Source organism: Anarhichas minor, unplaced genomic scaffold (genome assembly GCF_050575085.1).
Source record: "Anarhichas minor isolate MPS153535 unplaced genomic scaffold, ASM5057508v1 ptg000017l, whole genome shotgun sequence".
Lineage (NCBI taxonomy): Eukaryota > Metazoa > Chordata > Actinopteri > Perciformes > Anarhichadidae > Anarhichas > Anarhichas minor.
In genome coordinates this window covers 17,976,462-18,048,550 of record NW_027466463.1, presented here as the reverse complement: position 1 = coordinate 18,048,550, position 72,089 = coordinate 17,976,462, and the positions used below count along the sequence as shown (strand labels likewise).

At 44.2% G+C, this 72,089-nt stretch overlaps 2 protein-coding genes across 2 annotated transcripts in view; both read left to right on the top strand.

Annotated features, from left to right (window-relative positions):
- Positions 1-37,563: 37,563 nt before the first annotated feature.
- cox10 (cytochrome c oxidase assembly factor heme A:farnesyltransferase COX10) lies at positions 37,564-64,334 on the top strand. Its single transcript, XM_076094051.1, has 7 exons — positions 37,564-37,666; positions 38,157-38,299; positions 38,462-38,858; positions 39,887-40,011; positions 60,143-60,213; positions 62,814-63,046; positions 63,142-64,334. The coding sequence occupies exons 1-7, from the start codon at positions 37,636-37,638 to the stop codon at positions 63,576-63,578; spliced, it is 1,437 nt and encodes a 478-aa protein (XP_075950166.1). The 5' UTR covers positions 37,564-37,635; the 3' UTR covers positions 63,579-64,334.
- A 3,826-nt stretch (positions 64,335-68,160) lies between these two features.
- Positions 68,161-72,089, top strand: part of hs3st3b1b (heparan sulfate (glucosamine) 3-O-sulfotransferase 3B1b) — a 17,258-nt gene continuing 13,329 nt past the window's right edge. Inside the window, exons 1-3 of the mRNA XM_076092855.1 lie at positions 68,161-68,601; positions 68,649-68,668; positions 68,712-69,025. Of these exons, the coding sequence (XP_075948970.1) occupies positions 68,445-68,601; positions 68,649-68,668; positions 68,712-69,025 (491 nt within the window). The 5' untranslated portion in view covers positions 68,161-68,444. The remainder of the gene's footprint in view (positions 68,602-68,648; positions 68,669-68,711; positions 69,026-72,089) is intronic.

The following is a 72,089-nucleotide window of genomic DNA, read 5'->3' as shown; positions in this document are numbered from 1 at the left end:
AATAACATCAATACACACAGAGCCACAACGTCCAGGATCAAATGCACACCACGTTGGCCTTTTGACCCTGCGTCGTGCCTGGGACAAGGCCAAACTGTGGAGCTGGTGTTGGGTGATATGGGATTGATTCTGTCGTCCGAAATGACCAGCGCAGATGATGCGTCACATGTGAGCCCATCAGAGCCCCGTTGGTGCGCGTGTTCATTAAAAAGCAATATGTGGAAGTCTGATCTGCCATTTCCTGCAGATACGGATCTGCTCACACATCCAAGGAGGACAGCGAGGCTGTGGGTTGTTTTAGCCACCGCAGAGCAGGGCAATCGCAAAGCGCAGATCCTCCAACTGTGAGTTCAAATTAACCATGTTGCAAACAGAGCCTGAAATTGTGTGGGATTAAGGGGTTAGGGGTCTGCAATCTGGCCAGGACATCTTCACGCTGTTTGCTGCTGTAATGCAATGATGGAGCCCAAGCAGAATCGATTAAAGCACTCATTTGTTGAATCAGATGTTTTTCTGCCTGACTGCAACAACCGTATGACGTCTCTGTGGCGCTTGTGCTCTGCTGATGTAGTGCAGTACATGCGGAGCAGCAGCACTCTTTATATTGGCAAATGTTTCATGTCACATAACTGACAAAATTCTGTATCACAGGCCATATGGAAATTATATCAGCTCTGGATATTGTGGTTTCAAGGCATGTTGCGCAACCACAACTGGGACTTGAATAACTTCTTTGACGATATCGTAGCAATCAGACCCGTTTAAAGCAACTTTTCGGAGAGACCGGCGATATCGCGTTGTCCCCCTCACCTGTTTTCTTTGGAAGCGATATCAATCCCAGCCAATGACACCTCAAAAACCTCCGTCCGTAAATTAGCTCTGTGTGGTCTTCAGGCCTACACTGAGGCGCAAGTCAGCCCCCCCGGCGTCTACACATTGATGGACACGCGAGAGTCGGAGCGTCGTCCAAGACAAACAAGACCCTCGGTTCGTGTGATTATTGTGCATAGTTAGAATAATTCTCGGTGAAAGCGAAGCAGAGGTAGACAGGGGGGGGCGGCTGCTGTCAGAGTCGGCTAACGTGACGGTGTGCAGAATGATGAATTGGATGGAGGCTGTTTTTTGGAGATCCTAGCCCACCCTCCTTCCCATTAATGAACTCCCTAAAGGGTATACGAGCAGAGATGCAGAGCGATAGAGCAGACTGTGGTGCTGGATGTGGCGGATATTGCCTTACCTCTGCAGAGGGCTCCGTAGCTAATGACAAATGGATGGTTGAAGTGACATTTTACCCCACATGACATTCCATCTTTTCCTGGATGCTCCACGAGGTGTGCCGCAACATTAACTCGATCCTTTTATGGCTGTCAGATTCAAGACTTTTCTTTTTGTTTTGTTCTCAGGTGCACACCGGCTGGAAACCACACACTCTGCAAACACCTGAGATTGATCCTCCCCCGTCAAAGAGGTCATGAGAACTGGGACGACTGGAAAGGAGAGCGTGCCTGTGAGTATGTATGTTTGGTGTGATGCTTGAAGGGATCACGTTGCATCTGATGTCGTCACCAGACGTCCTGAGAGGCATGAAGACGACCAATACACTTAGCGATTTGTTAGCAGTGCTGATAACCGCGAGCAACAGGCAACAAAGCGATGGCTCCAAAATCCATTAACGTTTTATCTTAATGATAAAACAATAACTCCAAGGCGACTGTTTGATCATTATGCCACAGTAGATCTGATTACACAAGTTTAGGGAGGTAAGTAAATATTTCATATAACTCCCATTTGAAATGACATCGCTGAACAGAGCTGATGAGAAGGGAATGATGCTCGGAGGTGATTTTTCTTTGTCAATTGGACAATAAATCCGTCATCTCTCACTGACGATAAGGCGGCTTTCTTCATCCTTTCTTGTGTAGGTGAGGCGCTAACCTCTCCGCCCCCGCCATGGCAATATTTACATCAGAGAGGATCTCGCCTGCACGGTCACATGGAAAATATGTAATGAAGACTATTTGTTAACGTCAGCGTCTGGCCCGGCGGCGCCTCCTTAAATAGTCTGAGCCCTCGGCCATTTACAGAGTTCTTTTTCAGACACGTCAGAAGTCTAATTAAATTTCTGCCCTGGGTGACTCGTTAATAAGAAATGAAGCGTGGATGATACCTTGTTAGCTGCGGCACGTAATCAAAAAGCATTGACAAGGTTGTGTTTGCAGCTGCCACTGTCTTTGTCCAACCTCTTCCTCAAAATGATTGTTTTGGCCTGAAAAACATAGCAATTTTCTGTCGGAGTATTGTTTAAGTGTTACAGTTTAAACGAGCTCCTGACATATCAGACCTTCAGTTATGTTGGATATGAAAACCCTATAATTGCTCCCTTTTAAGGAGACGTCATTTCACCATTCATCTGGGCTGCTGATTCACCTCAAAGTGTTTTAAGTGTGGTGCCAATTACCTCAGACTTCAGTTGCATGTTAGAACAAGCTAAAGCCACTCGACGCAGCATTGTCATTTACATTCCTGCAGGCCTGTGCTGCTTTCAACATTCGCACAAAATTATAAATTTCAATGCTTATATACTGTATACAAAGATAATAAAGAGTTGTGTATTCAGTCTGTATTTGAACCTATTTTCTAGCACAGCCTTCATCTGTGCAACTGGGTCTTAAATGTCTATCTTTACAACAAAGTCACTTAAAGTTAATCACTGCAGAGTCAGTAGAGCCATCAGAGCCATAAACGTTGCTCAACTGTTAGAAACTAGCCGGAGTCAGGCGGACCCTTCGCCGGGTAAAACTGATAAAGCTTCTAGCAGATGAGAGTCACTGTGCTGCAGAACATTAACTGAGATCCATCAGCACCAGGGAGGATGCAGACAAATAGTGTACACACAGACAGACACGTATACACAGCCACAGATACTGGGGGTCACACTCAGACGTATTTATACACAGCTACACACATGGAGACACCCACACACATCGCAGAGCCCGGACAGATGTGACTGCTCTGACACTCGAAACAGAACCACATCTGGGCTAACAGTTATGTATATAGATAGTTTCCCAGGAGGGCTCCCCGCTTTACCCCAAACGTATTGCTCTCTCCTCCCACACAGGCTAAAGATGCAGCGCCAATCGTGTTGTGTGTGTATGCTTGTGTGTAGGTGTCCAAAACCCGTGGTCAAAGCGTTAGGTTTCAGACACACACCTCACCACAAAGTCTGACGGGAAAAAAGAAGAGATCCTTTCTCGCTCCGATGAGCTGCCAAAAGAAGGGGGAATGAGAATAAAACATGGCGTCAACCTTTCGTGTCCCTTTTTACCACTCGCAGGATGACAGAAGAGTGATAAAATGAAAGTCTGGCCAAGGTTCCGTCAACTCCCCTTCATAGGTAAAGAGGATGGGGAATGCAGACGCTTGAGAGGAACCAGTCCCATTGCTTTGAGAATGCTTATTATGAGGATGATTTAGAGATGTGGCACCCAGAAACAAGGAGTGAAGGATGTTTTAGGTATTTATTTTCCCATCATTCATTCATTCAAACCTTTATCCAAGCCTCGGAAATCATTGAGGCAGTTGTTTCCCCGGCTCTTTTTGATTGATAACCTGGAACTGTGTGGAACAGAGAGTGAAAAAGCTATAACTTAATGGGTAAGAAATCCAGGGCTGCTGCTTCAACCGCACTGATCATCGCCTCTGCCCCCCCCCCATCACAATGTCAGCGCAACCTCATTTTCGATGTGCAGATAACAGAGATAGGGCCAACACTTCTGCCGCCACAATTTGACACAACTAATTTAGAACTGGTCTTTTTATGGCAGCCTGGAATATATTACCTCGCCAGAACATAATAATAATGGAGAAGCATCAATCAAGCAGGCCCCCGTGCATACATTGTGTAATAAAGCTTATCTCTGGGTGACACAGTCCGTCTGACTCAGCCTGCCAGCCAGAACGAAACTATACGCGAGCCCTGCCATCAGGTGCCGGTTAACGCCGCATAAATATGCAGTTTAGGAGTCAATGACATTTTAATAAGGTAAAGCTGACAGCTTACGGCTCGCACACAAACACCCAGTTGTTTTCTCGACTCCCAGAATTAACAAAAAAGAAAAAGAAGATAGACAGGCTAGGAGTCCATGTGTACACAGAGTCATGCTGTGAGAAAGAATGTTGTTTCTTTGAATATGTATACCCCCCTCAGCTGTCATCACACACACACACACACACACACACACACACACACACACACACACACACACCTCCAAATTGTCAGACATTGGTGTGCCCCTCCCCCTTCAAATGTTCCTATAATTTTTTCCAGGCGTTAACTGGATTCAGCTGCTTGTGAACTGCTTTGGCTCTCATCTCCACTTTCCATATTATTTAGAAGGGGCCTTCTTGTTGATGCACGGTGCCGAGCTTGTTTTGCTGACTGTTCTCACCGCCGCCTCTCAAAGTCCTCATTGTGTCCCTCGCGTGATGTCATGCCTCCCAAACACCTGGGAAACCCTGGAGTTTGTGTCAGAGTCTGTTTGGGTGAGGCTTTTTCACGGGCGTCCTGCGTGCCCGGTGCATTTGGGACAGCTTAGCGTTTGTTAGCCGAGATTAATGGGTGGGCATGCGGATTTTAGAGCGAGACAAGGCCGTCGGCTGTGTTCATTAGTAACACCAAAGGTTGAGCTAATATGCATTTCACATTTACATAAACTGACTTATGTCACGGTAAAACTATCCACCAACTACCCCTGAAATATGTCTAATCCAGAACCAATTTCTATTTTGAAACATAACAAACTATTTATATATCTATCCCATAAAGACCCAGATAGAGTGATCCGAAGTCGAGGGATTTTGTTATTTCATGCCACGCCTTCCACTCCACCTTGTCAATCAAAAGTAATGTCCGCTGTCATTGCGTCACAGTTGCAGACAGCCACCCGTTTCACGACGGAGGTCGCCAGACAGGACTGTGACGGCTCCAGATGGGCTGGAAAAACATAGGCTTCACAACACACACACACACACACACACACACACACACACACACACACACACACACACACACACACACACACAGACACACATTTTTCCGCTCTTTAAGCAACGCAGATTAGGGCTCTTCCCCCTTTAGGGCGTTTTGTATCAACTGGGATCCCACTGCAGTTGACAGTCTCCCTCTTTTAGTCCCCTCGTCTTTGGAAAGAATGCCCTTTAACGTCAGTAATCCAAAAACTGAAACACACATGCTGCGGCCTTTCTTCTTTATTTGGATCCTCCCATTAGATCCTGTTGTAGAGGGCGCTAATAACATATTTGCGGGCCTCTGTTCACCCCGCTGGCAACTAATGCATCGCATTTAGCATAGCCTATCACCCCTTGACACCCGGCCTACAGAGGAATGTGGGGATGGATACAGGCAGAATGAGGGCTAATGGGGATGATCCTCTGAACGTGGACTGTCGCTCATTGTCACTGTGGTTTGGGCATTGCTGGCATTAGGACGATCAGTGTGAGGACATGGCTCATTGGACTTTGTAGTCCTGCTTCTCTTCTTCTTTGTATGCCTGAGCTCGTCAAACGTGATGGATCTCAGTTTCTTGATGCAAATAGTGGCAATAAAAGCTAAATATGAAGCAAGCAAGGCAGTAAAGCACAAAATAACAAAGGCGATATGTCTGTCTAGGTGTTTTTACTCAGCTTTAAAGGCTACAAATCCACAAAGAAAACAGACAATCATCCCTTAAACTTTGTTATAAAGAGACTTTGAACTCGTCTAGACAAATAATTGGTTATTCATTCTTCTGTTTATGCACATTTTAAAATGCAGGGTTGCTGATATCTCATTAGGGGGCAGCCGGTCCGGTGATAAGCCGCAGTCAGACAGGATGAATCCCTGTCTCGGTCTCAGACGCCACACCCAGCCCGAGCCTGGGACGCTCACGTATAGGCCGTCACACACGAGCGAATATGAACGTAAAATGTACACACACACAACATCCTCAGCTGTCACAGTCTTCACAGCTGATTTACTGTCTTGCCTTTGAAAATGTGCGCTCACATATACTTACCGAGCAGGGCAAAGGAAGGATAAGCACTTTTATTTTTGTTTCAGGCTGGTCGTGTATCAACTCTCGTTGTAAAAATTACTTTTAACCGCACAGGCGATGCACTATAACATCTAATTGCTTCATGCTATATTCTCCAGCGAGAGTGTACCATTTGTATGGTTTACTACGCTGCAGTTGAAGACGTTGTTTTGCAGCACACATCATTTTGACATATGAAGCCATGCTGACTAAATTCTGCCGTTTGAAATTGTGCCACTTAGGAGATGCTTTTAACTTTGATTATAACTTGTCTTGACAACACATCCACTCAAGTAGCAACAGAGACAGCCGCACGCAGTATTGTGCCTCACATATAATAGTTGTGGAATTGTTTTCTAATGTTAAATGGACTACTAGGTCCAAAGCTTTGTTAAATTAGCTTTTAACATTGACGTTCACATTTAATTTCTCGAACAAATGCGTGTTTACGTTGTCACAATGAGCATGTTAGCATGCTGATGTTAGCATTCAGGTCCAGCATCACAGAGCTGCTAGATGTAGACTCTTCAGTCTTGTTTAAGCGGCTAGTGGGTAGCATTTTGGGGATCTATTAGCAAAAAATGGAATATCGTATTGTATGTATTGTTGTATGTTTTCATACGTGTACAATCGCCTGAAACTAAGAATAGTTGTGTTTGTTTTAGCTTAGAATGAGCCCTTTATGTATATCTACATCGGGAGCAGATCCTCTTGAAGGAGTCCGCCACATTTCTACAGTAGCCCAGAACGGACAAACGAAACGCTGGTTCTAGAGAGAGACTTTTTTGCATATTTATATTACTTGAAGGCCACCATAGTTCTCTGACGCGCTTATAAAACTGCGGTAATGTGAGCCGCAGAGTGCAAAACCGTGGTACCACAAGCCGCCGTCTGACTTCAGTTGCACCTAAAGTAGTGTTATTGTGGTAAGGATGGCCTCTGAGTGAGGCGCACGGCGTTACCACTGTTTTGGAAAGAGAGGAGTGAGCGGAGGGGTAATTAGTTGGTTGAAAATCCGTAATCACACCGCTAGATGCCACTAAATCCTACACACTATCCCTTTAGCAGTGAGACAAACAACTGCATATCATTAAAGTGTGGAACGTAGATTTTACATTTGACCTTTTTGACGGTTGCATAGAAATAAATACATTAAAAGGGAGTGGAAGTGGGCTGGGTGTTTGGCTGTAAAACATTAAAAAAGATAATTCAAGTTTATTTCAACTTGGGTCTTATTTTCATAAGTGTCCTTGCTCAAGAAACACAGTTTAGACAGATTTATTTTCAGCCATGTCCTCAGATCACAGCAATACTCTTTGTGAATCAGATGTTATTGTTATAGAAATAATGAAACTAAGAATAAGGTTGTAATAAATGGTAAAAATAATATGATTAAAATGCTCGTCATTCTCATACACAGTGTGTTTGGTTAAATAAATCACACCAAAGCATTATAGAACACAAACTTCAAACATTTAAATGGTTTAATAGTCATAAATAACCTTTTCTTGCACTACATGGTAAAACAAGCATGTTGGGTTATGGACAACTACGAGGCAAAGCACTTGTTTTAGTGCACATCCGTGTGTTATGATTGACTTTTACTTTGTACACTATGGGTATATTTTCTTTTTAGCTCATGTTTACATTGTGCCCTCAGGATATAACAGTTTATATTACACTTAAATCAATCTTTATTACTTGCATGAGTGTGCCGTGGTGCAGACAGATGGAACATCTCCAAATGCAGCAATATGGCAACTTCTAGAGATGTCAGTTCTCCCTAAACAAACCTGAAGGCTTTCCACTGGGGCTGCCTTGTGTCGGGCACAGCTCTAACTCATCAATGTCAACCCGAACGCCTCGCCTCTTTTCTCCTCTCCTCTTCTTTCCTCCCCTATCCTCCCCTCCCCTCCCCTCCTGTTCTTTTCTCTTCTTTTCTCTCCTCTCTCCTCCTCCCATCTTCTTTCCTTTCATCTCCTCTCCTTCCCTACCCTCCTCTCCTCTCCTCTTCTTTCCTCTCCTCTCCTCCTCTCCTCTCTTTTCCTCTCTTCTCATCTCTCGAGAGCCTAATTACAAGTCACGTATTAGGACATAACTTTGATCCAGACACACATTCTGTGCCAAACCAGTGCATTGAGCCAGCTAATCCCTGTCATGCTAAATGAGTACCTGCTTTGCTAACCTTTGATCTGTCGGGGTGAGGACACGCACTGGTCCAATTACATTCAAGCTTTTATGAGAGGGCAACAAGGTGCTCTTTCAAAACCACCGGGATTCAAGCTTTTATTTATTACAAAGTGAGACTTTTTTCGCAGACGGAACCCTAAAGTATTAAGGATTAGACGTAAGGGGAGAAAATTGAGTTGGCCAGTTCTTTTTATTAATGTACAGCCACATTCTGGCTTGTTACATGGTTTAATCCTAACCCTCGGCCCTCGAGGACCCTAAAAACTCACCACAGTCTCTGCTAGGATTTCAGCCGTGCTGTTTGAGGTTAATGACTTCTTGGCAAAAGAGAACAGCTTTGACTGTGAAATTAAATTGTTACACAGCCCGCATAATGGAATTATGCATTGTGTCGTAGCATAATTGAGATTATGCTCCGGTCAGCTTGAAAATCATTTTGAGGTTTTGCAATTTTTGCCGATATCAGCAGGAGAGCATTTCAAAATATGTTTTTGGCAACATCATGCAAATGCTATATGTCTACCGTGTATATTCCAGTATTTGCTTGGATTGTTTCAACAGACTGCGCCATACACACCTCCGTGTCTTTGTGTTGGTCTGCAGAAACAGTTTCAGACCTCTGCTTAGGAGCCCCATGGGAACACTGAACTGGACAGAAAACTGATGAAACCTCCCTCTCCTGACAGCCCAGTGTTTAGGCATATGCTGGGCAAAGCTTTGGGGGGGGGGGTGCATATGTGTTTGCGCAGCAAGTGCATGGATGAACATGCTCACTATAAGGTCTTATAGTCGGACTGGGAAGGACAAGGATTCTAATAAGAAACCTCTCCATCCTCTCTGTTCGCCATTTCAAGCCACCCCTGCTTAACTGGTCACACTGGCAGAGATTAAAAAAAAGGCTGAGAAGATCCAAAGGACCAATTTCATTTCAAAACTCAATCCGCCAGTGCATGGGATTTGCATAGCTAATTAGGGGCTGTCTTACCCTTCTTTTTCTCCCCCTCCTGTCCCCCTCTCCTCCTCTGAGCTTGGCTTTGTACTGACAGCAAAGGGAGGCTGAGCCCCACGCAAAGACCTCTGAACCGAGCTTATCTGGCTAAATGAAACACCATGTTTCTAATGTAAACTATTTTGTAGCACATCAGTGAGCCTCACTGTCAGCTCAGGCTGCCTCTGAGTTTATTCCCCCCCCGCTATAAGAGTGGAGACATTAGGACTTATGGCTGGCCTACTTTTACTTTTACAGCAAAGGGAGGTTGTTGTCCTTTTACTGCTTTATTTAGCTTCTGCACTGCTTTTTCTGCTAGCATATTGAATAGTGTAAGTATTTGTGGTGTACAGTAGATAACAGTATGTTACCCTCCATCTGGTAACAAAGGGTGATTAGGAGACATCGTTTCATAGACTTTCAGTTGAATTCAATGCAGCGGAGACTCTCTCTCATCCTCAGAGAGACTTGTTGTGGTCATTTTTCTTTGCTCTCTCATGCTATTGTCCTCTCTCTTTCTTTGTCTCTGTCTCAATCAGTCATTCTGTCTCCTCCTCCTCCTCCTCTCATATCTCAGAGCCTGTGTACATTGGAGAGGGGGCATTAAAACCCAAGGAGTCACTGGAGGCAGGTAAAATCAGCATGCGCGATGAAATGCATTGTTCTTTCTCAATGACTTGAGTAATAATGAGGAAAATGGTTAAGACGCGACAGAGAAAGCGATAAAAAAACACAGTAATATGCAACCACATGTAATACCGAGAAGTCAGATGGCTATCACTCCATATAAGGCATTTATTTCTGCAAAGCTTTGCACCTAATTACCTCTAAGTGCTCTTTGGAACGAATGCGAGGCAGGGGTCTCATCATCATAATAGAAATAATAACAGTCTGATGCATATGTAAATGATCAGAGATATTTTGGATGGAGTGGTGGATAAAGAGGGTTCAGGAGTTCAGCAGGAGCATTAGAAAATAAAAAACGTCTGTGTGCTCGCACTGCAGCTACCATTCCACGTGAGCAATGGCTTTCCTATCGATTCTCTATATTGTGTTCTTTTCTAATGACATTTTAATGATTGGAGGATTTGATGAAGATAAATATTTACCGTAATCTGTTTCTTAATGTCAACAGAAATCAGACACACATTCCTGGAGCCTCTGTGAGTGTCTCCATCACGCTAATCACACATAATGAACGTAAGCAATAGCAGCTTCAAGGTACTTCAAGTCTTTTAGTGCAGGATTGTTGCCTGAATGTCTGCCCCCCCCCCCCCCCCCCCGCCACATTCTCCTATTCATTTTCAGTGTCAACCTCTCAAATGCCCGCACTCCCCTCTGAATCTCTCGTGTCGCTGAGAGACTTTACACTGTGTGTTTTCTTAATCACGTGCAAATTAGCCCCTCGTCGCCGGCGAAATCCTCAAATCCCTTCGGCTTCCATCGCCTCCCATCCAGTGTTTCGAGCGAGCGCCTCTGGAAATACTCGGCCTCGCCGTCATCCTTTATTTTCACTACGCAAGAGGAAAATATGCACTGTTTGTGTTTGTGGACGTGTGAAAGGCCCAGAAGGTTTGGGTTGTAAACCCCTCTTCTGTTTAAGGCCGTTAATTCCAAGTTCAACATCAGCTCTCGCGAACTGTTTTGCTACATGTGTACGTTTCCTGCAGCTGGGTTTGTACAGTGGCTGCACGTGGGTGTTCCGGTTTGTACCCCCCGTCCTTTTCTCTGTCTCACACATCAGAGGTGCTGCTTGTTTCATGGTGAGGCAGATCGCTCGAAATAAATCACAGGCGGTTTTAATCAGAGTGAAGCAGCCCAGGCCGGGCCTATAAATGATGGGCCAAACTTAGTTCAACTTCCTCCTCTCCGCTCCCCTCTTCTCCATCTGTCTCCATTCTTCTGCCCGCTCACTCTTTTTTAACAAGCCCTTTATCGTCCCTGCTTCCCCACTATCACGTTGCCTCCTCCTCCCTTACTATCTTTACTTTCTCTCCCTCACTATCGCTCCGTGTCCTTGACTGCCGGGCTCCTCCTGTAAACAAGCCGGGGAATCTCATTTTGGCATTCCTGAAACAGCTCTGGATTTGATTTTACAACCCAATTAAAGAGGAGTAGTAAATCAGCGGGGCCAAGGAACACTTCTTTATTCGGTTTCGTTTTTTTGGTCCTTTTTCTCTGTGGGCACCTCCGACAACATTTAGGACTCTCTTGAGCCACAAAAAAAAACCACGTGAACAGGTTCACTTTATTAGAAATAAGGCAGAGAGCAGGAGGCGTTGGATGAGCATGTTTACAGAGCACAGACTCCTCTGTGGGTGTCCTATCTATGTGAGGGATGCCAACACACACACACACACACACACACACACACTCAGTCATACAATCATTCATTCGCACTGTAGCTACTGTCTCTCTTCCTTTTATAAACATCTCTCCCTCACACACACACACACACACACACACACACACACAACCCAGCAGACCTGACTAGATATACGGGGAAACCTGTCACTAAAACGGAGGCATTTGATTCATCAGAAGAAGAAAAAAGTCAATAGTGGAATATTCTCCACTCTACCAGAGTCCCATTAATCTGCCAGTAGATTAAAATGTCACACAGAGTAGCGGATGGGCAGAGGCGGCAGAGCTGTTTTTCATGCAGCTCTATGGCCCAGACAGTAATTGCATACGCTAATCAATCAAAGGGATGCGCCGGATTGTCGTTTTTCATTACAAAGACAACAGGTTACGACAGCCTGTCAACTTTACTGTAGAAATGTGTGTTAATGACTTATCAATAACTGGCTGCGGTCGCTGTGACGTGCTGTGATTTTGAATGAGTGATGATGTGAGCGCAAAAAAAAGAAGAAAGAATCTCAGGCGGATTTAGCTCTCGCTAAAATATATTCAGACGGAAACAAGATGCAATGCAGTAGCCAGAACTCAGACTCCCTTTCTGATTAAGTCGTCTTCTGACTCATTGTTAAACATCATCTGGCAAAGTGAGATACTTGCTAAACACATTTGTAAACTGTTTGCACTGAGGTCTGATTGGAAAGCTCAGCAGACAGGGGAAGCATCAGGGGAATTCTCAGTGTGGTTTTGGATGAGCTGAATAAACAAATGGGATTCTGCTCATTACATCAGTAGCTCTCTTTCTGGGGAAAGAAAACACAATCAAAGCCACGTTAATATGCTCACACCGAAACGCCCATAAACCGTTTTTTTTTGGCGCGTGCGCTCGGTGCCGCTAAGTGATGAATGTAGCAGGCACCTTGCAAAGACTGGATGACAAAGTTAATTTGGCCCCGGCAGACACGTCAGACCGATGAAGTTGCATATTACTGCCACCGCCTCACAAAGGCACCATTATGCTGCGGCGAGACGTCGTTCATCCACAGAGCATGCTTTACATGAAGGCTCCCAGCTCCTTTATTAACTCTGTGGAACTCCTGCTGTAAAGTTGGAGGCGTTACAGAAAGAGCTATGAGACTAATCAGACTCCAACTCCACTCCCTTTTGCCAAACAACTGCCACGGCGCTCTTGACAAATAAAGGACCTTGAAAAGTCCACAGATGGAGTTTGCGCCGTATCTATGTTATTGCTTTAGAAATTAGAAATGGCAATTAGCGAAAACCGAATGAGCGCATATGGTCTGCCATGCATCACGGTTTTTGGTACTCCTGCTGAAAATTGCACTCAAATGCTAAATGATGTGTCTCGCTACGTAGCGTGCGTGTTAAGAAATGAATCCCCTGCCAAGGTCAGTTATACGCGGCCATAATGTCACGCTTCTCAGCAGTGTCTTTACCCTGAGCCCGGGCTGACAGTCCTCCTCAGGCCACGCTTTGGATAAGAAAGAGAGGGAGTGGAGTGGATAATACGAGCAGGGTCAAAAGGCAAGAGGCACCAAAGACTCTCATGATTGCACAGGTATCTCAACAATGTGATGCTTTGTCTCCGCTGAAGGAGACCGATATGAATGTGAAGTCAAAATAAGGTCACTTTTTTTTTTTTCTTCTGGCATGGCTTAAATGATGGATGTCCATCAAAGGGGCCAAAAAAAATCGACGCCGTTGAATACTTATAATAACCCAGTCAAAGGATATTTTGTATGCTTTGCAAATCCAGTGCTGTCAAACACCCGCAAGACAACCAATGTCTCACGTTTGATGTGTTTTCTCAGCTGTGGCCTCCAGAATATTTCCACAAAGTAAACTTTAGGTGGAGAGAAATCCCACCTGCGAGGGTGAGAGTGTCGCCATTAGAGGTGAAGGCTCGACTGTGAGAGGTTTTACACTCTGTGATTAAAACTCCAGTGCAGCTGTGCGAGCACATACAAAGATCTTTTTGCGGGGGGGATGACCATTTGCACTGAAGATTTCTAAAGGTTGCATCACTGTTGGGGATTGTGATAACAACCGCTTCTGTTGTAAATATTGTATTGAGCTGTATTTCACCCGCACGCATCCTCTTTCCTGTTGCCTTTGATGAATAACTCATCAATCTACTGGCTGGCACTTGTCAGATTTGGAGATTGACATTTCAGAAATTGGCTGAAATAAACGCAAAGACTAGATTATTGAGGCTGCCGTTAGCAACTGTGCAGAGTGGCTAGCTTGGCTATTGACTTTTGTAATTTTGTTATATATATATATATATATATGTATTTAACATTCTGAACATTCATTGCCGCTCTGCACTGCTCTCATACCTCAGGTAAACACTGTTATCTCTGTCAGCACTTTGGCTGTAGTTTGCACTGTTAGCTTTGTTAGCACCGTTAGCTTTGAGCCGCCGGCTCGCCGTCAACATATTAAGGGTCGTTTAGAGACAAAAGAATGCTCCCGAACTTCGGATCTTGCATCTTTAACCACGTAGGTCCCATTGGGGGACCCGTCCATTTGGCAACATAAAAAGTTTCAAAAGAAGCAAAATGAGTCAAACAGGCAAAGCAGTCCACAAGAGGACAAGAGCTAATAACAGACACAAGTTACAGATGGAGTCATTTACCATAAAATGTATAATAGTCTCCAATTTGGCCCGAGTTGTACCAGTTTCCTCATTAACTCTCTTTCTGCAAAGAACTCCAAGTGGCTGGAGCAGAAAATATGAAGGCTTTATTCCCCGTCTCTGTCTGAGCATCAGGGACAGACAGCAAGTATACGCCTCGTGATTTGAAGCACTGACTGCAAAATGAACTCAAATAAGTGTCAAATAAGTTTGCATAGGACTGAAGTTGGACAGAATGGCATCATAATTAAAAAATGACGGTGGACAGCCAGCTCTGGAAACAGAAGAGCAATGAGTTAGTGGTTTTAATTTAGTAACAACCTGTAAGATAAGAGAGTAAGAGAGAATGAACAGCTGTAAATAGCTCAAAGCACTGTGCTATTGGCTCATAATGAGAACAAATGCGACTATACTCACGTCCCCCATGATGCCCTCTCCAGCTGTGTAAAAAGGTGCTCAGCAGTTTCTGCCATTGCACTAAAATCGTCTGATTGCTACGTGAAGTGAAATCTCAGGGGAGAGCAGACATTGTAGTTGGTCCTAAAAGGCTTTAACAATAAAAGAAAAATCAAAAGTACTCTATGGGGACTGCAGGGGACTTTATGTGGTGGAGAAGGGGGTGTGAAGGGGTTTCCCAGGGCTGCTCTCACTACAATGTTCTTTTAAAACCACTCACAGTCGCACACTTTCTCCCCCTGCTCCCTGATCATCTTTTAATATGTGTGTGTGTGTGTGTGTGTGTGTGTAGACAGTGAGAGAAAAAGCAGAATTCGGATAGATGTAAGCAAGTCCAAAAAAAGTTACCAATCTGGCTAACTTAATCTCCTCGGGGCCATATGCTCAATGATTCTTTGTAAAGGGAATTTAGTGTTGAAGTGTGTTTTGTGAAAGGAAATGAAGTGGACCCACGGGAGATGGTCCTGAGTGAGAAAATGGCAAACTAAACGACGGATGCCGTCTGGGATGCAGGGCATTTGAATGTCTATAAAGTTGGTTTGAAATTGACTGTGCCATTAGGTAGCTACCGTGTACTACACTTTGCACCTAAATGGGATGTTAGCTTCGAGTACACAACGTTCAAAATTCTAAGCCCTGTATTAACAGCGTTTAATTCCCCCTCTTTCTCTGCTCTAATCCTTGCTTGGTTTGTGCCTGTGGAGGTTTCGGGGAACAAGTTCTTTGTTAGTAAAACATGGGATTAACGTGAGTGTGAAGCTGCTAAACCCACGGGATTAGAAAGTTTACTCTGCTTTAATTCATGGTGATAAGCAACACTGGACACCATTTTTTTTGTTAAAAATGATAAGTTAAAATAACCAGATAGCAGAGGGAATAGAATATGTTTCTTTTTTTACTATACTTTTTCTATTTTTGTCCAATTATTTTCTTGTGCTGATGCTGACATGGCAGAGGTTTTTGTTTCAAAGAAGGAGCTGTGTTTTGATCTTCAATGTTTTATTCTCAGAAAATATATTCCTGTGATATCAGTTTTTTTGACATGTCATGGTGGACAGCAAACGCAACTTTTTGAAAAATATAGAACGCACAAAATACTGTAATTATTCCCCACTGGGAATTCTCTCTGTGTTCAAAGTCTTACAGCAGAGTCGCTCCAATAGCGGCATCAACAATGGAAGGAATGTGTAGAAATAGAAAAAGAAGAGAATAACTCTGGCTGTTCAAAATAAAAATGTGCTGCAAAATGTCAACTCAAATACTACTTACTACAGTGGAATATGGGAAACCACAGTCTAAATATTATGCTAAGGCATCTGCTGGCACTGCGGCATTGGCATTCGATCAGGAATACCAGCAAAATGGTGTTATCAAAACAGCAGTCCCATGGGAATATGCTCAGTCATTACTAATCCTCCACAGGCAGGAGGGAAGGAAAAAATTACATTTCCCCTCCCTTTTTATTGCACTGCAACATGCAAACCTCAACACTCAGTTCTACACCACTAGTGTTTTCAGCCATGCTAGGGCTGAAGCCTCTGGGGATGACGTCAGTCTGTCGTGCAGTTAGTGAACCATTTTGGTCCATACTGAAAGATATCTATCACAAGTGGATGATTTGCCGTGAAAGTTGCTCCAGATATTCATGGTCCCCAGAGAATAAATCCTACTGACTTTTGTGATCCCCTCACTTTTCACAAAGCACTGTCAGCAGGTTTAAACTTTTGGCTTTTCGTGGAATAAATTGCCGTGCAATTTAGTACATATAGTCATGGTCCTCAGAGGATGAATCCTAACGACTTTGGTGATCCCCTGACTTTTCATCTAGCACCACAAGACTTTTGTTAAACTAAGAAGGTGATCACGGTAAACATTCTATACCTTCAGGGTGTTAGCATTGTTGTGAGCATGTCAACATGCTGCCGTTAGCATTTAGCTCGATGCACAGCTATGCCTAAGTACAGCCTCACAGAGCCGTCAGAGCATGGCAGCACACTTTTGGTTTCTTGTATAGGAAGCTGTAGAAAATGAGCTTTAAAGCGATGGGAGGCATCGAGGAACTCTTCCGGTAGTCTCACACTTTGCATGCACTCCCTCCTAAAGCACACAGAGGAAACGGGCAATGTGCGCGATGCTCCTTGACCACAAAAACCCACACTTAACACCTCACCCCAGTGAGCACACCCTCAACAGACCGTCAACAAAGACAAATAACAACTGATCTGCCCCTCTCCTCGTCAGCTGGCTTGTATCTGTCATCCTTCTCTGCCAGTCCCTCCTTCTCACGTCTGCTCTTGAAAAAGAACAAACGATGATTAATGGCGATGGTAATGTCTTCACTCATATTAATATACAGCTGTAGATTGGAAAGAACAGACATGTCCCACCAAAGGGATTTCGAGGATAGGTAGCGTGAACATAAGAGTGTGTGTGTGTGTGTGTGTGTGTGTGTGTGTGTGTGTGTGTGTGTGGATGCTGAGGGGGGATTTTGGTGTAGCTGTGTGAGGCAGACAGGTGGTGCTGATGGGGCTACGTGATTCACTTTGCTCCTTATTTGCATACATATGACAACCATCTGTGCTAATAGGCCTCTGCGATGTCTCTATTAGGCTCGATGCCACGCCGTTTTGCCTGAGGGCCGCGGCGTCGTACCAACGTTGTGTTCATGTCTGTCGGCTTTATGCAACACACCAGCTGATGCCGTCAAGTGAGTGGGGAACGAGGAAACAAGGCTCTGATTTTGGTGGGAAGTGCAGCAGGAAACCATATGGGCTCCAAACTGTGGTATTTTGTTTAGAACAGCTTGTAGTGCCAGATAAGTGATGGTTTCTGCACAGGAAACTACAATAACTGGGAAAAGGTTTCAAAGGTCAACCATTTTGTGTAAAAATTGACCTCTGCGATGACTCGTACAGAAAATATTACTTGCTGTTTATGAAGGCGTAGTACATGAAGCACGAGAGCCTCTTCTAGTTTATTTCAGCATGCATGCTGTGTCAGCTGAGAAACAGCTTCGCTTTGCATCACTGCCTCAAATATACTTTCATTTACCAGGAAATAAAAGAATCCATAGTGAAAGTAAAAATAAACAACACAACACCGTGGAATAATGCATTACTGTCCGGAAATTGACGTGGAATTGTCCGTGGTGGTGTTTTAGCAAGTCCAGGGTTCTCAAGTGCTGTATTATCCTTTCCTTGAACATGACGGAGACGCTGACTGGAGAATACACACATCGGGAGTTTGTTAGTTAACACTCAGAAATACAGTATTGTTTGCAACTATCGTCTCTCAGTTGTCCTCATCAGGCGATATGGACGCTACAGTGTTTTTAATTCACATAGATTTGCCACATTTAATTTTGCGTTTTATTTAGACTCATAATTAAAGGTACCCTGTGGAGTTTTTTAAACTCTAGTCATGCCATGGAGCAATGTTTCGGTGAGTCGGCCCCCCGTCAGTTTTTTATTTTGTGCTCTACCAGCTCGTGCAAAGGGCCCTAATGGAAATGTCTTTAATCGAACAATAACGCCAACGGAGAACATAAAATGGTGCAACCACGTCTCCAAGAAATGATCATTTGTTTTGCAATGTGTTTCGTCATGAAACATAATTGCTGCCAGGATTTGTTTAGTTTAGTTTTTCAGTGAAGGAGGTGCTATTTTATTGAGTAAACATAACCATAAAAAGAACATTAATAATGCTTTAGTTAGCACGCAAATGCAAATGAGCCGTGTTGCAAAATCAGTCCAATTCACAAAGATCAGTGCTAATAGCCCAGACAGTTACAGTATTAGCGTCTTCAGAGAGTTGGTGGCAACTGAAGCACATTTATAAAGGCTGTCACGCCGAGACTTTCCTCTGCTTTAAAGCATGCCATCTTTTAATAAGATGTCATTTGAAAATAATTGCAATCATACGCAAAAAAAAAGGGCAAATTACTGCAAAACTTTATTTGCCGTTTGTGCTGTAACAACATTAGCACATTGTCTTTTGGGAATCGGACCTTGAGAGAGGGTGATTCATCGTGCTATCTGCGGCCGCAATCCATTCTTTTTTAATCTTCCCTTAAATGTTCAAGAAAACACCACAGGTTCCTTTAAATTAAACGATATAAATTGAACACATAAATGCGCAGCACCATAGAGGAGATAGTCCTAATAGGTGCCACAAAGGTGAGGAGATGCATGGTGCTGCTCACCTCCGACTGCTTAGCTCGACTAGAAGAACAATGTTCCAGAGGGATCCTCTTACAGTGAAACCTAATCCAGCAGACAGTGAACATATTAGGCACTGAACAAGATTGGTAGAGAAAGGGAAACAGCAGACAGAGAGGGAGAAAAAGAGAGACAGAGTACCCCATAAGGGAAGACTGCCAACATCAGCACTCCACTTTATTCCAGAATCCAAGCTATTTTTTCTTGGATTTCCTTCCAGCTTGTATAGAGGAAACAACTGAGAACTGTGTGTCTTGGAGATACATAAAAGTGCTGAACTTGTTGAGTTGCTGTGGCGCCTAAAGAGTAGGCGCTGCACTTTAAACAACTCCATAAATTTACTAATAAGAGAAGAGAAACCAGAGGAGGCAACTGAAACCATGCTTGTTTTCTGTCACGACTCCTCCAAGCAGAGAGAATTGATACCAGAAGATTTGTAAAACTCTGATATCTGACTCATCTTGTGCAGTACGCTGTCTACAACATGACTTTTCACATGCTACTCGGCATTACTGTCAAATGGATGTTCTTTTAGGCTGACTTGACCAAAATGTCATGTAAATCATTTCATCCCTCTTTTTTAACCTTAATTACTTCCTGTTAGTACTCGCCCCCTGAAAGACCAATCTAAAAGCATTATGGCATTTTCATTATACTCATGAAGACGAATGAACAGGGACTGAAGTGCGTTAAACTTGCATTCTCTCTAATGTCCATCAGGGGGCGACTTCTCCGGTTGCAAAAATAAGACTGATTGTAAGAAAATGAGCCTTCTTCTCAATTGATTCATCACCTCAGTAAACATTGTTTTTGGTCTCAATCACTAGTTTCAAGTCTTCTTCAATATAATGTTCATTTAATAAATTATAGTCCCATTTAGAGTAAAATAGACGATACAGCTGGGTGTGCTTACAACTTTAACCCTTTCACAGTGTGTTTTCAGTACCATGAAAGTTAATTGTAACATTTTGAGATTGCCCAAACAAGATGGCGACGGTAAAAATGCCGAACTCGAGGCTTCAAAACAGCAGTCCACAAACCAATATTTGACGTCATGGTGACTCATCCACTTCTTATTTACTGTTCAGACAGGACCAGAAGGGAAAGATGTTGATCGCAGGGTTTTGGTTTCATTTTTATTTCACAAGACTTCGTTGAATCTTCCCGTTTCTTTCATCTTGCCCTCGTTGTATTATCAACAGACTATGAGTCATAGCGATCAAGTGTCTATAGAAGACAGGAATACTGAACTAAACACAAACACACTCCTCTCTCTTCCCCCACTCCGACCATTTAGCTCTTCCTCTTGCTGATGACTAAAAGCTTGTGTAGGTGTAATGAGTTCAAACACAATGGAGCCATCCCCTAATGTAATATTCGTGCTTGTGATTCCTCCTCCTCTTTCTCACCTCCCCACCTTTGTTTTCTCCTTCCCCCGCTGCTCCGTTTTGACTCTTTAATTTCACCTTCCTCCTTCCTGTCCTCCTCCTCCTCCTCCTCCTCCTCCCGTTAGCGCTGACAGCTTCTGTAGGTGTGATTAGTTCGGAAATCTGGCGAAGCCTGTTTTCTTTATGCCGATGCTTTTACACCTTCCTTCTTCTTTTCCTCACGTTTTTCTTTCGCCCTTCGCCTCCTCTTCCTCCTTCCTGCTGATAAGTGACAGCTTGCAGAGGTGGGATGAGTTCTGTCTTCTGCTGCTCCATTCGGCCTCCTCCATCAGTGGTTTGGTCCAGACAGCAGACTCCCAAGGCGGTAATGACCACTGAACAGATGACGATAATAGCAGCCAGACTAAAGACACCTCATAGCTCATCCCCTTCTCAATTTCACTTCCCTCCTTTCCTCGCCTCTCTTTCTCCTAAAATGTTTATGGCTTTAAAGTATCGGTAGCAAACACTACTTGGCCTGGCAGGTTGTACTCAAAGTCAAGCATGGTTGTTGAAGAAGCTTACAGAAAGAAAAAGGGTGACATTTTTTCTAAGAGAAGCCGATAAACCACCTGCAACTTTGTTCTGATACTTACAAACTTCCGTGCTGTATTCTCCGGCATATGAAACTGAAAAAAAGACAGAATATTATTAACACCAGCCAAACTCCACACTGCCGAGAAGAGATTTAATTGGAGGTCTCCCCACTTACAACCGCAAGCGCCCCCGGGCCTCTCGTTGGCCCCGTAATCCTGTTGCGTAATGTTTTCTCCACGTCGTGCCTCGCTGAAAATCAATTAGCAGGCGCTGCAATCGCAGAGTGCAGGAAGCCTCCTGGACGCCGTCCAAGCCACTTAATTTGTTCTTGAATGGACAGAAATTTTACTCTGTTTGTAGTCTAGTGTTTTTTTTTTACTGTGTCATGTATTGAATAGACAGGTTTCAGGGTATAGCAAAAAGTTCTCCCGGCCCTCCCACACTGATGAGCTAGTCGATGCTCGTTTTCCCCACATGCTCTTGACATGTTCAATCCCTCTGACGCCTCATAGCGTCTCTCTTCTATCATCTCTCCTCTCCAATCTGCTCCTCTTTTGCCTCGTTTTGCTTCACCCTGGAGAACCGATGCGGAACCGAGGGACTAAGAGAAAAGGCCATTCTGGGGAAGAGGCAGCTTAAATCAGAGCCTCAGTCCAATGTGTCTTTCCGTTACTGTAGAGTGGAGGACAGACGGGAGATAAATCACATCACCCAACGGATTAATATGGGTCTATCTAGATGAGAGCAACAGACAAGGACGAGCACATTCCTTTAGGTTTGCTGATCGTGGGGAGCTCTGTTGGGAAAAGCTTGTGTTTTCTTATTTTAATGGAAATATGACAAATGGGCGTATGTTGTTTGCAAAGTGGGGATTAAATAAGCAGAGTGGTGTGTGATGCATGTCAATACAGGACGTCATAACACTTAACGGACCCGAAAGACAAACACACGCGCGCAGATCAGCCCGGTGCCACTGATGAGTTGAATGACCTCGCTGCCACGGGGGATGCTTATCTTTGAAGTGTCACTTTTATGAGCGAGGGGATGCGGCCATTAATGAAAAGCGAGTGCCAGCGTCTCATTAGTCTCAACAGTCCCCCGCACCAACCCGGCAGAGCGCAGGGCAGCCATGCACAGCCATTGAACTAACAGGCTCATCAAACTGCAGCAGGACTCGGGAAGAGGCCCAGCTGGTCCGCTCGCAGCTGTCCCTCGATGCAATCTCCTCCGCGACAACATTTTGTTCCTGATGACAGTTTGAGTGAATAAACGTGAAACTTCAAGTGCACCAAGTTTCAGATTCAAAATATTTGTCTCCCTGGAGACAGTTTGTATTAGTTGCAGCTTTGCGCTGCTGCAGAGACCGTTTGGGATCCTTTCCTGGTTCTTTGTCGTAATTGAGGATTAAAGTTAATAAACTGTTTTGGGGATATTCCAGTTGGCGTCTGGTTGAAAGCCCATCATTGACAGTGAAGGACCATTATAATTTATTGCAACTTGGGCTTAATGTTTGTAGTTTTGCCCATATTTTCTATCTGTTGCAAAAATATTTTACTCACCAAAGACAAAAACACAAATATTCAGACAATCGGTTAAAAAGTCAACAGTTTGCCAGAATATATAAATCTCTTCATTTGGAGATAAACCATAAACTGATCGCACACAAACAATCAGTCGGCAATGATCCCTCAATGTGCAGGAACATTTCCTTTTATGTATGGATTAAAAAACACATGATATAACGAGTTAATCAGCGCGTTATGGAGCAGACTTTTGACAGTTCGGTTGACTTTTGCATTCTTGTATTCGTTATTCTTGTAATGCGTTAAGTTTAGTTAGTAGTTGGCTCTTTTCTTTTCATAACTGATGACTGTAAGGTTAGATTGTATTGAGCCAGTGGTAGACGTGAAATGCTGACCCCTATTTCTTCACAACAGGTGGCCAGGTTCTACACATTGCACCTTCAAAACATAAACATTTCTACTTCCTCATAACTTTGAAACCGTGGTACTCCAGAAGTGTGCTTTACTGTGAGAACATTATACAGCAGCTCTGTGTGACAGTGAGAGAGAGAGAGTCTGGTGCATTTGGAAAGCCCCTGCTTGCCTAATGTTTGGATTAATTAGTGAATCTCATCCCCTGACGTCCTCTAGGAGGACACACTTTATCACTCCAGCCAGTGTCTGTTTACCAAACGAGACTAAGCAATCCAAGCTGACAAAATGTCCTCTCCTTCTCTCCTTCCTTAGCTTTTCACTGGAGCAATTGAGCAATTAAGCGTGATTGATTGATTGTGGAGAGGGAGAGGAGGGAAATCTGCCCGGGGACATCGAAGGAATCCGTACAGTAGCTTTAAATTAGTGAGAGAAATGGCAGCCAGACATCTGACTGCTGCGTGGCTGGGGAGGTGCAGCGGCCTCGGCTTAGAAGACAGATATGAAGAACAAGACGGAGGAGGAAGGAAGGAGGAGGGCTGGGAGGGGGATCGAAAGTGTAATTAGTCTCTGATTGATAGCAAATGGGCTCCACCCCCCATCACATATTCCCAGGAATATTGCAAATACAGGATACATTTCAGTAAGATACCGCTGGTCCATGCTAAATTCAAGTGATATCAGATCAAAAGACAACAGGGAGGAGGCTGATTCGACCTCAGGCTGTCATCCCGACTCCAGCAGGCTTTTTGAGGTCATAACTGATGAATAACAATGGAATATTTACAGTTCTATTTGTTTTTTATTACATATTTATATATATCTTTTTTCTCTGAATCGAGTCTACACCTGTCAGATAAGGTTGTGTTTCATTACCATAAACACAGTAGGGATATGGAATAGTAGCATATCCATTTAAGGCGATCTCATCCTCAATATAATTCCCATTATTTTGAATCTTGGCTATTTGCCTGTTAGGTGAAAGGTCAGACGGACATTAACAGTCTCATTGACCTCATGAGGAGCAGACTGGCTCCATGTGGTGCAGAGTAATGTCGGCCGAAAGAGAGCCAACCGTCTGCTGGTAAATGGGTTTTAAATGTACACAAGATTATCTTTAGGGATCTTCCTGAGCCCTTCCTGCACATATGGCTCCTTCCTTTTTTATTTTCCAGCCAATTATTGATATATGAGGGTATTAAATATGACACCTGTGTCACAGACAAATCCCCCCGTACTGGGGTTCAACCGGTCGCTTAACCGGCGCTATAGTTTATCCACCGCTGGTGGCAGCTGCGTGACAGAGATTACCCTTCAGCCCACCCAAGCAGAACAATATCTATGCAGTGTCTCTTAGCTGCAGCTACACACGTGAAGACAAATGCTAACACTATCATTTTAATCTTAAAATGCTCCTTTTTGACATGAAGCCAAAAGTAATTTTCATAGGAATTTTACAGCGGATAGGAACACGAGACGAGAGGTATTTTACACATGTCTGCGCTCATGGAAACACACACACGCACTTTTACTCTCACACTAAAAGAATGCAATCTAATAAAGCAGTATTCCAATAAGCCGGCAGAAAGAGCAAGAAGGAATTCCCATTGCTGACAGAGATGTTTCGTAACGATCACACTTGCAGCAACACTTCATTCTCTCTCAAAGTGGTGATAAAAGTAGAAATAAAAGCAATGGGCAGTTGGCATAAAGCATGTGTCAACAGCTTTTCTGGGACTGAATTAAACATGAGACAAGTGGCTGAGTTATTCATGAGCTGGATGGAATAACCGAGTGGTGGTTGAGACTCTCTAGTATGAGGATGTGCTGAGTGTTTAGCATGCATGCAATCTCTTTAGAGCAGAATCAATATCTGACACAGTCAGCTCAAACGCAGATGCAGGAATCATGAGTGTGTTGTTTTTTTTGTGGACACCTCTGTTTGTACTGTGGGCGTCATGTGACTGACACAATATTATGATGATTTAAAGATGCTTATTTCACAGGCAGCAGAACAAGCTGAAAACATGGGTCCTCTTCACAGAGCCTGTCATGATCCTACAGTAGCCCAGAATGGACAAACCAAACCTTGGCTCTAGATGGCCCCATTTGTGTTTTCACATTTAGCTTCCGCCATCGAAGTTTCCGTCAGTTGCAATCTGCAACCTCACTGCTAGATGCCGCCAAACTTTCAAGAAACCACATGATATATAATAATAATGATATAATAACAATATTATATTAATGTTATTATAATGAGCTCAGACGTCAGCAGGCACAAGCTTTAAAAAGCCACTCTGGTCTTGTCAATATTATTATACTTCCAAGTAGATTTCCTCCCTAAAGGCAATAACACTGTGTGCGAGCGTAGTAGGGAGGTTCAGTAGCAATGGTAACGCCCTCATTCCTGACTTTAACATAACTGTCTCCCCAAACCCTTGTGTCCTTGTTTAAACCTCTCCAGTCCTCCATTTGAACGAGATCCAAACCACTGGCAGAGACTCCTCCAACACCTAATGATGGGAGTGTGCTCGGAACTGGCTGGAATTCCAGCTGCAGTCAAAGAGTGCACTTCCTAATTAAAAAGACTCCGCTGCTCCAGTTATACCGAATTCAGGTAGAAGTTTGCCCTCAGTTAAACTTTGACGTTTTCTCGCTCCATTCATCACACTGCTATAGCTTCTACAAAATGTCCAAAAACGGACATAATGCGATCCCGGTGTCATTATGTGAGGCTGTTTTGTTTCACTCTCTTTCTGTGATGTACCACATGTAATCTCTTCCTGCTTTGTCCTCAAGGCTAGAGTTGTGACCTCAGGATCCCCCCCCCTTTTGAGCTAGAAAAGCTGCCAGTAAACACTTTGTTTATGGAAAACCTCTGGGAAGAATTCAGCTATGTGAACCACTTTATGTCTGGAAATGCTGCAAAAACAACAAAAACACAGTGTATGGACCGTATATTCCAACCCGTCCTCGCTCTCACACGCATCATATAACGCAGCTTGGTAAGTGCTCCTCGGCGTCTGACACCAACGCACCTTTAGAGTGTGTATGTGGTGAACACAGAGCGACTGACATCGTGTAGAGCGCTAGATAATCCACATAAGGGGCGACGGGAGGGGAGGTGGATGGGTCAAACAAACACAGGACATTCATCCTGGAGACCAATGTTTATGTCACTTGATTCTCTTGAACTATAGCCACGAGAGTCGTGAGTCACTCGGTAGTCTAGTGGGTTGTTAGGGTTGGTAGTCACGTGAGTCGTTAGTGTCATTAATTAGGTGATTCAAATGAGTCGATAGTCACGTGAGTCAGTGGTGAATCAGTTGTAAGGTGAGTCGCTAGTGTTGTTAATCGCGTGAGTCGATAGTATCATGAGGCACGTGACCCAGAGGGTTACGTAGAGCGCTGCAGCTTAGTGCCACTGACCAAGCTGCGTTCATTGACGCATTGGTGTGAGAATGTGTTGCATATTCACCAGACTTTATTATCTACCTCAAAGCAACAACAGAAGATGTTGATAAGTACACAAATGTTGAAGTGATAGTTGATAAAAGCATCACCGTCTGCTTCCCGAAGAAAAAACACGACCCATGGGGAAAACAAATCAAAGTCTTCTCATACACCTGCTGCTGAGAAGCTCTGATGCTGCTGGGTGGAAGTAGAAACACTTGTCATGAGGGAATAAAATCCTTCATGTGTCGAACTGACATTCCTCACACTTAGCAGCAGACGTCAAAACACATCTTTACAAAAAATATGAGCGATCGTCAATGGTTTCCTGCCAGCAGTCCCAGAGGGGTCGTGTACAGGCCAGTAAAGGTCCTGAGGGTAAAATGTCCCACACGGCATGCAGCTGGTGTGTCGCAGGAGGGAGTACATACACACTGTGCGTTCATCTTGATCTGGACATGGACGAATCTAATCTGCTTAGTGAAATGGTCATGGCAGATTCAGAGTTTTATCAGCAAATTAGATTTTGTAGAAGAAAACCTAGGCTTTAGATTACGATTAAGTGACTAACCGCAGGTGGTACCAGCCACAGAGGCAATTTGATTTGGCATATTTGGGGAGATCGCAACCATTTTCATGCTATTATGATGTCTGGCTGCTTTTGGAAGGAAGTGTGTGTGCTACAGTTCCCTGGTTCACATTTTAGACCATGGCCCTGTCTTTGACTAGAGAGGACAAAACCCAGTCGCCAGAAGAAAAAAGTTGTACATTGTATGTTTATGCAAAACCACGGGATACGCTGAATGTCGAGGTTTCTGAACCAAAATACTTTTGATGAATACGTTTCATATTCGTTTCACAGAATGCTGCTTTGTAAACGTGAAGCGATTGGTTAGGTTTCAGCATCAAAAGTATTTGGTTAAGGTTAGAAAAAAAGATCATGGTTTGTGTTAACTAGCGTGAATAAATAAAACCGCACCTAGCAGACTTTCTTAAGTAACGTGAGGTAACAAGGGTAAAATCAGCGTTTATTTCTGGTTTCAAAGGGACGTGAGCAGCAGTTTGTTTGACCTGTCCAACTTAAGTGAACCTTCTCATCATTATCAAACCACGCAGCGGTCGCTTGATATCCTACGTCACCTGCTCTGCACCTTGCTCTGACCGAATTTTAAAATGAAAACATTCAACTTGTCTGTGGTTTGCAGAATTGTACAATGCCAACATGTTTTCTTGCCAACTGGGCTGAGAGAGAAGCCTGCAAAGATTAAGACAAATGTGCAACATCGTTTTTTCTTAATGATACCAAATTCACCACAGCACAATATAATATACAGGTAAAGGTGTGCAAAAGAGGAATCCATCATAAGTCACAGCACTACTTTTCTTCATAAAGATGGGAGCAGCAAGCTGGTGTTCTCAAAAGTACGTTTTGACCAACCGTACGAAGAGTAACAAAAGCCTCAGACTATCAAACATTGTGCTAAAAATTATCCAGCTGGAGACAATGTGCCAATAGGGGAATAAACACACACACACACACACACACACACATATGACTTCTCAACCTGGCTACCACATCTAGCACACAGCTGTTTTTCATTGTGAGGTCAAAACGTGGTTTCCATTTTAGTTTAAATCGAATTAGTCCTACAGTATTTATAGGCCCTTCAAAGCACGCACACACCTGAATCTGGACAACAGAATGTTTTAACTACAACACACACAGCTGCACACACACACTGTCGATTTCTATCCTGCACAGGGTGCTCACTGAAGGTGGGACGCACAAACAATGCAGCTTATAGAAAAGTGTGTTGTTGTCGACATAGTGAACTTTGGAAAAGCGGAAATCCGTCTTCTTCTCTCCCCATCTGGAATTGTACACATCCTTTTCCTTTCCTCACTCCATTCACAACTTTGACACAGCATCCATTTGAGAGTGTTGTTGTTGTTTTTTTGCGAGAATGCTGACGGTTAAACTTATTATTGCGGCGCGGAAGACCGTCACAACAGCTCTCAAGTCCTATAAAGTATTCCCGGGATTCCTGAGGGTCCATCTATTCCTCTTGTCTTCCTCCCGGCCCAAGCAACAGTACTGCGTCGAATGCTAGATAATGACTATTCCACCTGGCACAAATGTTCTGAAAAATAAAAAAAATAAATCCGTGCGATTTGCCATGCCGAGGCTGATACAGCGTATTGAGCAATTTTGAATGGATTTCTCTGGAGTTTTGGATTGACGTCTCCGACTGGTCAGCTGGGGGAGATTTGGAGAGGAATGAGAAAAACAAGATGACAAAGTGTCTATATTCTGTTGAAAGCTGCAGGCAGTTTGACTGACACCTTAACACATGAATGCAACACGTCGACAGTGTTTTTCTCCCCCTTGACAGAAAGACCTGTTTAATATTCTTAAGTAGCCGAGTAAATATTTGACATAAGGAAGCACTTGATTCAGGCAGGACGATTTAAGTCAGACACCGGATGGGAAGGGGGACATGAAAGAGGCCCTTCATGAATCCAACTGGCCCCTGGGTCAAGTTTCAAACAACCAGTCCTGTCATCCCACTCCTCGAGTGTATGTGCACGCGTTAGATGCACAAACATTCACACACGACGCACAGAAAAGCATGTGTTAAATGTTTAGTGTGGAGACATGTACCTCATAGCTTCAAGCAATTGGTGGTTTATTGTAAAAACTCAGGAATTCAGCCTAGTGAAAGCTTTAATGCTCTGTAAATGAGGTGACGTGAACCCAGAGGTCTTTTAAAAGACCCTCAGGGAGATGGACCGCCGCACAGCTTCTGTAATACCATCTAACACCCCATGGCATATAAAGGGTTAAGTACAGACGCATTTCTGGGGATGGAATCTTTGTTTTGTGCCAATTAACTAGATTTCCAAAAGTCGATTTAAGCTTCTGTTTGGTGTACGTGCAGTGTTAGGAGATTGTTCATCACTTTTCTGAATAGTTTCATGACAATATGTCTCTTTTTGGATCAGCTGAGATGATGTACTGCAGGCAATCGCTGAGAAAAGATAAGCAAATGTTCATAATCCTGTATATCCTAATATTATGTGAGTTTGTTTACTGGAAATGGCTTCCCATGGGGATGTTGCTGAGAGCCATTTGGGATGTAAGCATACGGAACATTGACCTTAAAGCTTCACTGAGCTTCAGATGCAGTAACCGTCGCTGGGTCCAAAAAAAACAAAAGTAACTTGTTCCATAACATTAAGAAAGTCTGCTAAGAGCGATTTTTTACGATAGTTACGTTGTTACGTTACGTTGTTGCGTTATGTTGCGTTGTCACGTTGCGTTGTCACGTTGTTACGTTACGTTGCGTTGTCACGTTGTTACGTTAAGTTGCGTTGTCACGTTGTTACGTTACGTTGTTACGATGCATTGTTACGTTACGTTGTTACGTTACGTTGTTACGTTACGTTGTTACGTTGCGTTGTTACGTTGCGTTGTTACGATGCATTGTTACGTTACGTTGTTACGTTACGTTGTTACGTTACGTTGTTACGTTACGTTGTTACGTTGCGTTGTTACGTTGCGTTGTTACGTTGCGTTGTTACGTTGCGTTGTTACGTTGCGTTGTTACGATGCGTTGTTACGTTACGTTGTTACGTTACGTTGTTACGTTACGTTGTTACGTTGCGTTGTTACGTTGCATTGTTACGATAAGTTGTTACGTTGTTATTTTAACACATGATGTTTTTTATAACCAGAACCAAGTAGTTCTGTTCCCAAAGCCTAACCAATTGTTTCACAGTGTTATCACACCACGTGTCATTGTGTGTGTCTGTTAGTGTGACACAAAGCTGATGTGAATGTTTTTTCTGGTTCAGAAACGTCAATATTGAGCGTATCTGTGGGTGGCAAAAATATACAATGCCATAATTTTTTCTAGTGACTGGGTTGTATATTTTAAACTGCTGGTCATGTGTTTTCAGTTCACCTATGACATCACTATCTAATTAGAAAATAGACTGTTGTCCCTTTTATTGCACACAAGGGCTGGTGTAAAGGCGCCTGGTATAATTGGTATTCCACAGTCTTGACTCTGGTGGATAGGCTAAGGTGCTGCTCCCCCATTTATTACCACAGCAGAAGAAAAATTAGGAGGCAAGAGAGAGCATAACATGAAAAGTTGATTGCACCCACCTGTATTCCAAATTGCTGTGCCAGTTCTGTCTCAGCGGCGCACTCTGCACAGATAATTCCCTCCATGCAAATGTTTTTAGTTGAGAAGAAATTATTGATCATAGATCAGAGAAATGTGGCACCGGGAAGGAACCACAGAGGAGGCTGAGGGCATGGTTTAAATGAGAAAAAGCAAAAATGAATTATGCAAGTCTCTCCCACATCCACCTTTTGCTCATTATGTGGAGCCATCTGAGTGGTAATTAAATTCATGCACTGATAGGATTCCCTCGTTTTCTGCCACCGTGCTTTTCTTGTGCACTTTGTCATTCTGGCACTTTCCAAAAAGGGAGGGGGGGGGGATCAGCAGCGAAACCGTGACCACTCACAGAACAACCTTCGTGGTCAAATTCCTACTTTCTTTATTCTTTTCTTTTCTTTACTTTCAAAATGCAATTTCTTAAAAACTATTAGAGGTGCGGCTTCTAATTGTAATCATGGATGTAATCTATCGGAATATTCATATTCAGACTTCTTTCTTTGTAACACAGGAATATTGGTTAATGGAATATATTCCAATATATTTAATGAGTTGTTCGTAATAATTTGGTTATAAAATGGTTCTAATTTAAATAATGTCATCATCATTATGAATTGGATTATTATTACTGTAATTGGAGAGTGTAATCTTATCACTTCTCCCTATGCTACACCCCGGTGTGGGTGGGTGGGGGTTGGGGAGATGATGAGCAGACCACCACCGCAGCACTGGCGGCCCACACCGTCACGATAATGTGTGGAACAGCTTTGTCCCCATAGATAAGAGCTACATCCAGGAATGTTCTGTACTTCTCTGCCTTACAAGACCCTTTAGACCACAGCTGCCAAGACTCATGTCATACAGCCAGCCATGCACACTGACCTGCAGTCGGGAAGGTCCTCCTCTGGCCTTGAGGCTATCACACGGTGTGTGAAACTAACCGGTTCCCACTGAGATCAGAACGTTTCCTCAGAGAACAAGGGAGGGTTCGTAGTCGTTACAGGATGTGTGGGACGGGGATGTAAAAGGTTAAGTGTACTGTAGGCTCAAGCCAATTTAAATGGCAGAGAGACTGTCACAGTAGATGGATCTAAAAAAGAGAAAGTGCAAAGAAGATTCTGATGGAGGATACAACGACAAGAATCAAGTGTACAGCTGACTCAACATGCTGGATTCTACTGAATAGAAATATATATATATAATATATTTTAAGATCTTTTAAAGGTCGCTCAATTTGATGGGCTTATCTATTGCCTCCACACGGTGACGGCTGAGCTGGTGGTGCTAACAGCTTTAACAGTGTAAACTGAGGGGTAACCGGAGGGTGAGGCGCTACGCTTCCGCGTCGATGCTGTCGGTCGGGACGGCGTTATCAGTTGTTACCGCCGTATGAGAGCAGTGCAGAGCTGCAGTCGTGAGCTCACATGCACTGACGTGGACTGAAAGGCACGTGCAGCTAAAACAGAAAGAAGCTGAGATTACAACACACACACACACACACACACACACACACACACACACACACACAGAGGGGGAGTGATTTCATTCTCTGCTCAGGTAGACATTACTATATCTTTACATAGCAAATAGCTGTTTGCGGCTGTATTAATGCTCTGAATATCGCATAGAGAACCATTTTAAATTAGGTTTAGTTTTACTTTATTTGTTATGTGAGACAACCAGACAAACCATATTTTATATTGGAACTAGATTCACAGGAAATCTGTAGTTACAGCGACAGTACAGAGCAGGAATAGGTTATGGTTTATGATTAGGTCAAGCGGAAATTATTTCCCACTCATACCAATAAATGTCAGACAGGCCGGGGACAACGATTCAATAGAAATAACATTTTATGATATTGAATGTTTTTGTATCCATAGATTCACCATCTGCAATTTCAGTTTACCAGAGGGGCTCGAATCAGACGAGCACAGTTTTTTGTTTTCCATGTTTCCCTCATAAAAGCTTCAGCTGACATCAAATTTAGAGCAATACATGATCCAACCTATGATTAAAACATTTTAGGTTGAGTTTTAGGTTGAAACCCGCATTTCTGATCTAGGGTGGTCATGTTTTCCCCGAGACCCTGCTGCAAATCTGCATGTGATGGTAAAAAAAAAAGAGAAATTGCCTGGAAACCCACCATTATTTCTGCGGGGAGGAAGAGACAGTCCATTTTGCAAATTGACTCCTTTAGGAGGCTGCGGTCATGCAATATCCTCGCCTCCCCCATGTACTCCTCTGTTGGGAGACACACACAAAGCAGGAAACCGCTCCTGCGAAGACGGCCATGGATTTATGATGCGGAGGCAAGTGCGACTGAACAAGGCCTATCCCCATCTGGGCTGGGAGCCACTGCCGTACTTGGAGATTTATGACGAGGATGACACAGCTGATTACTCTCGGTTACTGGAGAGAATTGGACACGGGCCGGCTCCGGGGAAGTTTAGTGTGTGTATTTGTGTTTATGATATGGCGAATGGAAGCACAGTAACCCAGTTTTGTTTGACTTGTTCTTCATCAAACCTCCATGACCTCCACGTTTCCCATGGACAAACACAACGCGCGGACCTGACTTGTGGTAAATGAATGATGAATGAAGGGACAGAGGGATGAAAGAATAAATAAGTAACACACCCAGACTGATGGGAAAAACACATTGAGTGTTGCACATGCCGTCTCTGGATGTGAGGAAATGTGGAGGCTTTGCTTTGACCCCATAAACCGCATGTGCTGTGGACTTTTCCTTATTCCTCTTGACAAATTTGTGGGCTCGACATTACGCTGTGGCCAAATCCTGGACTTTCAGAGTTCAGCCAAACCAAATAATGGCTGCACAACGGCTGAGGAGTTGCAATGACCCCTCTGACCCTGTCTGGAGCATGCTTCTGGATTATAGTTCCAGACACACTTAAACAGCATCGCTGCAGAGTGTCACCTTGTTCTCCACCCGCCCGCCGGTCGCCGCCACCAAACCGAGATACAATAATAAAGTGGAATGAAAGAAATGCTCTTGCTCTCACCCGGTTCAATAAATCACTTTGAGGTCAAGTTCAAGTGAAAACAGCAAATAAGAAACAAAGTGAAGCCAGATGTTTTGTCTTCTCTCTTTGAACTAACACTTTTACGCATGTAATGAGATTCAATAAATTGGTTCACACAGCATGTATGCCAGTCTGAGCGTTATTAAAAAAAAGCACCCCATGCTCCTCGACTGTATCACACACTGGGGTGACACACCTATACTTTTTATTCGTTGAAGGGGGAAGTGGTCGAAGCATGTCAGGAAAAGACAAAGGACAGACGCATACATTGCTTGACATCGACTTGGAATACGTTGTGGTTTTTTTTCTCCAACCGCTTGCCCCTCCCAAAGCCTACTTTTAGGCCTTTGGGAGCCATAGAGTCCATTCCATGGGTCTCCTTCCTCTTAGCTGTTTGGATGAGACTTTGGGTGAAAGGGTTGGCTCTGTGTGATTGATGAGCCATGGCCAATTAGAGGCTTAGCCTTGGAGGCCCACAAAGACACCCCTGATCTCAGACATAAACATTGGCGGCCATGTAGGGCCGGATGATACCTGCTGTCCGTGGAAAGAGGGCAGTGTCTCCGGCCGGGCAGCTGGGAGAAGACAACAGTTCTCCTCTGGAGGTCTTTTGGACGCTTCGCCGACTCAAAATACCTTTAAAAAGGAGGCGGGTAGGATTTTAAAAGCGAGCAGGAGACCGTCTCGCGGGGAAATTCCTTGGGCGATGTCAGTATTCCAGCATGGTGCCATCCCAGCGGGGGTGGGGTGGCGGACGGCTGCTCCATCTGACACCCTGTGGTTGACAAGCAACAGGGCGCCAGCCAGGGGCTCGTTAGACAAACTATGACAACAAGATGTTGCCCTTGAAAATCAATTATAAACAGGAGAGCGTCTCTGCATCTGTTTCTGCTTGGGAGTTATGCAGCACTGTCTGCCTCCTTCTGTTGTTTTTTTAGACGGTCTGACTCCACTGTCATTCAGATGGTCATCCCTGTGGGATTAGTGATGGCCTTAAAGCCTCTGGGACAGCGCTTGTAAATCAGAGCAGATGAACTGGGGCGATGACAGGTCTGGGAGGCCTCTGTTATTCGACTACGCCATTTATTGGGGCTTCAAGGGGGGTGTCTCATTATATGGGCGCTCAGCGCATTCCCCAGTGTGAGACGAGATGTAAAACTAGCTTAAAAAATGATTTGGCCGTTTTGTGAGGGCCATATGTGGGCAGCAGGCTGTTTGCGTGGAGGCCTTTCTTATTAATGTCTATGAATGACCCTTCGGCACGTTGCTTACACAACCTGGGGCCCATGCTACCTTCAATTGATTCAACATGTCACCTTTTCACCACTAAGTGCCAAGGAGCTGTGTTTTAAATAGAAAACGGAGTAAATTCCTGGACCCTTGAAATTGCTGAAGAGACCCGTTTTCCTGTCGCCACACCAACTTCACAGTGAACCCGACAGCCAGAGATCCTAACAACATGCTAGCCCATCAATCTCACTGACGTCTGCTTTCCACTTTGGAATTATTTCTCTTGGCTGTCCATGAAAGTAAAATATGCTATTTTGAAGCAATTTAGCCGAGATAACAAAGGATTTTAAGCGATCATTAGTTATTTCGTGAAGAAAAAACACAGACCCATATCTATGTGTCAGTTCGGTCCTCATTTATTAGAACTATTCCCAGCCTACAGATAATAAAAGTCTGCTATTTTTTTCCTCTAAGTTGCCTTTTACTGCTATTCCAAATCCATAAAATCCTAAACCCATCCTGCAACTTTCAGCACTCCAGGTCTGGTATTCCCTGGCTGACATCAGCCTGCTTTTACTCTGATAAACTGTATGTCTTCGCCCTCACACAGCACAAGCCGTGCCTTCCTTTGTGTCTTTCTTTCTCTCTAGAGAGCATGTTTACAGCCATTTCATTTTTTCAAGATGCAGTGAAAGCAGCGTGATAAAAGGGCCCTCACACTGAGACCACCACCAGAGGTAAAATAACTGTAAAGACTCTCCTGAAAGACCCCTCTGGGTTGAACAGACCTCACAAACTCCTCCTATTGTTACTGAGCCATTCCACTCCTTTCTGTCCATCTGCTGTTCACTTCCTGTCTTTTGGTCCACCTTATGGACAGAAGGCCTTCAAAGCATTTTGTCTTTGTCTTTACTCACCGGAGTGCAGCGTACAATTATCTAAACAAGTAGAGCTTCCTGGCTTTAGGAGAATAACTCACCAAATCCAAGATAAAAGAAGGTGTTAGTTTGTCTTACGGTACTTCACCACAAATCCTCAATAACAAATTGCATTTTTCCACCTTTAAATTAAAGATACAAGTTAGAAATACGTGAATAAAACACCAAATGATATAGTTCAAATGCATTAGCCCCAGCTGCCAGACTGATGGCCAGGCGTAGGGATAAAGAGAGCTGATTCCTTGGAATTGATTCCCTTGAGCTAGTCAAAGTCACACGCATTGGCAGGGGCTAAACTATCACCGGATGCAATAAACAAATATTATTCCATTCCCGTCCAGAGCAAGATGGGGCGGCTGCGTACTCATGAATGAGCCTGTTGGTTAATGTGAGGCCCTGACATTCTGTTAAGGATGTCAGCCATCTGTAGTGGTGGCCGTGCACAGATTGCTATACAAAAGATTATGGTTTGATGCCGTGCCCTGCACAGCCATAAACTTGGCAGGCTTGATCCTGCCCCCGGAGACTCTATTTCTGCAGCCTTGGAAAAAGCGAAATGAAGAAAAACATGGAACATTGAAATTGTATAGCAGCACGCTGGAAATAAATAATATGGTGTAAAACCAAGCAATAAACCTCCTTTTCACCACTCACATTAAAACCAAACCTAAAGAGGTTGACCGGGTCAGTGCGGAATGAAATCTTGTAGAACAGCACACAATGGTTATCTCTCGTAATAAAGGTGATCTAGTGCTGGATCTCGCATGGCCTCGTGTGTATTGTTGGCATTCACTATCCCCTGCATCTCGATCGTGCATGAAGATTACACCATGTAATCTTAGCAGGGAAGGAGGAACTGGCAGTAGAGTGGCGTGAATGAGATGAATCTGGAGAATTGGATGCTCAGCTTGGATTGCAGTGAGGATTTGAGAACATGTGATTGTAAAGGACATTTGCACCACCATTCATAAAACAAAACATTCATGTCATATGACTCTGTGTATAAACTGAATACAATACTTACAGTACATCAATTGCAAATAAACATTAAGGAATGTTTTTTTGTCCGTGTACAGAATATTACCTTAACAATCAAAGCAGTAATAATCGTCCCGCTGCGTCTGTAAAATGTTATTGTTTGAGGAAATGAAACACTGCCCTGAAGCAGACAATCATACTGTTTCATTATCTTTGTTTGAATAAAGCCAGGCAGCAAAGTGAAAGCAGAATTAATCAGAAGGTTTCCATCTTGTTGGCCGTGGCAGCCAGGGCCAGCGAGATGATCATACACATAAATAACAGGCCAAACGGCGGGGCTAGTCAGAGGACATACAAGGGCAGAAGGCAAAAGGCCAGACATCGAATGAGACGGAGATTTTGAATTATAATGAATCCCATCTTCAGCCCAGATTTATTGAACAGTGACAGAGGTTTTCTGGTAACCTGACTTATGTAAAGGTAAAACTCCTACCGGTGTTCGATACACACAAACACATGTTGTTACACACTACTTTAATTCAGCTCAACTGATTGGAGTTCCTCATTAAAAGGAGCCTGAGTGGGAATACAAATATAAATATACAAATATATATATATAATACGTAATTACTCAGTTATAGTTTATTCTCTAGTAAATAATAGTTGCTTTGCTGTGTTATTTCTTTAATATGATTTTAAGTACTCATTAGTTTTAGTGTATATTATTACCGCATAGTCTGGTAATATGATTAATACGTATATTATTAATTTGATGGTTCTTTTGATAATAACTTTAATGAAAGCGTCTGCAGCGCACAGACCAGATGACGTATTCTGCCCCGGAAGTGTTTCTCTTGCACCACCGAGGTCGTAATGGCGGCTCGCTGCATGTGAAGGGGTCGAAACCGAAACGGGAGCCGGCTTTATGCTTCGAGAACATGTACAAAACGTCATGTAGCAGACTGTCAGGTAACTCAACAGGACACGTGTCATATCGTTTAACATGCCGCTGCATTTCAAAGTAAAATGTTTAATCTGCGATAGCTGAAAACAGCCATGGAAGCTAAGGCGGAAGCTAGCTGGCTAGCTTAGCATGTAGCTATCTATAGCTGCTGAGATGTTTGTCAACAGGCTAGCAGTGACCTTAGATAGAAGTCAACCGCATCTGCAGAGACCGACATTAGCTAATGACTGACTTATTATGTTATGTGGGGTTTTATAACTGTTACGTGACAGGACCACCATGGGGTTATCTTAACTTTCAGTGTTTTGCTCATGCTCCAGTTTTGTGCATAACACATTGTGTGTGTTACATGCGGCTTATAGTTTGTGTTATTTTATTCCATGCAAGAATTAATGAGTTATTGTCTTGTTTTTCCTTCTCTTCTTCATGTGTATTGTTTAGAGACAGACAGAAGTATTTATTTTCATGAATACACCTTGTGTTTATGTCTTGTAGGTTTGGTTGGTGTCAGCGTGAAGCAGATATTAGTTCAAAATGTTCCTCAATGTAACCAGACCGCTCGCAGCCTCATTCAGCTGCACAAAAGAGATCCATCAAACTGGCTGACGTACCAGCACCTCACCTTCCTGAAACGCCAGGTATCTCTCACGATATAATTTCTGCTTTCTCGTGCAGTTTAAAAATATTGTGTTGCTTGTTATCAAACCATACCTTGACCATACATTTATTTTATATATAGTACGTATCTGTTGTCAGTAAATTATCCCGTAACTCACTTTCTGCACCGGGTTTCCTTTCAGTATGTAGCAAAGAACAACAGTGAGCTTCACCAACGTGCCGCCCCCAAACCGACTCCAGCCCTGACCATTGTGGATGAGAGGGACGACAGCGTCGAAAGACAGGTGCAGAGAATACCAACTATTGATCCTGTGGTCACAGATGATGTATCGCAGTCGGAGAATATCACCAGTAAAGCACAGCCTGGGATATCCACCTCGGAGCCCTACACAGACGATGTGGCGCTACAGAAAGATTCTGAGTCTGGCGGCGTTGTGACTTCAGACGAGACTCCTCATGTCCACGTGGAGACGGATGAGGCAAAGGAAGCGCGTCTAGACCGACAGTGGAAGCAGATGAAAGTCGATGTAGCTGACCTGCCGGATATCTATGCCAAGCTTGCTAAAATCAAACTCACAGGTAGAGCACACAACACGTCTTTTGTTCCATATAATATGAACTACTCACGTATGAAAATGTATGCAAATACAAAGTTGTTAATGAACACACATTTAAAAACATATCTGCTTCTACAGATACACGAGCAGGAAAGATTTCATAGCAATGCATTGTGTCCGAGATAACCTTCATGTTTGCTTTCACAGTAAATAGTTATATGAAACTACTGCCTGTTGTTAAGCATCAGTGTGCTGTTGTTGGTGTTGGGCATTGTCACAGGAGACGAGACCTACAACATAATCTCTGCTGTTGATCTGTGTGCTCAGTCTATTCCAAACAACCTTTTATTTGCATAAATTGAGAGATATGCTACTAGTGGTGGAGCTGCTGAGCTAGCCTGTAGCATGACAGTTAAGTATTCAAAGATTGTTTATTATCATTCTGCAACGCAGGGTGGCACAAAGGAAATACAGCTGTAGCCTATTCCACTTACGCTTCACAAGAAAAACACGACAAGACAAACCAATTAGCCAGCAGTAGGCTAGGTAGTGGAGTAGCTTTACGTGCTAGCTGGGTTAGCTTAGCTCCCATCCCTGCTTTCCTCCCGGCGTTCGGTCCGGCTGGTCCGGCTGTCGAGGGAGGTGATCGTCTCAAGGTTCGCTTTATCCAATCCCCACACTTCCTTCTCTGATGTTGAGTTTATCTCTGTCATATACCGTACATGCTCCAGTAACAAAGACAACAAATGAACGCGTCTAAATGCGCTGCCGGCACCATCTGTTTAGCTACGTTTGTTGAGAAACTACGAGTGTTGTTGGGAACATACTGAACATACAGATCATAAAGTAATTTGTGTGGTGCAATGAACTTATTTTAACAAGTTCTAATAAAATAAGTTCATTTTGCCCTCAGATAATGTGCTGTTTCTTGTTTGTATTGAATCATTTGCAGTGTTCTTTGACTGTTACTTTAAGAAGTAATACTTAAAGAAGAAAACGTTCTCACTCCTGTTTTAATTTGGTCTCTTATCTCTTGCTTGGTGTTCTCAGCACTGGTGGTGACGAGTGCAGCAGCCGGCTTTGCAATGGCTCCAGTGCCGTTTGACCCCCTCACCTTCTTCGTCGCCTCCCTGGGAACATGCCTCGCCTCTTGCAGCGCCAATGCAGTCAACCAGGTCAGTTATCAAGGCCATGCATGTCTATGTCAGTGTCTAAGAGATGGTGGTTTGTTTTGGCTTTTTGCACAGCACATGTCGGCCTAATCACTGCACAAACCCTCTGAATGTAGAACTCAATAATGTGTGAATGATGTCACCACCTTTCACTGTTTCACTTCGATGGGAGTTGCTGCAGGATTATACAGGTGTATGTAACAAACTGGTAGCTGGTGTAAAATGAAATATTGACTACAGGTGATAGAGTGCTGCAGAAATGAGCGCTAAAAACCAGGAAATGAGTTAGAATTGTTGCACTTCTGGTCCCTTTGACTCAAAGTCAGAGGTTTCTTTGAATGGGTTTTTGGTTAAATGCCTGAACGTCTGTGTTTAACACAAACATAAGAGGTTGCCATTGTTTGTTCTGCGACATCAAATACTTTGAAAACCCCACTTGTGGCTTTTGACGATTGCTAACAAATGGCTAAATGTGAACTACTGAACGTCATGTTGAAAACACGAGTCTGCCTTTAGCTTCGTGATGGTGACGTAGGAGACATGCGGCCGCTGTGTCGTTCTTTTATAGCCTAACATTAAGGTTTTATTCTGCCGATTGCATTTACGCTTCAAAAAATGATAAACATTTGTGTATAAGATTCTGTTGCATAAAAGTTTGTTTGCCTCATAGTTATTATTTAATCCAAAATCCAGTTTGTCTTGTTGAGGGAACGATGGCAATGCTAACTTCCTGGTTGGCCGACAATAATACATCCACACTCAAACTACAAATGTCCTATGAAGCACAAAATAATCAACACATAGCTTGTGTAATTGTTTCAAGAATAGCATCAAATAGTACAGATGTTTCTGCTCTTTAATCTGTTTATTTTTTAAGTACCGATTTCCTTTTGGATAGAAAGTGCGTCTCAGAGCTGGCAAGATATCTATTGCTCTCCTCATTTCTGTTGATATGTTCTACAAACATGCACATGCTTGTTGACAGACACTCGCATCCACAGTTTTCCTTTTAGTGATGTCTGTGTTCTAAACAAAAAATGCCGAACGAACCAGCACATCCTTTTTTTCTACATTCCTCCTTCGCTACGCACTGAGCTGAATGTAGTGCTGTTTCTGTTTACCCGCTGAAAGCTTTTTCCGACGCGGTAAACGAAGGTGAGCTCGTGTGCCGGTACACTTAGAATGCCGAGCATAAGTAGGGCCTCGCTCTGCTGTCTAGTGTTGACGTTGTACGTGGGAATTTGCTCCGTGACTCAAGAATATTAGTGTAACGGGTGACCTCTCCCTCAGCCCTGCATTGAACTCTGCTTAGTCGTGTCTTTGGCCTGTAATTTGGCGACGGCCTTGATTACACTGCAGGTTCCTGCCCTTGGGGCCAACCACCCTCCGACCCTCAACAACGTTCCAACTGCTGTCTTCATTGTTTTCCAACAATAACAAAGTGCCCCACCAAGTCAAACAGACGTAGTGTGGACTGACATTGATCATCTTGGAGATTGCATTCTCTAAAATATGTACAGTTTGATCCCCGTCCCTGTGCATCGTGGATCTATGGATACGAACATGTTTACACAGTTTAGTTTCTGCGGTCAGGTCTGAATAGTGTCAATCAGTCCAATGCAGAGGTTGATATTGTGTTGTCTCTGAACAGAGCCGTACTCCCACCTCCCACTGAGCAGGTGTGTAAAGATCCTCCAGGTATTTGAAAAATGTCCGCCTCTCTCCTCACGCTGCTCAGAGTGGCCAAGACTCGGAGCTCCAAGACGCTCAGAGCGCTGAGTGATGTAAGAGGCCACTGTCTGTACCCTGGGTGTCCCTTTATCTGTGGGCCCGCCCTCACATCACTGCTGTCAGTCTTCATTTTCTCCACTAACTCAGCCTGAGGTCAGGATACGACACGGCTTCATATTTCACTGAAACGATGTTATTTGCCTTTCAGTGCTTCTCTCTCTCTCTCTCTCTCTCTCTCTCTCTCTCTCTCTCTCTCGCTCTCTCTCTCTCTCTCTCTCTCTCTCTCTCTCTCTCGTCCTCCTCCGCTCAGGTCTAGTTTCAAACCCTCAGTGGAGGTGAAGCATGGGCAAAGGTGAATTTCAGAGCAGATGTAGTGAGTTGCAATTTAGATAAGTGTGTGTTAAAACCTGCAGGAAATACTTACAGTCAGGGCATCTATCAATTTGGGAATTATGGAGACGCTGATCTTTTCCAGGCCTTTTGTTAAAGCCACATTTTTGCAGGTCAATTTTCTTTCTTTTTACTTAAATGAAAACGACAGGAGAACTTTGAATGATATGACAGAATTAAGCAGGCCAAATGTGTTTCAACCTTTTGGTGTCACTTTTCAAGTTATTCTAATTATTCTAATATTATTTATATATATATATATATATATATATATATATATATATATTCACTGTCTTAGGATTTTAAAAGTGTTTCACTATCCATTAAATCAGAGAAGACTAAGTATAAAGTGTCAAGAATAACAATATATTTATTTGATTGTATAACTGGACCCTTCAGATTTTAACTATATGAAGGAGGCAATACGACAAGATTGTGTGTATCTAAAAATATTCATTTTTCTTTATACGTGTGGGTAAAAGGGGCTCTGTGGTAGAATGTGTGGTATTTTGGGAATGCTTCTCATGGTTTCTGTAGAATAATATACAGTGAATTGTAAAGAGATCCTGTTGGAATATTACTTCAACAATTCTCTCTGTTTGCACAAATGGCTTGTGTGTGTGCGTGTGCATGTGTGTGTGTCCTTTTTTTGTGGCCAGCAGCTGGTATGTGAGCCGGAGCCTTCACCAGAGTCGCATCCATTCTGCCCCCTCATCCCTGGTTCTCACTGGGGACAGTCAGCGTGTCGCCATCGTCTTAATTGGCAAGAGTTGGAGATGGGATCTGTGTGACAGCCACCTGTCTCAGACAAAGTCGTGCACGGACACATTTTTAATTTAAAAGGATAAACACCATTAGGAGCGTAAACGTATTTGTAGTTGTTAGTGTCTCGCTCTGCTCGTCTGGTGTGGAAAGTACGTGCCTCGCTGCACACGATGTAACAGTAGTTGTTGTTGTTGCTTTGTTTGTAGAAGGTAATTTTCCTCTGAGTAATTACACACACAGAAGCACAGGGGATGTCATGTGTGACATGTAATTGCCCGCTGTGGACTAACGCACTGTTGTCGGCTGTTTTCTGTCAAAGATACGCCTTCACCTGTGTGTGTGTGTGTAATCGAACTCAACACTTTTGGTCAACCATTTGTTTTTCATAATCTCAAAAAGAAAAAGAGGAATGGAGAAGAAAAACATCCTCCCCTCAGATCTGCTGCCAGGTTTTTATTTTTTTCTATATTTGCACTCCCTTTCATCTTGGAAAAAGTGGGGCTGCTGGTTATACGTGATCAAAGCTAGATGTCTCTTTATTTATATGAAAAATCAAACCAAAGCTTAAGAAACAAATGAAAGCAGAGAAAGACCCTTGTGAAGATCACTTCCTATAGATTCAGCTCGGTCCTGATCCCTTAATGCTCGGCATCTACAGAGACAGAGGAGTGTGAGTATGTGACCACGCAACTGCTGAATTACCTTGAGCAAAGGAGGAAAATGCCTTGAGGGGGAGGGGGGGGGCACGACGCTTCTGCTCTTGGAAGTGGCAGTTGGACCTTCAGTGGAGCTGTCAAAAGCCAAGGCTGCTCTTTGTCCCGTTGGGAAGTACCCGGAGGGCAAGCAGAAATGCTGTGGTTTCCTTTTAAAATGTGACTCTATTTAGGAAACTGACGGAAGGGTGGAAGCACTCGCAGTCACGTAACAATGGCATTTCACCGTCTCCAGTTTCTCACCACAGTCAAAAGACTTAATGCTGTCATGTCTGCCTTTACAATCAGAGGAGACAGTCAAAGAGATGTAATTATTTGAGCTTCCAGTTGAAGCAGTTCTCATGGGTCGGCAATTATCAACTTTTCTCGAGCATGTGATGTTTTGCTTCCACCTCCGTCGGGCTGCTTAGACCGCCGTGAAAGCCTGCGTGGAGGTGTTCAGCTGAAGAGAGTCGTGCTCTGCAGAGGACCGAGTCCTGAAAGTGTCGGGCGTTCTGGTCGTCAGGACCCGTGGGCCCCCCCTCCCCCCCACACCAGGCCCGGCCTCCACAGGTGTTGGTGCCGTCATCACCTTCCAGTCCGCCCACTGCTTCGGCTAATTGGATAATTAGGTCAGACGAAGGTTTCGAGCCGGAGCCCCAAAAAGACCCCTGGGACGTCTAAAGGTCCCCAGCAGTGTAAACAAGCCCCGATACGGCCTTTTACTGTCAAACAAGTGCCGCTCGAGACTCTCACCACGTCAGCCTCGCGTGTTTTGTTTTGATGAAAATTCAAGCTGGCTTGCTCTGCGGCTGCCGAGTGTCATCTCTGCTTTCATGACCGCGACAGCGAGTTTTCTTTTGTGTCCCGTGTCTCTCCTGTGGTGAGCTGTCTGAGGCTGGCACGCATACGCGAGCACCCACAAGCCCCCCAGCCCCTCCACTCCCACCACCACTTGAAGCTACGCCCTGCTCCCTCTCGTCCTGTGCAGGCATGCATTGGTTACCCTCCTGCATGCCTCCTTTCGGTGCACTTCTTGGTCAGCCCCGTGGAGTGTATGGGTGCATGACTGAACATGGGGATAGCTCGTGCAGACGGCTATAAGATGTAGAGTATGACGCATCATATATTAGGATTTAACCCAGGTTAAATCATTTTATAACCTTTGGAAAAAAACGTTAATGTAAAACCATGGTGGGACCGTGAAGACCGAGAAACCACTAAACACTGAATCTGTATAAAAAGACTTTACAATGAGCATTTATGACACTGATTTAAATGATTTCTGAAGCTACACGAAGAAGCTTTTAATCAGCCGAATAATGGAAATGAATTCAAATTGATTGCATTCTGATGTTAGTTTGATCTTAATTAACACACAATGTGGTGCCGTTATGTAAAGCCACTTTATCTAGTGGAGCTCACGCTTTCATCTTAAAAAGGATTTTCAAGCTCCTCAGAATCTAATGATAGCGCAGAACACAAGCACATTACAATGCAGGCCTGTTGTCACATTTGTGATCTTTATTCCTACTATCTGTAATGTTTGCAGTGGCAGTCTACTTCTTCATCATATTCATCCACACATTAGGAGGTCAGATTGTTGTGCTGCCACCTGAATTATGAAACTCGCTCACATTATTTCACATATTTAGGGACATCTAGTGTGATGCATGAATCTGTACTGATGCAGATGTGCTAGCGGGTGTTTGTGAAAGTCCTTAAATCACAGTTGGTTAAATTGGGTAACTTCAGCACAGTAGAGTTGTTGCATCTTTATATTACAGTGCAGTCAGAAAGTATTACGGCTGTGTCTGTGCTGCAGCACATCTGATTTCAAATGAAAGACTGATTATGAAGCTGAAACGTTGACCGTCAGCTTTGATTTGAGACTGTTTACGTCCTCGTCAGATGAACAATGTACATTCTGTACACAGTCCTCCGTCTGTAGTGGTCATCAAGTAACCAAACATAAAACAAACTAAAACAAAGTCATCTTTTTATGTGTGATTATAACATCCTTCAAGTTATTGTGATGCCGTAAGTTTTGTTTGTTAAAAATGAGCCGGGAATGAAGAATAGGTGCTTTGTGGGTGTTTTTTTCGTCATGTGATCTCCATTCATATCTATTCAACCAATAGGGCTGTTCTAGAAGTATTTCAGATAAAAGGACCACTTTAAATCTTGTGCTTACCAAAGATGTGCTCATAAGTTTCTTTTGAAGATATGTCACTAAGCATGACAAACCATAAAAATATGACTAATCGACTACCGAAACCTTAGTGGGCGAGGGGGGAGGCCTAACATCCAATGTGTTCATCAAAGATCCAGCCTCATTTAGCTCTCAAGGTGCACCAGATTTATGCATTTAACTTTAAAATGGACAACATTGAAGAAAGAAAAAACTCAAAGCATGTTGTAGTAAATTCAGGGAGTCTTTATGCCAGTGTTAAAGACAACGATTAGCCAATAGATATATTTAATAAACTCCATTCACCTCTCAGGCTGAGACTACAGTGAGATGCTTTATGACAGCTTCAGACGGACTCCAGATGTAGATAATGGTCCATCAGCAGCACAGTAGGTGGTAGCCGTCTGCCTCAACAGTCAAGGCTGCCGCAACAGTTCTCCAGGATTGGGCTCCTCTCGCTGTAGTTTAAGGCCCCTCCCGTAACACGGTACCTCTCGAGAGGATCATTAGTTGTAACAGGACCTCATAGCCGCCAAAACCCCGCCATCCATTGCCCTCTTCAAAGAAAGTGAAACCCTTCCACCGCTGGATGTGTGTCTGTTCCCCGCTGAGAAGCAGCAACAGGAGATATGCTTTCAAACGGGTGCTGTAGAATACCTCTTGCATGATGACATCGTCATCCCTCTTGTGCAATCTATTCTGCCTTAGACCCCCCCCACCGTTCTCAGACCAGAATCCACTTGATGAATTGCAGTGGATACCTTCAAAACAAGCCCCTTATTGATGGGTACTGTATTTGTTTTCTTGCGTTGGAAGCTTCAAAGGTGTCATGAGACAGAGTTGTGCTTGTCTTATTAGTTCCACTGGCGATGTGATGTAATTGACTTTTCAAAATGTGTTGTGTCTGTCAAAGGATTATGTTTTTTTTAGAGTTAACGGTCAAACACATCAGAGGCGATTTAACAAAAGAAAGCGAGATCATTTCCTCGCACAGATGCTGCTCTGAAGATCTTGTTTTCCAGCTTAGCTAAAACAAAAGAGCACGCTGACCTTTGACATCCACGGTTTTGAGGTTTTTGTTTTCGTGATCTTCACCAAGCTGTTCGTTCAGCCCGGGAGAAGGAACGGAAACTCCTTTTTAATTGCCGAGCTGGAAGGACTCGATGGGTCTCTCTCTCGGTGCGGGATTGAAATGAATATTTAACTAGGCAGCGTGTTAAATAGTTAATTTCTTTAAAGGCTTTTGTCTTCATCAGCCACGGGGTGCCAATCCGTTTCCAACTGTACAAATGGATCTCTTTCAGCCTCAGACGGGAGACAGATGCTTTCCTCTGATAAAGTCATGACGGCTAAATCCACCTCAGACACTGCCTGAGGGAGCACGTACTGTTGCCAGGCAAAGGGTCGGTTAGGCACAGATACAAACATGTTACGCTGGTTTCCAACTGTTTATGTTATGTACCTTTCTTTTAAACAGATTTTGGCATCAATTTGCCTTTATTCATAATCTTATATCACTTTAATGTGTTGGGTTTGGCCACGTCTGTGCTTTACATGGGGATAATGTGTTGTGAACCAGTGCCAACGTGGCACTGATGAAGTCCTGGTTCTGATTATAAACGTTGAATCCCGTTGAAGAGTTCAAAACAACCAACTGTCTTTGATGTAGCTATTGGCGTTGTTCATATACATTTGGTACATTTCCATCATCGTGGAGGGACTGAAACATTTAAAGGTGCAGGATGAACTCACTGGAGTCCGTTCATTTATAAAAGAGCGTTGGCAGGAAACAGCAGCAGTCTAATAAAGCACTTCTAGGGTGTTTATTTATTTTTCCTACTGATGTGAACCCTTCAAATGGCAGCTCACCTCAATACCGACCGTATCAAAGTTAATGAGTCACCAGAGTGAATTTAGAGACATATTTGTAACCGCTAAAACAATGTCTCTGTCCGATTTTAATCACTTCTCAATTCAACAATACATTTGTATCAATGACACAAGATATAATACTATAAACCTCTGTTTATAGACTATAATAGCAGTAATATACTATATTCACATGTTTAAAGGGAGGCTGTATAAATCTGAAATCAAAGTTCATTGCTTGTTATTCACTGACTGATGGATCAGCGGTAACAATATTGTGTTTTAGGGTTACACACAACATATTTTCAATCATTATACATCTTAATACATACATGACTTCATCTACATATTCTTTTTGATCCTACTACACACAAGTACAGGGTGTCCTCACTTCAAAAGAAGCGGTGAACATGGCTTCTCACCGGCATTGCACACCACATGTCGTCATCTTCACACTACACTCGCTACTCGCACGCGAAGTGTCTCCCCGAGACACGGCTTGTTTGAGCAAACACGCCTCGCCACAATAGAGTCTCCGTCACCCGAGGGCCTGAACATGACTGACTGATGGGCAGGTGGGGCCGCTCCTCCACCTCGCTGATTAGCCTTTAGTCTTTCACAAAACACTGTGATTATGGGCTTCAGTGACCAACAAGGGGCGATGCAGACACCATTTAGACTCCAGTCAGAGTGGAGGAAGCCACCCACCTCAGCACTGTCTGCTACCAATGAACCCTTCTGCACCTAAACGCTGCGTTCGGCGATGGCTGACCTCATGCAAGCTGAGTAAATGTTGTTACACCAACTAAGACTCTTGTTTTCTCTCTCACGTGTTCGTTCTTGTGGCAGTAGGTTAAAAGTAGAGTGTGAATATTTATGGTCCACAGGTGAGGATCATATTATACATCATTTGTCTTAGATTAACCGTGTTAACCAGCTGCACTGAAAGCAGCATATTCAGCTCTGTGTACCCGTATAGGAGCTCATTTTTAATATCCTTAAACCACTCCGGACCTGCTTTTCCTCTGAAACATATTGTGGCACGTTGATGCCCCTGTATGTCTAAGAGGACGAACAGTTCTTCTGGCACTAATGCTGCAGCGTATTGCCTGAGAGAGGTAATGGGTTGCTGAAGACGCACTGGGTTAAGAAGGCTCCCTCTCTGCTTCTCGTGAATCACTTGCCCTGCTGAACATCAGCGCACAGAGGCCAGAGGTTTGCATGCCTCTTCAGTGGATGTAATGTCACTGGCTGTTGCCAAGACTTTGTCCAAATGTTTTTGGTTTAGTTGAGTAGCTCAAAGTTACCCGACGTGACATGAAGAAAGTGTAAGTAATATGAGCAGCGATGCAGAATGTCTTTTGTGAAGTTTGCCTCTGGAGTTACAGTAGCTAATCAATGAACAAGTAGAAAACAACGTGTATTTAGGGCATCACGCCTATGTGTTTGTGTACAGTTAACCATTCATTCCCCTATAAACTCAAGTTTACCCTCTCTATCTGAAGGTAACCTAGCCAAAGGCAAGTAGGGACACTCTTTGTAGCGCTGAGATCCGTGGATAATTAACAAAAGCAGCCCTCTTTACAGCGGGCCCGTGAGCCAACGCTGAATGCTAATGTGACTCAAACCAAAAGCTTTTAGGGCATCGGCGCTCGACGGCAAAATGGTTACCGACCAAAGCTTGTCCCTGAGCCATGGGTGTGTCTCACATTCTCAAAAGTCAATTTTTTTAGCCCAACGTTTGTCTCGTAGGGCTCTACAGTCTGTGCAGTATGACTTTATTAAAACTCATTTAACTGTGTCTAATGGCACTTGTGGGGTTCAATTAAATTTCCACTTTTGCCATTTGCTGAAAGAGGCATGTATTGTCTTTTTAACCCCTCATTTTTGGGGTCAGCTGGTCGTGTTCATGTTGCCCAATTTACACATAAAGGGAATGCTGCAGATTCATTTTATTTGCCAAAACTTTGACTGATTTAACTAGTTTTTTTTCTCCATCACTATGGATTAATAATAATCAGGGCTGCCCAAAGTTGGCCCGCCATAAAGTCAGATTTGGCCCTCCAGATGTCATGAGTGAGAGTAAGAATTACATTTAATTAAGAATACTTTGGAACTTAGTACCATTGTGTTTCACAACAATACAATAGAATAGGTGTTTGCTTTTTAGTTTCAGTTTTGGCTCTCCAAGGGAAATAAACTGGTCTCCCCTGCTTTAAGTAAAGGGCTGCTCTGAATATGTATGCAGTGCATTTCACCTCATCTATTGAAGAAAAATGCTCCGAGCTTTTGTACCGCCTGAGCGTTATTATCACCAGGTACCTTCGATATAGCTTCGCTGTCCATTCTCACCCCTCTGGTGCGAGAAATCGCTTCCGTGCTTTCAGCTTCTGCGCCTCATTACATGAAAATTCAAAATGCCAGGATGTTCAGCCTGAATAATAGTCATTGGAGAATGACTATTATTCAGGCTGAACATCCTGAATCTTAAGTGCCACCCAAGTCCTCAGCCCCTCATTATGAAAGCACACAGCATACCCGGAACACACAGCTCCAGGGGATATTTAGCACACAATACAAGGTTGTGTTTTTTTGTGCTTCTTCTCATAATAGTCACATTTAAGAGCAGTAATATTCTTTTCTGTTATATACACTTCACATGTATACTGCTGCAGAGATATCTGCAGTATTCATGACAAAACCTTCTTACGTGCACAAATCAGCTGATATAGTTACTCCAGTAGAGTGCACGCTATATCTCCTCCTGTAATGTTATCTACCCTTACATGCATATGCACACGGCATAGAGGCGTGTTTCTCTGTGTATGTTACGGGTGCACCCCAGGTGATTAGATAAAGCCGACTGCAGTGCTTGGACATTATTTCTGTTTCATTAAAAGCGGCTCTAATCACAGCGTTGAACCGATCTGAAATGAGGCGGTGAAAAGCCTGCTGTCCCCACCTCCCTCTGGACCCTGTTTCCAAACATTAATGGCTTTTTGTGTGATAAATCTCACGCCAATGTTTTCAAATCAAACTTTTTTTTTTTTTTATAGCAGCCAGTGTGCATCAGCCTCCGTTATCATTTTTGCTCTTTGAGAGCAATATTAGGAGGCTAAATCCATGAAGAATGTTGAATTCCAGAGTTGTGCCTCCCGATCTTCTTCGTGAGCGTCCCCTTTAACGTTTTCCGGAGTCACACAGCATCTACTGCCCTTCTCTACGTGATGCTCTACTGAGCACAAAAGGCTCAGGAAGTCTGCCTTTTGTGTCCTCAGTGTAGCATTACTCCTGTTCTGTCCACCTGTTCTCCTCTGCAGGGTAATCCTGCTGGGTTGGGTGTGGACTTGTTGTCTGTCTCCGTGTCACAGAAGACACTACAAAGAGTTAAAAGGATCTTGAGCTGTGCGATGACATGGCAGTTTTTCATGTAGTCGACTAACTGTTGATTACCAAGACAGACCAAAGTGTGTGTGTGTGTCTCTAGGTGTGTGCAGCTTGACTCTCTTTCTACTCTTTTATTTGAGGCAGTGTTTTGTGGGTATCTCCACCTACTTCACCCCTCTGTGCTGTACGTCTTAGTTACTGTTCCCCCTCATTATTGAGGCTCACCTGTGAGCTAGCTTTTTAGAAACAAGTGACGTGTCTACTGTAAGTGTCTGTATGACTTAACTGTGCTTTAAAGGGGCCTCTGTCATTCAGGCTGTGTTGCTTTATGCATTCCCAAAGTTGCTTTTTGAAAACTGCATTTTAATTAGTCCTCCTCCCATAAGCATGCTTGCCATGTGACAAAGGAGACCTTCTATAACAGCTGAGGTTCAGTTCAGTGAGGACCCGTGTAGCACTCATCCTCTCTATGGCATTGTCTGTCTGCCCACGCGCCTCAAACACAACATCCACACACGCACACAAAGACAGACCTTGAAACACAACACGTGTCTCACTCTGAATGCCGTTAATTTCACATGCAGTCATTTATTCAAGTAGCCACCGCGGTGTTCCCATTCATCTGACTCCCACACAACTGTAATCACTTTGAGAATGATAGACATCAGGGCGCATGCACACGAGTGCTTATGCCCACACACGTGTGTGTGTGTGTGTGTTTTAAAGTCTTACCCAGATCCTGGGGATTAAACATTTCCGCTGTTAGTGGTGCTGTGTCCTGTGCTTCTGCTCTTTCTCCCGCCTGCAGACCTTTTTATCTGTACGCTTCTCTTGCAGTAATTGCTTATGAAGAGACGGGGTGGGTCGGGAAAGAGCGGCTCCAATTTCACCAGCCGTCAACTTTTTTTAATGGCGCTTCACCACTTTGAAATATCCGTCTTTGTTTTAAGACTGTGTTACATCCTTTAAACGGTATGCTGTAAAGTAGAAAGGGAAATCTTTTAACTCCACAAGCCCAGGCCTCAACAACAAAGATCACAACGGGCAACTAAAACGCCACGTCGGGCTTGTAAATCTAGCAACTCGGCAAAAAATTAATTATGTTTAATGTTTTTTTCCGGAGCTGATGATGGATGAAGCTAAAGAGCGAGCCATCGCCTCATCTCTGTCCAGTGTCGCACATGTAGGGCACAGGTGAGACAATATCTGCAGGTAAACACAAAGTTGACCGTCATTGCAACTCAACCCTCGGAAATGTGCCAGCATTTACTCTTCCCGACTCAGACACACTGGAGGCTGTGTGTGTCACGCCACATCCTGAAGTCCTGTTCCACTCACAGGACAGACGGTTGACAGCTCGCTTTTGGAACCCGTTGAGAAGCTAACTGGTTGCCTTTCCGCTTGACGGGATAGTGAGAGATGCAAAGATCCAGAGAATATGGCAGAAAGGGATGCGTCTCAGGGGGCAGTGGAGGGAGGACACATTCTGACAGGAACTTTGTTCACACAGTCTCCTCCCATTCGCCCCAGCAAACAAGATTGAAACTCACGGATAAATTATTTACTCCTCTTTGCCAGTGTTTACTGTCTGCGCCCTTGCGTTGAGTGTATCAGTAAATGTTCCACCTCCACATGAACATAGTTCAATCTTCTCCTCATTCTGTTTCCTGTCACTCAAACGTGGAACTATAAAGAAAGAAGTTGGCAAACGGGCTGAAAACCACACGTCTTTGTAGTTTATTATAAGAGATGTAACAGTTGGAAGACATTTTGTTATTTACCACCAGCCCAGTGTGATGGTTGAGGAGTCCGCTTATTGAGGCCAGTTCAGAGCAGAATATTAATGTTAACAATGTGCTCTCTTCGTAAGAATAAAGTCAGATTGTATAGAAGTCTATGAGGAAGTGTCCCTTCTTCTCACTTGATTTATTACCTCCGTAAACATGAGTTTACGTATCCGTAGAATTTAGTTTATCAGTTTTCCTTCACCGGAGAGATGGAAGAGACAAAGCCTGAAAATCTGCTCCCACATATTTCAATATAGGGAGAATACTATCATCTCCAGTCGTTCCTTGGCCTTGTCCCTGAACCAAACCGCCGTGCACTGCACCAACCTGAGCTGCACGTGTGTTATCAGAAGTGTTGTTTACAGAACATGCTGGAGAGGACAAAGGAAGGGAGAACAAAGATGCTGATTGAACAATGTAAAGCCGGAAGTGTTCAGAAACGAGCTCACCTGGGAGGAAAATCGGGCAGAATGAGACCTGTGAGCCAGAGTGCTGAACACGAGCCAGAGATATCAAAGATAATAACTAACAGAAAGGGAATAATCAGGTTTGCTTTAGTTTGGCAAAACAATAGAGAGGATGTGTTTCTCATGGTGGAACCAAAAGACCCGTTGTCTCGTCTCAAGTTGTGATTAACTGTAATAAAATACATACATTTCCTGTTAGATATTAAAAATCACAGCCATGGGATTTGATCTTTACTGGGGCTGCAAAACTTCAGGAATATTCAGGATGAAAACTTTTGGGAAATAAGAGGAATACAATGGAGTAATAAGGGTTATTCGCTCTGGCTGTATTTAACATGGACCAAATTTCCTTTTTTTTCCTGCCGAGTTGAGTTGTTTCATTAATAGGCAGTTGACCTTCATCCAGAATTTCGATGTGATCTCCTTAAAAGGCAATGCTGTGGAGGAGAACCAGACGTCTCTGTGCGTCTTCTTCTGGGCTCCTCATCATCCTGATTTGAAAGGCCTGTTGAATGAGCCCGTCTAGATGAAGGGGCGGGCTTTGCCGTGGGTCACTGACGCAAATACAAATCTACCAGAGGTGCTGACGGCTGCTGTCATCTCTGAGAGAACAGCGAGGGCCTTCATATGTGTCGGCACGCTTCTAATTTCCAAGAGGCGCTTTTCTCCAGTATCTCCGGTACCAGCCGTATCAGAGCCATATTAAAAGCCAACACACACACACACACACACTCACACCCATTCCAGTCTCCCTGTGGTCAGACACAGCTGCAGACAAAAAAAATCCAAACACTCGCATTCTCTCAAACGTACACACGGTCATGCACATGCCTCTTTTTCAACTGCACCCAAACTGTTGAGAGCCTTTCAAACTGCATGTCACGTCAGTCACACCCTCGGTTATTTGCAAATGCCCACCGATGCCGGAAAAGGACTGTTTATTTCCCTTTAAATAAATGACTGCACACACACCCAGCCTAGCTCCATGTATTGGCCTTTCACTGATATGTTTTCCCACAGTATGCGAGACTGAATAGAAAGCAGTCGAGTGTGTGCAAAGTTAACTGTAATCAGGAGCTGGAGTGAAAGGCCCTCATTAGTCGGAACATTAACTTATCGGGCTCAGACTACAGATACGGCCGGCCGGCCGGCTCTCCAACAAAGGAATCCGTCTTGTTTGCACAGTTGATATGTTTACAGTAGAGCGGAGCTGTATCAGCCGGCCAGCGCAGCCCGGTGTCAAGTCCAGTGGCAAAATGAAAACGCTTCATACAAATGAAGATTAATATTTGAAACTCGAGCCAGTTCACTGAAAGATTTGGGCTCCGAAGATTCTATCGTGTGGAACATTCTTGCGGTGTGACGCGCATATTTTGACTCAAGTGGCAAATTTATGAATTAAGGCCCGGGGGCACAAGTGGCATTTGCTCTTACTGTGACTTTAAACAAACATTCCCTGTAATGAAGAATCTCTGCGTGAGAGAGAGAGAGGGTCTCTTGATCCTAAAGATTTGCCGCCGTCCACCGAAAGTTGGCCTTGTAACCCGACTCCTCCCTCACACTAGGAGGCACTGTGGCCTGGTCTGATGGTCTGATGCTACTGATGGAAATGCTGATACGACCCGACACACAAGGCACCACTTCTAAACCCAAGAAACATATTCCCTCAGGTCGAGTTGGTCTTCTACGCCAAACAGAAATAGACATTTATATCTTTCAGATGCGCACAGAAAACCTTTTCTTTATGTTGTTTTGGAGGCAGAGCAGCAGCTGTCACAGCCTCCTTTGATCAGATGAGTTGGAAGAAATCAGCGTGTAAGAATAATCCTCTTCTTTTAGCGTTTCATTTTCTGATTCTAGCTTCCTCCTCTCTTTCTTTTTTTTTGCTCCAGCAGTCCTTCCCTCTCTTCGTGGCCCAGACTGCAGAAGACTTCTGCAGAAGGCTTTTCACACATCTCCACGCTGCAAAGGGAGCGATCGGGCCAAAGGCAGCGTGGCTCTGCTCGCCATTAATTGGCTGATTAACATAAGGACAGTTTAGCACTTCACTGTCCCGCACTCAAGCCATCAATCAGAAGAGAGGCGGTGCCAGCTGGACCGCTGCCTACGGCTCTACACAGACCGCTGTAGAGAGAGCAAGAGGAGGTGAGGGGTCAGCCCACAGCTGAAAGGGAGACGTGATCCACTGTTTGGCCGGACGGAGTACTGCAGTCTCTGCAGGGGTGAACGAAGGGAGACTTGGCTGTCTAGAAGCAGTTCTGGTATTTAGGACTAACGGTTTCTTTGGTCGAGGGCCTATTTTTTAAGGTTTCTTCTCATGAATTGAACAGTGCAGACAAGTTGAGTTTTCCGTGTCTCATCACACCAGCGGATCCGCTATCGTTTCATCACATCAAAGGATCTCGGAGGGCGAGGAACCCCGGCAACATCTGCCAGCTGTCCGCATGCAGCATTCCAGACACGGACACACGTCTCCTGTTTTTATCTTGCACCTCCGCTGCAGATAGTGTGAACTAAATATTGCTATTTCCTCAGTGACAGGAGTGAGGTGATGGAGATGTCCTCCGCGCTCTTTTCTAAACACTTTATTGCCAAATATCCAGTTTCTGGTTGTATTTACTGTATGACTCCTTTAAAGACCTGTTACAACCAAACCACGTGCAACCTTTTTTACGTTACCGTTATATTTTCTGACTTTATTTCTCGTTTCACGACTCCACACTGACACTCACGCATGTTGCTGCTTACAGTTTAATAAGTCCTTTAGAGGCGTTCGGCAGGTTCTTCAGGGACATTGCGCGCATAGCTCCAAGACTATTGGTTTGACTCAAGAGACATCAGAAGAACAGCAGTCCCACATCTAGCGTTAAAACCACATTGAAATACCCTTAACCTGCCATTCCAGCTCGTGTGTGTTGTGACTAGTCAGGTTGCATGCCAAGTCTGTTTTGTTCTTTCATTTGACGTCAAAACATTGTCAAACGAACGTCTGCCAGAACCGCTGAATTGACTTCTGAGGAAAGCTTAATCTATGTAAATCTTTGGCTGCTTGTTTGTCAAGTGGTTGATCAGAGACGGTTCACAGTCGCTGTTCAAGGGCGGCTTTGAGAGCTCTCGGGCTTTTGCTCTTTTTTTTTTTTTTTTCTTCTTCTCTCAAGCGGACTTGGCTCGCGTGCTGCCGAGCGCCCGCCTCACTCCCCACCCCACCCCACCCCACCCCACCCCACCCCGGTGGATGTTTGAGTCTTCCATTCAAACAGGTGACATTCTGACAAGTGATGACTTGGTCTCATTGTTGGGTTTAGCCCGAGCACCTGGGTTCTCCTCAGGAGAGCGAGAGAGACGTGCTGTTTAGGCCAGCTGATGTTCCTGTGAGCCAAAGCCGCTCGTGTGTGTGTGTGTGTGTGTGTGTGTGTGTGTGTGTGTGTGTGTGTGTGTGTGTGTGTGCGTGTGCGTGGGCACACTCTTGTCTCTGCAGTAAACACAGTGTGTAGTTACAGTATCGCTGTTCTCTGACCTTCTCTGCACTTCCTATTGTTGTCCTTGCTGAATGATGGGAAGTGTTGATAAGACGACAACTCTCCCACGGGGAGCACAATGAAGGGCTGGTGCAGAAATCTAAATATAAGGCTGTCAAATTTTCAGTCTTGTTACATCAGCAGGAGGACGAGGGAGAGATGAACGAACCATTGACTCGGGGACAAAGGAGTAAAACTGAGAAAATGTATTTGTCATTCACTGGCTCTTTAAACTGCTGTTGTGTCGCCATAAATTCTATCAAGACAAAGTCTTCTGTAGCTTCTACACAAGACTACAGGAAGTGCCTTCCTGTAGTCTGTTATCAGTGGAGCCCTGGTGGTTGGCGGTGGATCACGTTCCGTCTTTGATGGCACGGAGGATCTGGCAACCGTACACCGCCTCTCACTTTGGTCTCGCCTGCTTTCCGTCCTCATCTGGCAGATAATTGTCCCTACAGTTAGTGTGTGTGTGTGTGTGTGTGTGTGTGTGTGTGTGTGTGGGTTCATAATTGATAGCAGCAGCCAGATTCTCCGTAACTTCCGGTTCAGTCCCACAGCCGCCTCTGTATCGACGATGTTACGCCACAGATCATAAATGAGCCATCATGCTGCTCATGAGTGAATCACGAGAGCGCGGCAGAGGTCACTAAAAACAGAGTAGCCCACAGTTTCAACGGGACGTGTCATGACGTGTCATCGAGCTAGTAAACAAACAAATGGCTGCTCGCCAGAGGCATTGTGCACATGTCATCACATAATCTCAATTTAATATATAGTTCATGCCAAAGACAAGAACCTTCTTGCTGCAACAATAACACAATGATTTTATTTGCTAAGTGTGCATAGTGCTTCAGTTGCATAAAGGAGAAACAAATCAGTCTTTAAATGAAGAAAAGTTGTCATTTTTGTAATTATTAATTCATTTTTATGACCTTAACAGATTGTAAATAATACATTTATTTGCCTCTAAATAGCAACAGAAACACTTATCATCATTAACAATATTCTATTCACCTTTTACAATACTTAGTATTATTGTAGAGTGAGTATTTTCAGAATATGCCCAATTTTTATAAACATGTATAGAAGAATTGTCTAAATCTACACGCCTGACATGGAGCTCTAACCGCCGTGTGTCATGCCAGCTAATTACAGTCACGCTGCCTCGACTCAGTGCAGGTGAAGACGTGTCCATTTTTTAACTGCACCAAACCTCCAGACCTACCTGTAGCAACTCACAACACAAACCAATTATTTGAATGCCCTCGCTCACTGTAACACATGGCGGCGTTGGGGCGGAAGTAATGACCCGGGCTGAGAGGGCCGCTGATGCGAACCAGATGAGGCACTCACGACTTAAAAGGCAGAGAGAGGGAGGAACGAGAGAGCCGGACCAACTGCGAAAGGACAACAGCGCACGCAGTGGGCCGACTTTGACATTCGTGTCAAATCACCCGAATACACACACACGACAGGTTGATCCAAACACGGTAGATCCTGTGTGTTCAGATGCTTCTCTCACGTTGGAAAGCTCTTTGTTTCTCCTGTTTACATCGTGGGGCCACAATGCACAGAGCGCTGCTATGCGCAAAGTATCAGTCTTTTTTTATTTCTCTACATGTGGGACGATGTTATTGGAAACTAAGTAGATCCTTTCTTTATGTGAGCAGCGTTGCAGCGGGCTTTGGCCCCGGGCCTGCTCGAGGCCTGGTTCAGCACCGCTCTGCTCGGGGCCCCTGCCACAAAGTGCATTTCTCTCTCAGGCGGCCCCTGACCACCTGACGCATTTCCTGACCCAGGAAATAGAGTTAACACCTCAGCCCGGGCCTTGAGGGTCCCACAGCCGCGTACACAGCTGTGCATTAGCTCGGCCCAGTCCAGTAAGACCCGGCCAGCAACTCAACCGTAGATGGTGGAGGGGAAGCGGGAGGTTTTCTCTGCAGCGCACGGAGGGAGCTCATTCAACCGCTAGTTTTAATGTCTTTGGGTGCTTGAAGGGTTTCAGTGCCGTTGCAATGTCAGCAGTAACTGGGGCCAAATAAGAAGATATATTTACCTACTTCTATAACTGTTGTAGGCCAGAACTGCACTGTGAATAAGCGTTAGCTGTGCTGGCGCGCTGCGATTAATTGGACTGGATTCCCAAGAAGATCCACGTAAACCAGGGAAACGTGTAACTGACGGCTGAAATGGAGATTCAGTTTTGCCATTTCGCCGGCCGTTTCGGAGTATTGTTGCCGGCTCTGAGAGGATCGGTCTTCCTCCCTAAACCTCCTCTAAGACGGTCAAATTGTTATGGAGCATGTTTAAACTTCGCGTTTCTGATTTGTATTCGCATCTCAACTCCAGGTTCTCCGTCGAGTATGGGGAGAAGTTTTGTGAGAGATCTTGTGCATCAGACCGTAATGGTGCAGCCCGCCCCCCTAATGTTCTTCAAAATGAAAATCTATACGGAATGAAATGCAATTATTTCCACCAGGAGTTTTGTTTTTTATAATATGGCGGCTTTCCGATGTTGCAGTAAATCTGGAAACTGTGGTTTAAGAAGAGAAAAGTGGATTATCTGTTTATTAGATATTTTATGTGAGCCATATTTCACAAGAGATGGTTCTCGATATTCCGTCGTCTAAGTGCTTTATCTGTTTTCTTCATTAGTCAAAGGCAAGCAAAATGCTCACTCACACACACACACACACACACACACACACACACAGATTAGCTAGTTCCTGCGTTTAAGCACCCCATGTGTTTGCGTTTTGGTCACACATTGCCAATCTCATGGGAGCACTTTGAAGCATACTCCTCCAGAGCAGATCATAAAACAGGAGTATAAGTAGTTTTTCACATAGTTGTATCCCAGAACACCCACCCACCCACCCACACCACCACCACCAGCACCACCCACCCAACAGCTCGCCGCCTCCACCTTCCACCTCCAGTCCATTTACTCTCAAAGTGCAGGGTGAGCATTCGGTTAGGTTTGATACCACCACTCCCCTCGCATTGTGTCTCTCCAGATGTTGCATAGAAAGACTCAGAGAGGCAGCCATGGTGGAATATTTGATATTTTTACATTTCTTTTCATGCACGTTTGTTTGATTGCAACTGCAGAATGATTGTGCTGTAAATTTGTTTGTCTGCAGTGTTGTATCTCAGCACCTCGACGTTGCTTGAAATGAACCATAATCTGTACTTTTCTGAGCTCCAGTGTCGGAGGTGTTCAACGCTATAGATTCAGTTTGACAACCGAAGTGATGGATTCTCCCTGCTGCCTGAAGTAGTCCATCATATCGTGCGTGTCTCCTGCGTTGACCCTCTTGTGTTTCTGTCTCCGCAGTACTTCGAGGTGCCCTTCGACTCCAACATGAACCGAACAAAGACCCGTCCGCTCGTCAGAGGACAGATCAGGTACCGTTTCCTGTCTTTGTGCTCATTCAGCAGCAGCTGTCCTCCTCATGGTCTTCTGTCCGAAAGATTTGACACAGCAACCTCATCCGCACGCGACGGCTCAGCCAGAGATCAGTTCAGTATAGAAGCAGCCCAGCGACACCACATGACAGCTACCGAGCCTCACAGGCTCCTTCTGTGCAGTTCATACAGGACGAACGTCTGCTGCAGTTGTCTCGATCACGGATCTTTATACTTGTCTAGGCTCGATGAGGGACATCTTTCTAAGGGCCAAACATGACCCATCGACTTGTGACGTCAAAGCATTTGTGTGTTTGCAGGCGATAATATAATGACCACACCTTAAATGAAGCGGTAGCACTGAGCAAACATCCGTGTTGATTTAAACCCGTCTGTTAGTAGCAGCAGCTACCTGGACAGCCGGTACACCTGTCGGGTGGAATGAACGCTTGGTAGAGGGACGAGGTCGGGGGGGGGGTTAGGGTGTGGTTTACCTGACCTCCCTTACTTTGCTCTCCTCCACTGTTTAGATGTCAGATAAGCTCGGCGTTGAAGCTCAATGAACTCCTGCTAATCTGACCCCCCCCCCCCCCCCCCCTTTGGGAGACTGCTCCCAAAGCAGATATTCACTGATGCATGAACCAAAACAAAAATACACAAACCAACCACATGTCCTCCTCTCCCATTGTCAGTGCCAGGAAACTGCCTCCTTTGCATTTCACTCTTGCAGGAGGAGAGCTCTACTTTCATTTGTATTCAGTTGGAACGAAAGCAAACAACCTGTTGACATAAGAGGATGAAAACGCCTTCCATAACTAGAAGCCTCTGTTGCCTTCCGACATACACCAGCAAAATAGGCACTTTAGGACTGAAACGGTGTGTTAGTACCAAAACTGGAGCTTGACCCACAGCTATCTCGTCCCAGTGTTCAGGAATTCTCCACTGACACGCTGTTTAAAAGTGGACTCTCGTGCTGGTGATTGAAGATGTTCTCTCGCTATCTAAACACGGCGTCTTCTCGCTGGCTTTTAGCACGTCCCCGCTGACAGGAGAGGAGGTGTGTGTCCGTCAGAAACACAAGATCTCTGGCTCTCTCTCGCAGCGGGCAGATGGGAGGCTGGACCGTCCTGTCAAACAAGCCGTCACAAAGCCAGATTTTACACATTTCCAGGACGAGGCTTTGCATTTGCCCGACTAACGCCCCTCCCTCGACATCTGTGTTGCTGCGGAAGTCTTGTCTGCACGGCAACACGCGAGTCTCGGAAATAGTTTGTCATCTTGTGTCTGGACTACAATGGTGGATCATCTTTCCCACCTTTTATTGTTCTTCTGTAAAATGTGGATGACAGTCGTCGTCCCCCCCCCCCCCCCCCCCATCCTTTGTAGTGGTTTTGTGGAGTTTCCGCCTGCGGCGATGCTGAATAGCTTTCAGCATGCTAACAGAGGGAACATAGATTAGTTCTGATTTAGGGCTCTTTCAGCTGCAGCGCACAGCATCAGTTTGCTCTGTTGAGATCACTTTATTTCCAGCGTCAAGAATGAACTTTAACTGGTTTTGTTAAGTTTTCTGTTCGTATATTTTCTGAGTGCGATGTCTAGTCTTTGTAGGTCCCTGAAGCCTCCGTGTTGTAGGCACGGCTTCCACTTGAATATTTACCAGGTAACTTAAGTTTGAAGTAGAATCGTCTTGTTTCTTTAACCTAACGTTTTACATTTGGGTCCTTGGCCTTAGTTGTGGTCTAACCAGAGGGCCACATCTTTGGCTCTCTGTATCGACATTGACCCACCTGACTTTGTGTCAGACTGTAAGCGGAGGACAGTAAACCCACCTCAGACCACGTGACGCACTCCCTCCCCCGACCCCCGCTGAGCCAGCCTGCACGGCCCCACCTCAGCCCACATAAAACAGACATAACACCACTAATCACATTAATGCACCAATCTCCCTGCTCGGCCACACCACCAGAATAAAAGCCCCGTTCAGCTTTTTGAAGAAAAGGGCCTGCGTTTGGTCAAGATTTTAATCTACCCTCTCTCTTTAATTTATGGAGCATTTACTGGTGAATTTGAACCAGACCTCGCCTTCACTGCTTTCAATAAAAGACGAGGGGAGGAGGGGGAGGAGGAAGTCTTCATCCGGCTAAAAAGCCTGAGCCGCAGCGGTTTTCTAGCTAGTTTTGATCTCTGGCGTGTGCACATGCTCTTCATCTTGCAGGGCTACTTTTATCCCTGACAAACTCTTATCAGATGAGCTTCCTCTAATCCTCCCGTTCTGAGGCTCAGCCATGCTCGGCTGCTGACTGTTAGTGTGTGGCCCCCGTGTGTGTGTGTGCGTGTGTGTGTGTGTGTGTGCGTGTGTGTGCGTGTGCGTGTGTGTTGAACATGTGGAGCTATCGTTGTCTTATCTGGTGTCTGCACAAGCCCACAGAACTTTATCATCCCATTGTTCCCATGGCAGTTATGGGCTTTTGTCTGAGTCTGAATCTGTGTTTTTGTAACTTGCCTTTCATCAAGAAAAAAGAAACATCTAAAACAACTTTTTCAACTTTTTTCTCTTCCCTGATTCTGATATTGTCTTCCTCTGTGTCTCTTCCCATCAGTCCCCTCCATGCGGTGTCCTTTGCTCTGGCCTGTGGGATTCCCGGCGTGGCTCTGCTCACGCTGGCGGTGAACCCCTTGACGGGCTTCCTGGGCGCCCTCAACATCTTCCTCTACACCTGCTGCTACACTCCGCTCAAGAGGCACAGCATCGCCAACACCTGGGTGGGAGCCGTGGTGGGTGCGATACCCCCCATCATGGGCTGGACGGCTGCCACCGGCTGTCTGGAGCAAGGTACGACTCGCCGGCTGAGAGGCCCCGGATCGTAGGACCGGGGCCGAGCTGCACCGTCACTCTCCTCCCTCCTCATTATTTTCTCTCCCCCCCAGGTGCTCTGTTGATGGGTGGTTTCCTGTACAGCTGGCAGTTCCCTCACTTCAACTCCCTCAGCTGGAACCTGAGGGAGGACTACTCGCGCGGCGGCTACCGCATGATGTCCGTCACCCACCCGGGCATGTGCAAGCGGGTGGCGTTGCGCCACAGCGTGGGCCTGATCGGCCTGTCGACCCTGGCGCCCGTGCTGGACGTCACCACCTGGACCTTCCCCATCGTCTCCCTCCCCATCAACCTGTACATCAGCTACTTGGCCTTCCGCTTCTACCGCGAGGGCGACCGCGGCAGCGCCCGCAAGCTGTTCTTCTGCAGCCTGTGGCACCTGCCGATGCTGCTGCTGCTGGCGCTCACGTGCAAGAAGCCTCGGAGGGATCCGGAGGAGGCGGCGGCGGCTCCACCTGCGGCCTCTTCAGCCCTCGCACTGCAGAGCTAACCGGTTTCAAAGATGCCTAAACTCTTTTCTAAGACCTCTGAGAGCTCTGTTTGTAACCGAGACACTCCCTCGGCGTCTCTCCTAACCACTCGTCGTGCTCGTAAGGAGTCCGGATGATGGACGCTTTATTTTATCTGTTTAATTGAAGCCAGTGGCGCTCGCTGCCGATCAGGAAATGAGCTGGAAACGATTCGGATCAAAATAACGGATTTACAGAAACCACACTGAATTATTACATCAGGCTGTAATCACTTCGATGTGTGTGTGTGCTGTATATATTCTGTATTTATTTATATTGAGGGCCCACCAGCTCCTCTCCATGTTGTACTTGACTGATGTTGTATCTCTTCGACAGTGTGAATCGCTCCTATGGATCCACACAGGGATCACCGTCTGCACATCTATGCAGCGTTCAAATGCAAAATAGAAGAAGAGGATGTATAACGGACATGAAGACATCACGTAATCACAAGATACGCGTCTGATTTTCAGTCTGTGTATAGAAATAGGACAAATATAAACCGTTTGAAGCAGCTACGGCACTTCTGTTCATTCTACTTTCACCTGATACTTGACTGTAAGTTTAGCTTCACTGTATTTTTGCTGCTCTGCAAATGCACTGACGGGTCCTCGTTCGTGTTCGTAACGGTTATCTTCACCACGGATCGCCTGCACCAAAGCAAAGGGAATAACCGACGCCCGTCTGAAACACGAGGGCAAATGTTCTCTAACAATAAAAAAACTCTGTTAATGTAATTCTGTCTGTTGTGTTCATCATTTGCTCGTTTCTCTATTTAGAAGTTTTACATTGTGCATGAAGTGTGGAGGCCTCATACGGAGCCTTGTTAGCTGGCCTCATGTCCGCATAATATATGGATTTAACTTTCAATTATGGCCTTAGTGGATATGCTCGCTTTAAGCACACATCGCCATCCCCTCCAATGAGCCTCTATTTAGCAGCCCACCTCCGCACCTGTCAGTCAACATGTGCTCCCCTTCCGCCCCCTTTTAACCCTAGTTTTGGTATTTGGTTACAATTCCATCACCGCACTCGGTGAAACGAGCGTCCCCTTCCCCTTTCTGCTGCCATCCTCCCTCCATAAAAATAAGGGGAGGGGGGGGGGGGGGTGCTGTGGGATTTAGCCAAGGCCGGGAGACCTGAAACGGACTCGACATCCTCGTAAAGTGTCTGACCGGATACAGAGTTTCATATCGGAGGGGGGACAGGGGTGCGATCGAGCCAGCTGTTACACTTGAGAGAGAAATGGGGGGGGAAACACACACACACACACACACACACACAACCTGTATGGAGATTGAATGTCAACCTCCAGGGCTCAGTGTGATGGCCTGTCGTGGTTTACAACATCCGCTCCTATAGAGGTGGAGTGCTGGTGCTGTCTTGTCCTATCAGCTCCGCTCTCTTTGTACATTTCTGGAGTTATTCGCGTTCGGTGTTGTACTCCCGTTGCTGATGGTCGAGCGTATGAGTTCCATTCAGTATTCAGCATCAGGCCGATCGCTGAGCTTTCAACAGGTGCTTGATGTATGAAGCCACAACCTGCAGAGCTGCTGCTCCTCCACAGATTAAACAAGAGAGACGTCCCTGAGCTGCTGCTCTGATGGAAGGTAAATTCATCCATTAATTACACAGAAAGTCTTTCAAATTTTTCCTCTGATTTTTCCTTGGAGTTGTTCAAAAACTTCATGAATGTTACTAAAACTAATTTTTTTTACTGAAAGTGCCGTTTTAAAAACCCATCTGCTGAAAGCTTCTCTGTGCTCATCTTAAATCTGGAGTTTCCAGCGTGGACGTGGTGCGTTCATGATTTCGTGACGTCACACAGTGTGGGAGCTATTCATGGTTCAATATGCAACGAGTGGAAACCTGAAACCTCCACCGCGCAAACATTCAGAATGGACTTTTCGGTGAAGTAGGAGACGGCTTGTCTCAACTTTTGAAATGAGAAATATTTGCACATGTATAGATTATTTTCTTTTCAGTGGTTAAGGAGTCGATGTCATTTTATGAATTTTAATGAGGTAAGTAGACTTTTTTCTTGGATAAACAGACACTAATTATTATTCAAAGCATATAATAAATGATATATCTTAAAAGATGTCTGGAGGGGATTTAGACATTTAGACATTGCTGCACTTAAGATGTATCACATTTAAGAACTTCAAGAAGTCTATGTATAATTATTTCACAAGTCAGCAATATTCCATACTCTTCTCCCTTATTATTTCCCTTCTTATATGCATATAAACATGGAGGTCTCTCTCCTTCCCACTGATGAGATCAGTCGTTAAATCATTCATGCTATTTGCTGTTCCGTGTCTGAGCTTTCCTGCCAGAGTCAACAAAAAACTGGAGAGAGTACAAAAATGTGTAAACAGCAATCTGCAGTCAGTGCAGCAGCTTTAATATCATCCGAGTGGAGGGAATACTGCACGAGGGCTCCGATTCCAGGATCCTTCAACCAGAGCAAACGTCTCAGGAAGACGGATGACCTCTGGCCTCTCTTCAAAGGTTGGTTGTTGCAAAGAGCTGCAGGGAAACCCGAAAGCAAGTGAAACTGTACGACCACTGATGTAAAACTGCACCTTTAAGACCCTGTAGGAATATTACAGGAATATATGACTGATTCCGTGGGGTTGAAATACTTTTCAGAACGATAAACTCTCATAAACACAACACGCAACAGGTCTCCCTTCCGGTCAAAAGAGACGTTAACTGCACATTTACAGACGAATCGTCTATTTAAAAACGCTTATTTTTTACATGACGTTTTGAAACGGTTTCGATCACATTATCTCTTCATTTAGTGTTTTCATAATGACTCAGGACGTTATGTTGGCGTGACCTTGACTTCGTAAATTGCAACCAAAACTACAAAATAAAAGCATATATGTACATATACAATAAAAAACACATATATACATATATATATATATATATATATATATATATATATATATAAGTAGATGTTAGTCTATCGCGTTCGATTCAAAACATTAAAACCAGCCAGTGGGTCTGTTTCATAACGCGGCTGCAGCTCCCTTGGTTTAAATTTCGTGGATCTGTTTTGACTCATCTCGTCTCAGATGAAAAATAGTCGCTTCAAGTTTCTTTTCTTCTTATTCTCTCTCTCTCTTCTCCTCTCTCTCTCTCTCTGTAAATGAAGTGCATATTGTGAATGCTGGGCTTTTTAATCAGAGCTTGGCTCTCAGATAGCCTATTTATAAATGTTAACAATGTGCAGCCCCGCGTTTGGAACACGGCTGAATTATGTCCAGAAAAAACTCATTATAAGGGCTTTTGATTCATTCTGGTCCTCGCAAGGCAGCGTTTTATGAGTACTAGTCAGACTCTGATTAAGGTCGTATCTTTTCAAGTGAAAATACACTCAATATTTTTGGAGAAGAAACAAAAAGTCGATAATTAATTGGTCTTACTGCTAATGTGCTGCCTATTGAATAGACTTCTCAAGAGTATTATGGGGCTTTTATGTCACAAATAAGGTAATAATAAAACAAAAAAAGACAGCAATAATATTAAAATAAGTATATATTCTATGCCCAATATGTTGAATAAGATATTTCAGCTTTATAATACTCCTGTGTTTTAGCCGTGAATTGTTCAAAGTAGTAATATTCTTGCGTAGGAACAGGCTGGAGACCTAAAGAAAGTTAATATAATGCGTAAAGAACGCATTCAATTAAGACACATGTTAAGCAAAAGAAAAAGTTGAAACAAATGCATTGAAAGTAGTTCTAGTTTGTAGTTAATTTGCCATGAATGTTATTAAATTGTATATGTAAATTATCAACTATCATTGCAGTTTCCCTCGGGATAAAGTTTTATCGTATATCGTTATTGTTATTATTTCTCCAGGCGTAGCCTAATTGTTCGTAATTGTAAATCACCACGTGTACAATATTAATTATATAAATAATGATCTAACTAAAACAATAGCAACTTGTAAAGTTCTGTTTAATGTTATGAATATGAATATGAATATAAGAGCGTAAACAAATAGTGACGTCGTCATTACTTCTCATTCAGAGTCAGAAGTAAAGTTAAACTTCACAAAGTCTGCGATGAGCTTTAAATGAATCATTTAGGTCTGCTGATGTATTTTTCTTTTTCTCTTTTCATTATTTTTGAAGCTCCAGATGAAAGTTTATTAATTTCATAATTTAAAAAGAAAAACCTGGAACAAAAGAGTTGCAATGTGTAAACAATATCAGACTAAACCTGCAGCAGACACATTTTAAATTCATCTGAACTCATATGAACAATATGTGCGCAGGAGAAACAAGAGTTAATTGGCGTCCATGCCCCAATAAGAAAGTTTTCCAAACTCTCAGCAGAGTCCCGCACACATGCTCCAGCCTCCACTCCGAGGCTCCCACGGCTGGCACCGCCCGCGCCTCCCTCTGATTGGTCCGCTGCCATCAACGAACGTCCACATATTTACCTCCTGCGCACCTATTGGCTGCCGCCGCTGTCACTCCACCGCATGTCTCTGTATAAGGTCTCGTGCTCCGGCTGCAGTTTTTTTTAATCAAACTTGAGATGAGCCCGGAGCAGCACCGCGGTGCGCCTGTCGCAGCTCAACAATCTCCCATATTGTAGCCAAAACTATGATTTCAAATTCCTCACTGCCTTGTCAGTCCTGGATTTATTATAGCTCTCTCTATTATATTTAGAGTAGAGTTTGTTTTTATTTGTAAGTTGTATTTATTTATTTTTTAGTTTGAGGAGAGCATGTGCGTAATTTTGCGAGGATTGTCGAGGTGCCACCGGGAGTGAGTTGGGCAATATGCGCCGCTGGGATATGATTTTCAACCGAAAGGCTTATGGAATATAGCCCGGTTTGTCACAGCCTGTATGCCCTCTGGTCCAGCCCCGTGAAGAAGAAACTAATCCTGCTCAGCATCATGTTCTTAATCTGGGTATACATGCTGTACTCCTGCGTGGGCTACTGCTCCACCATGCCAAGTTTGGTGGTGGACGGTTACCGGGGCAAGGAGACCGGAGCGGCGGTGGCCAAGAGGACAGAGAGCGCCAGGACGGACCTGGTGTCCAGGCTGCTGGCCCAACCGCAGCCGTGGGAGGATATAGAGAGCGACTACGAGGAGCCGTCCATCAGGACCGCCGCGTCCCGAGACCTGCTCAATAACGAGCTGGAGGCGGACAGAGCCGACGACTGGGACGAGATGCGCGGCGAGCAGCAGAGAGCCCCGGAGCCCAGCGCCATGTCCAGCTTCTCCAACGGCTCCGGGAGCAAGAAGCTGCCGCAGGCGATCATCATCGGGGTGAAGAAAGGAGGGACCCGGGCTCTGCTGGAGTTCCTCCGGGTTCACCCGGACATCAGAGCCGTGGGAGCGGAGCCGCACTTCTTCGACCGCAACTACGACAACGGACTGGAGTGGTACAGGTAACGACTACAGTTTCATTGACGCTGCTGCGTTTGGATGATGAGTGGATGTGTGCAGAAAAACATAAATGTAAGAGTTTGGGTCAGATGAATTGTATTACTCCATGAAATAGATTTAAAGGGGGATCGGCAGTGCAGTGCTGCAAAACAGTGCTGGTATTGTATGCCAATATAGTAAAACAATTAAAATAAGTGTTTTATCAAATTGATAGTGTTTCTACAGAGAAATGTAAAGGTTTTCTTTATTAATCTCCCAGAAACACTAACAGCGTTAGAGGCAGCCTGAGAAGCTAATTAACTCATAGGTTTGATAGGACCTCCATAAAACTATAACATATAGATATTTAAATATAGATATACATCTAAATATATATTTATTTTTCATTATAGCAATTATCCAGAAAGTTTCGAGTTTATTCCAAACTGAAACTATTAAAATAGATTTACACGGTGACAACATTTGGTTGTGACTCTTGCTCTACTTTGTCCATTTACACCTCTGTTGGCTCGCGCACATTATTATTAGTTGCATTAGTTGATTTTAAGTTGTGATCGCCGACTTGGTTGATCGTGGATGTTATTTTATAAAGTATTGATTTGTTGTCACGTTACGAGGCTGCTCGTAGATCACAGGCAGGCTGGCCTGTTTCTGCGATGCGCAGTGATCTCTATTGGACGCAGCGCAACACTGCACCTCCACGCTGACGTGTCTCCGGGCTTCTCTGTCGAGTTAGAATGTGAAATTATTTGTTTTTTTGTTAGTTTTTTATGATCATGGTGCGTTTTTATCAATGAAATCGGATTCATTTGGAGTAGGCTTTGGCGTTATAGGAACGTTTCTGATACGTGTCAGCGCCTTCATGATAAAACCTGACCCCACAGATATTGTTCATTACATTATATGCAGTGTGATATCATGCGTAATGGCACAATGGCACAATTTGCGCAAATCTGACTGATCCCAGTGTGATGAGATCCAAACTTCTTTTTTTTTTTACTTTTTGAGATTTAAAAAAAGAAGATTATTACAGTGGGGTTTTTGTCTTGTAGAATATTTAACTTAATAGTCTTCACAGAGCTGAAAGCGTTTATATGGTTCTGAGCATTCTTGTGTCAAAGGGCTCCACAGGCCTAACGGTTGACGTTGCGAGAAAAAAAAGGGGATCTGCAAGACAAAGTGAGGATCCCACTCAGAATAAAACCCGCTTAACATCTTCAGAGGTCGACACACTAACATTATCCTTTTCATTTACATCACAAAGTGTTAATATAAAGAGCTGCTCGACTTTTTCTAATCTCCATGAATTCGTTTTTTGTATTCTATCTGAGTAATGCAAATGTATCGGACTGCTGTTTTTCTTTTGTTTAAAAATAAACACGCAAAGGTTATGGCTCATAAATCGCCAATGGCTAAATCCACACCCTGATTGGCTGTTGGACTTTCAATCCGCTAATTATGTTCAGTCTTCATATCGGATAAGCTGTGGAAAGTCTTTTCCCTGCTGTGTTTTATCAAAGTTTGTATCTGAAGCTCAAGCTCAAGATTTAAAAACAACTTTTAGGTTTTCTTGATTTTTCTTGAAGGGATTTTGCTCTTCTTCTACACGTTGAATATGCAACACCTCGAGGTGGGCCCCCATCAATGTGCGACATCACGAAAAACAAAAAGAAGAGCCGAATGGGGGAAGCGTTCAAACTAAAGACACCCTTCCTTGATCTGTGCGAGGTTTCCTGCGCTCCCTTTGACAGATACAGAGATTTACTTTTGGTTTGGAGTTTGCAGGGAGGCTGTTATTTAACTCCCACATACAGTGTTTTCCAACGAGTGTTTTTTAGGCCATGAAATCTAATTCCTTTTGAGCCATGTAAAGAAGCCATGACTGGAGGGTTTTTATGTTGGGGTCATTTTTCTCTATTTCCTTTTGCTGTCCCAAAAAAATAACCTAATATGTTCAGTCTCACTCACAGAAATACACGGATAACTTTTCTTTTTTTAAAATTCGGCATTGAAAGCAAAACTTGAGAAGACTTCAGATAATTTGTGTGGTTTGAGGCATTTCATGCTGCAACAGGATACCCAAACAGTGGTGTTTATGCCACGCACAAAGTCCATTCACTTGTTTGTGTCTTATAGAAGAAGTGCTCTCTCACTGGGTGTTAGAATAGTGAAATCCGTCTTCACACACTTTAATGGAAGAATTGCATGTTTCAGTGAAACAGCTGGTGTAAGCAAAGCAATCCCAAAGTTTCCCAAACAGTTTTGAGTGATTCTATTTTTTTCGAGCCGAGGATGGACCGAGAAAGGAAATCATTTATTGCTGATTCTCTAAAAAGTTTCCCCCCATTAGCACCAGATAGGGATGAACGCTGGAATGTTCCACACAGGGGCAAAATTGCGTGGCATTGAAATATATTCTGTGGGAATGTGATCTGCTCACGGTCATTTATGGAGGCGGTTACAGACGGTTGTGTGTGTGTGTGCGCGAGTTGTGCAATTCACCTCGTTTGTTCATTTGCACAATCTCTCTGCTGTCCACTATTGTACCCTCTCCCACCCCCCCACCTCATATACCCCCAAAATGGACGCACATTTTGAGCTGGAATTCCACTGAGTCAATGCAGCCACAGAGGGAGCAGGAAAGACTCAGGGGGGGGGGGGAAGCCTCAAAATGAATGGATGTGGCGATAACAAGTCTTATTGTGGACTTCTGATGACAGTTTTTATTTGTGCCAAAGACAAACACACGATTCATGCTTTTGACCGAGGGGTCCTTGTATCAGGAGCTACACATTTTCACAGTGAGGTCATGCACGAACTGGCAACCAAGGAACACACACACACACACACACACACACACACACACACACACACACACACACACACACACACACACACACACACACACACACACACACACACACACACACAGAGAGAAAGAGAGTCAGAGCTCAACAGGCCAGTGTGACTGAGTGTGAACAGGAACGCCGCTTCGCCATTTCTCCGTTTCTACTTGCACCTGTTTGGTGGGTTTGGTGAAAGTCGAGTCGCCCGGTGGTAACTGAT

Excerpts from the sequence above, each read along its gene's own strand:
- cox10 (XM_076094051.1), top strand. The coding sequence starts at position 37,636 with ATGTACAAAACGTCATGTAGCAGACTGTCAG. Across the intron at positions 38,300-38,461 it reads TCACCTTCCTGAAACGCCAG|TATGTAGCAAAGAACAACAG; the intron begins GTATCTCTCACG and ends GTTTCCTTTCAG. Across the intron at positions 63,047-63,141 it reads CACCGGCTGTCTGGAGCAAG|GTGCTCTGTTGATGGGTGGT; the intron begins GTACGACTCGCC and ends TCTCCCCCCCAG.